General features: G+C 39.3%; 1 protein-coding gene across 1 annotated transcript; it reads right to left on the minus strand.

Moving 5' to 3' along the window:
- Positions 1–2,976: 2,976 nt before the first annotated feature.
- CCDC54 (coiled-coil domain containing 54) lies at positions 2,977–24,714 on the minus strand (the record flags this gene model as incomplete). The annotated part of the gene is given in 10 exon segments (XM_079705270.1): positions 2,977–3,215; positions 14,192–14,237; positions 14,242–14,304; positions 14,308–14,501; positions 15,019–15,049; positions 15,051–15,256; positions 15,259–15,484; positions 15,488–15,502; positions 15,691–15,784; positions 24,515–24,714. Coding segments are annotated over 10 exon segments (1,314 nt in total).
- Positions 24,715–72,089: the final 47,375 nt, after the last annotated feature.

A 72,089-nucleotide genomic window follows, 5' to 3' on the forward strand; every position in this document is an offset into this window, starting at 1 on the left:
ATGAATCTGAGGCTGCTAGTTCTTTGGCCCATTTAAATGAGTCATAGTGAATTGAATCTTTCCAATTTTTTCAGTCTTCTTTAGGCTGCTCAGTCATATACAATAGTATTCCCAAAGTTATAAATACATTGTAATTGATTTTACAATTGTGAAAGTTCAAAACTTGTGACTTTTTTTTTAAAACAGAGAAAACGGGGGAGCTATGCAAGCTATCTTGTCTCAGATTCAAGTAATTTCCAAAAATCTGAAATTTATATATAATTATTTTGTCCGTGTTCTTCTTGACTTTCTTTTCATTGTTGTAGATGACAGTTATGATCAGAGTTCTGCAAAACATGCTTATTCTGAAAGCCATTTTCAGTGAACTGAAAAAAAACCCAACCAAAATACCTCCTACCCCTTCTTAGAAATTAAAAATAAATTAATTTGTTGGAAGCTATAAAGGGACCGCAATAATAGAGCAAATAAAGAGAAGAAAATTAGATTAAGACCCTTCTTTATATATTTTCTCAGCATAGAGAGTTCTTTTCTCAACTGAGAGACTATAAGAAAATAATAAGTAAAAACAACTACAATTAATGTTATTTCCCTAGTTAAATTATAACTTACTCCACTCACCTGTGTTTGAAATTCAGAATAAGGGACATTCAGTTGTCTTCATTATATATAATAAAATCTATAGTAAACTTTTACTCTATATCATGATTAATTTTGTGGGGGGAAACATGAAAGTTGGAATGAAAAAAAAAGGCATATGAGGAGAGCAGCAAAGGAAGACTGATCAAAAATGGAGGAAGTAGTAAATTTGGGGGAAACTGTCTTAGGAGGTCACCCTAAAACTATAATTAGAGTGGAGATACAGTCCAGATTCAGTTATGTAAATTGAAGCAGCCGTCCAAAAGGGATAATCAGAGGGTGAAGTGTAGTTGCTGGCATGAACTGGATACAGAAATCAGGACCTGGAGAAGAAAGTCTGTGGAATGGGCATACATGGCCACATGCCCAGATAACTGGTTAAATATTATTTCTGGGTGTGTTTGTGATAGTGTTTCTGGAAGAGATTAACATTTGAGTGGGTGACCTGAGTAAAGCAGATGGCCTCCTCCAATGTGTACAAGCATCATCTAATCTGAGGGCCTCAATAGAACAAAAAGGTGGAAGAAGGTTGAATTCACTCTCTTCCTCACTGATGAGCTGGGACACCGATCTTCACCTGCCCTTGGTGCTCCTGGTTCTCAAGACTTCAGACCTGGACTGGGATCTACACCATTGATTTTCTGGCTCTCAGGCTTTTGAACTACACCACTGGCTCTCCTGGACCTCTGCCTGCAGGTGGCAGATCGTGAGGCTTCTCAGTCTCCATTATCACATGAGCCAACACTTTATAATAAATCTCTTTATATATTTTTGTATATTTTAAATTTTATGTAGGTATGTGTGTTTTCATTCATTCATTCACTCATTCATTCATTCATTCGTTCTGTTTCTGGAGAATCCTGACTAATATACCAGGGATGCCTGGAAGTTGAATCAGGAAGACTAGGAAAAGGTCAACGCTAAGGTTCATGGGCTGAAACTGAGCAGGGGAAAAGAGGAAAGACAAGTAAGTGCACATGACCTTGGCTGGCAAGTGAATGTATGTCTGAGAAAAACTGAGATAGAGGGAGGAAAGAGGGAGGGACACAGAGACATGGAAAGAGAGAGAGGTAAAGAGGAGGGAAAAGCCCATGGGTGGAAATAGTAACACATTATCAAAAACACAGGAAAAGAGGGAAAGAGAAATACTCTATGTTTTAAAGACGATGAGAAGGAAGACAGGCTAAGAGTGTGGTTCACTAGGTTTTACGTCGTGTATTAATACATATTTCCTGTCAAACTCTGTTGTTCCCTTGAATGACAGGCTGTCCTTATCAGGACAGGTTATCACTGTCCTTTAAAACTCATATAAGCTACTTAAGCACTGTTCACAGCTCTTCAACTTTTTAAAAATACTTTAACATTTAGAAGTACGATCTGAGGCTTCTACCAGGAGTCTGTGTGTGTTTATTATTATTACTTTTAAATAAACTATAACTATAATAACCAGAACAATGTCACTGACAAAAGGCAAAGAAATTAATCAAAAGTTTTATGTACACATATATATTTGATATAGATATATATGTATACATATATATTTGATACCAAATATATGTATGTATGCATACACAAACACATTGCCATATAATATTTGTGCCTGATCCCTGATGAAATGCTCAGATAATAGAAGACCCACATGGCAAATTCTAGTGCGAGAAAGGTCAAAGTTTCAAAGATAATGGAAAAAGCAATGAATGAGCTGGGGAAAGAGGCTTTGGTTGGGTGGCAGTAATGGTAGATTTCTTATCCTTGATCAATGCACCGCCATACTTAGAGAACATAAGGAAGCTCACAGAGATGGTGAAAGACATAGTTAAATGTGTCTTTCACTACTAACCCAATGCATTTCCCCCTGCATCTTGCTATTCTTCTTCTTCTTTTTTTTTTTTTTTAATGTTTATTTATCTGGCTTTGCTGGGTCTTAGTTGCGGCACGCGGGATCTTTAGTTGTGGTGTGCGGGATCTAGTTCCCTGACCAGGGATTGAACCTGGGCCCCCTGCACTGGGAGTGTGTAGTCTTAACTGCTGGATCACCAGGGAAGTCCCTCTTGGTATTCTTTTATCTGTCAGAATGCAAGAATTCACTGTGGCCTGAAGGGCACCAGACCCACCATCTGGAATCTGGTCCAGGCTCTTCTAATCTGGGTAACTTTAGGCAAGTCACTTCTACCTCTGGATCTCAGGTTCCTCTTGAGTGAGTTGGACTAATATTTTGGTCCTCAGTCTTTTTCTGCCTCAACATACTGGATAGTTGCTATTCAATAGTAATAGTAGTAGAGTATGTATTCGGGTTCTGCAGAGAATCAGAATGAGTAGGATAGATACATAGGAAGAGATTTATTGTGAGCGATTGGCTAATGCAATTATGGTGGCTGAGAAGTCCCATGATCTGCCACCTTCAAACTGGAGGCCCAGGAAAGCTGATGGTATACCTCCAGTCCAAACCTGAAGGCTTGAGAACCCAGGGGAGCCAGTGGTATAAGTCCTAGTCTGAGTCCTAAGGCCCAAGAACTGGAGGGCTGAGGGTGTAAGTCCTGGTCCAAGGCCAAAGGCCCAAAAGCCAGGAGTGCTGATGTCTAAGATGAGGAAAAGATGAATGGTCTAGCTCCAGCAGAGAGGAAATGCACCCTTCCTCAACCTTTTTGTTTTAGTCAGGCTGTCAACAGATTGGTTGATGCCCAGTGCTTTGGGGAGGGAAATCTTTTTTACCTAGTCTACAGATTCAAATGCTAATCTCTTCTGGATATATCTTCACAGACACATGCAGAAATGTTTTACCAGCTATGTGGACATCCCTTAACCTAGTCAAGTTGACACACAAAATTAACCATCACAAGTTATATTTATTGAGTACTTACTATGTGTCAGATGCCGAGTTAAGCACTTTTCCTCATTTCATTCTCAGCACATGATTTTGCATTATATTTTATTATTATCCCCAATTTAGAGACAAGGAAATTGGCTTAGAAAATTTTAAAAACTCAGCAAGGTTACACAACTAGTGAATAACATATCCCTTATTAATTCAGGCCTATCTAATATCTAGGTGTTTGTTCTTAGTCCCTATATTATACTATTCCATTATATAGTCATGATTCTCAAATGGGGTAGCGATAAGTTTATGCCCCCTGACTCACGGATATGTCATGATATTGGTCTCCCAGGAGATTTTTTAAAACCCACTTGAATATCACTGAACTAGATAATCTTTAGGCTTCCTTTCATAGATAACTTTTACGACTTTGGTATCCTGCTGCTGAGAAGGAAGGAAACATTTGTCATGCCTTCCAACAAGATTGAATCTAGTAAATTCCATTGCTTTTTTTTGTCCTCAAATAGCCTGCATGAATCTGCCACTCATCAATTCCTCTTTGTCTCCTTCAATAACTCACTGTCTTCAGAGCAGCCTCTGATCAGAAACTTCATTAAGTTAGCTCTGACTTGTCTTCTGATCATACCTGTTAGATAACATATTGAAAATGCCAGTTGGGTCACTGATGGTGCTCTTCTAATTAGACTGCCTTAGGCATAATTTTGTTAATATTTCTATAACAACAAATAACCATATCGCTGATGGCTGTGATCCAATTACAACCTGTACATCAAGCAATTAGTATCTTTATAGTTGGCAAAGATAAGTTGACTGAGGGTCACTATAAATAAGAGTGACACGCATATTTCAATTTTCTGATATCCAAAATACGTGTCACACCTTCCATTGGGGTATTGTCTCATGAGAGCACCCCTTCTGAAAGGACTGGTAGAAAGAATACATCATCAGAATCACACTATCACCTGGGCACATTTTCATGCATTTCATTTCCTAGCTTCGATAAGAGCTGGGGAGAGAAGAAATGGCTAAAAATAGGTGGGATCCTTGACTAAAGGAAAAGATTAGAAAAGTCCTGTGGAGAGCTGTTCCTGGAAGCTTTGCAGATTCTTTAGAGCTAAAATGTAACCCAAAGTAGAAAAAGGATGACCATCACATTTGATTTAACTGCCTGTGGAGGCACTGCCTGTTTTTTTGGTTTTTTTTCTAAAGTATTTTCAGAACACATGGTGTAGTGCCTTACTTCTGCCTGGTGGGAATATCCTTATTGTATGAAGGGCTGCACCAGAACCTCAGGAGTGTTTTTCACTCCTATTGGGAGTTTTCTTTTTTCTTTTCCTTGTCCTTCCCCTCTTTCTTGACTCTGCCTCTGTCTGGGGTGCATGTCCCCACGCCATACACTCTTCCACCTCAAGCTTTAGGTGAAAAGAGTGGGCTGGGGAAGGGGAAGGATGAGGGGCTATGCAAACTTATCCTATCTTTGTCACAAGAGCCTTACAAGAGCAACATTCCGACTTGCATTGGTCCAGCCACTGCCCTGCTCCACTAACTCCACTGGCCACTAATATTTCATAGTTCAGAAAGGCTTGGAGTTCCATGTTTCTCACCAATACAGTTGTTCTCTAAGTAGATTGTATTCTAAAAGACAAATGAGGGAGAAAAGCCTACAGGTTTTGCCTCTACCTCACCATCTCCAATATCTCCATCACCATTTATTGAACACCACCATGTACCAAGAATTATGCCAAGTGCTTTACATGTAAAAACCCTCTCCCTTCGGAGGATTCCCTGGTGGCGCAGTGGTTGAGAGTCCGCCTGCCGATGCAGGGGACGCGGGTTCGTGCCCCGGTCCGGGAGGATCCCACATGCCGCGGAGTGGCTGGGCCCGTGAGCCATGGCCACTGAGCCTGTGCGTCCGGAGCCTGTGCTCTGCAACGGGAGAGGCCACAACAGTGAGAGGCCCGCGTACCACAAAAAAAACAAACCAAACAAACAAAAAACCCTCTCCCTTCTATCTCAGCTTTCAATCCATCACTGTAAAAGATGACCCTGGCCCCGCTTCAGTCCTTATTCCCTGGACTAGATTTTTAGGAGCCACATGGAGCACTTGTCTCCCCTGCCCAAGAACTCCCCATCTCAGCTTTGCATCCTTAGAGTTCCTGCATTGGTCCCCATTTGGATCCTGCCCTTTGTCTCCTAGTTCCCCAGGGTGTCCTCCTAGTACCATCAGTCTGTGAAATCTTCACTCTACTATCAGAAGTGGGGACCCTGATCCAGCTGTCAGGATACTGCTCTTGTTACTTTCCTGAATACACTTTGGCATGAGAACACACACAAGCTTGGCTCTATAGTTTAATGAGTACCGATATCTCAGGTGTATTGTAGTTCAGTCGACTTTTACAGGTTGGCCCCAAATCCAACTCTAGTACTGTTTCTTTGTAATATGTATTTTGAATTGTATTCAGCAGATTTACAAATGAAGTTTTGAAGCATAATCTATTGATATGTTAGGGACTGTCTACATTTTGGATGCATATAGAAAAGGTTGCATTTTTATGACTTGAAGAATTAACCTTAAAATGTTACTTTTAGGGATAGCAATGTCTTTTCCTAATGAGACTTGAGTTGTGTCCTGTGACAAAACAAAATTAAGTTTTAAATGAAGCATGTGGTTTTCTACTCCAAATCGAAGCAATGGACCAAAATAATTGGCAACTGGAGAGAGCACTATTGAAAAGTATGTTCCTTTTTCAGGAAAGGAAAAGAAAATATATGTAATTTTCATCTCTTTTGCTTCACATCTAGCTCAGCTAGTTCCTGGCATAGAGTCACATTTCAGTAAATGTTGGTGAATGCAGTTTTTGAATAAATAGGTTGCTCTAATGTCTGTGTCTATGCTAGCAAATATTCCCAACTGAACCAAATTATTTATCTTAAACTGAGTCTCTTCCCCACTCCCACGCCCCACCCCAATACTTTTCTCTGATGTTTATTTTTATAGTGTGCAATTAAAGGTTGGCGAATGGCTGTTACAAATGATGGCATATTTGTTGAATGCCCAGAGCAGGAGGAGAGCCTTCACACCCTATCTTATTCTTATCACACTATCTTTGGTTGAGGGAGTCAAGAGTTGGTTTGGAGCTTTTGTATTCAGCCTGTCACTTGGTTCATTATTTGTCTGGAGTCCTTTATGGTTGATGAAAGGAGGCAGAGTTCTAATGGGAGCTCATCTAGACAGGGTCCATCCCTGTTCACCTTCATGCCCTTTTTTAACCTCTAGCTTAGAGGAGGAAGGAAATGACTACCATTTATTAAGTATCTACTAAGTCAGGCACTGTTCTGGGCAGTTTATACACATGGTCTCATTTAATTAATACAACAGTCTTACGATACAAATTTAGAGTTGAGAAAACTGAAGAATACAGGCTTAAGGAATTTGCCAAAATCACATAGTTATGAAGTTCACCATTGTATACTCAGCTCCTAGCACAGTGCCTGATACATAATAAATGTTCAGTAAATAAAGACTGTTCTGCTTTGAATGTTATTGCTCTTTTCACTGTCAAGCACTGCCTATCCAATAATTGTGCTTAATATGATAGCCACAAGAATGGTTTGAGACATTTTGGTGAATGTGCAATGGTTTTCATGTTTGACATATACATTATAACCATTCATCTTGTTATACCCACTCTTTTTGTAGAGAAAATGGTGCTTTCTTTGCTTTTTCTTAATTCAAAAATATTTACCTATCAGTAAAACTGATTATGGTGTTTAAGATAAACAGGTAAGTTTCTATCTTTAACATAAAAAGCTCAAAGTTGGGACTTCCCTGGTGGCACAGTCGTTAAGAATCTGCCTGCCAATGCAGGGGACATGGGTTTGAGCCCTGGTCCAGGAAGATCCCACATGCCATGGAGCGACTAAACCCGTTCACTGCAACTACTGAGTCTGAGCTCTAGAGCCCGCGAGCCACAACTACTGAAGCCCGCGGCGCACTTGGAGTCTGTGCTCCACAACAAGAGATGCCGCTACGATGAAAAGCCTGCGCACCGCAACGAAGAGTAGACCCCGCTCGCCGCAACTAGAGAAAGCCTGTGCAGCAACGAAGACCCAATGCAGCCAAAAGTAAATTAATTAATTAATTAATTAATTTAAAAAGATAAAAAGCTCAAATTTTTATGAAAGAGACATGTGAGCACAAAATGACAATATATATTATATGTATATAAAATCAATGGCAACACTGGCAGGGGTGTTTTGGGAGTCCCCAGTTTCTGCTACAGAGAGACTGAGGTAGAGAATAAGAGTCAGGGAGGTGTCTTAGAGAAAAAATATTTGAGTTGAGACTCAAATGACGAATTGTTGCTTATCAGCTAGATAAAAGAAAGACATCCAAGGCAGTAGGGGCACCAAGTACAAAGATACAAGATTTGAAAAAATCTGCAAGACATTTCATGTGGCTGGTGGTGGTTTGCATGTAAAATTATCATGGAAGGATGAGGATGAAGAGGTAATTTATTAATAAATACCATTTATTTTATACTTACTGTATGTCAATTAGATTGCTAAGAGCTTCATATAACAATCATCATTATTCCTGGCAACAATCTATGATTATTATTCTTATTTTGGAATAAGGATATTAAGGCTTCAGGAATTTACACTTTGACTTAATTCCAAAGTCACACAGCTAGTGAGTGACAGAGCCAGCTCTTGAATCAGGCGAGTCTGACACCATAGCCATTGTGCTTTACCACTATGGAACACTGCCTTCCAAAGGTAAAAATTCAGGATGGAAAGAGCGTAGGCTCTGCTAAGAAATTTGGATTTTATTCTCTTCACTATGAGAAAGAATAAAATATTTTAGAACTTTTTGTTTAAAAAAAAACCACCCTCTCTTTGACAGTGGTCTTGGCAATATATTTCTGGATGTGTGTCCTTAGGCAATGGAAAAGCAAATATAAACAAATGGGACTACATCAAACTAGAAAGCTTCTGCACAGCAAAGGAAACCATCAATAAAATGAAAAGACAACGTGCCGAATGGGAAAAGATATTTGTAAATCATATATCTGTTAAGGGGTTAATATCCAAAATATATAAAGAAGTCATACAACTCAATAACAACAACAACAAAAAAGACCCTGCACAAACAACCTGATTCAAAAATGGGCAGAGAACCTGAATAAACATTTTTTCCAAAGGAGACACACAGATGGCCAATAGTCATATGAAAAGATGTTCAGCATCACCAGTTAATAGGGAAATGCTAATCAAAACTACAATGAGGGGCTTCCCTGGTGGCGCAGTGGTTGAGAGTCTGCCTGCTGATTCAGGAGACACGGGTTCGTGCCCCCGGTCCGGGAGGATACCGCATGCTGCGGAGTGGCTGGGCCCGTGAGCCATGGCCGTTGGGCCTGTGCGTCCAGAGCCTGTGCTCCGCAGCGGGAGAGGCCACAACAGTGAGAGGCCCACATACCGCAAAAAACAAAAAACAGGGCTTCCCTGGTGGCGCAGTGGTTGAGAGTCCGCCTGCCGATGCAGGGGACACGGGTTCGTGCCCCGGTCCGGGAAGATCCCACATGCCACGGAGTGGCTAGGCCTGTGAGCCATGGCCGCTGAGCCTGCACGTCCGGAGCCTGTGCTCCGCAACAGGAGAGGCCACAACAGTGAGAGGCCTGCGTACCGCAAAAAAAAAAAAAAACAAAAACCAAAAAACAAACAAAAACAACTACAATGAGATATTGCTTCATGCCTATTATAAAGGCAAGAAATAACAAGTGTTAGCAAAGATGTGGAGAAAAGGGAACCCTCATACACTGTTGATGGGAACATAAATTGGTGCCCACTATGGAAAACAGTGTGACAATTCCTCAAAAAATTAAGAATAGACCTACCATATGATCCAGCTATCCCACTTCTGCGTATTTATCCAAAGAATATGAAAACATTAATTTGAAAAGATATATGCAAACCTTATGTTCATTGAAGCATTATTTACAATAGCCAATATGTGGAAGTGACCAAAGTGCCCATGAGTGGATGAATGGATAAAGAAGATATGGTATATATATATACACAGTGGAATACTACTCAGCCATAAAAAGATGAAACCTTGCCATTTGCGACAACATAGGTGGACCTAGAAGGTCCATTATGCTAAGTCAAATAAGTCAGAGAATTTCACTTATATGTGGAATCTAAAAAACACAACAAATGGACAAACATAACTAAACAGAAACAGAGTCACAGATACAGAGAACAAACAGGTAGCTGCCAGAGGGGAGGGGTATGGGGGATGAGTGAAATAGGTACAAACTATGAGGGAAATTAAGAGGTACAAACTTTCAGTTACAAAATAAATGAGTCATGGGAGTGAAATGTACAGAATGGGGAGTATAGTCAATATATAGTCAATAACAATGTAATATCTTTTTATGGTGAACAGGTGGCAACTAGACTTATCATGGTGATCATTTTGTAATGTATAGAAATATCGAATCACCATGTTTTATACCGGGAACTAACATAGTGTTGTAGGTCAATTGTACTTCAAAAAACAAACAAACTTATAGAAAAAGATTTGTGGTTACCAGAGGCAGGGGGTGGGAGGAGGTGGAATTGGATGAAGGTGGTCAAAAGGTATAAACTTCCAGTTACATAAGACAAAAAAGGACTAGGGATGTGGTGTATAACACGATTAATATAATTAACACTACTGTATGTTATATATGAAAGTTGTTCTCATCACAACGAAAAAATATTTTTTCTTTTTCTTTAATTTTGTATTTGTATGAGGTGATGGATGTTCTCTAAACTTATTGTAATCATTTCATGATGTATATGTGTCAAATCATTATGTTATATACCTTAAACAACGCTGTATATCAATAAAACTGGAAGGAAAAAAAATAAAGCTTTCTAGTTGGCTTTTTCCAGCCTGTGGAATCACAAACAAACAAAATAAATGAACAAATGAAACCAAACAAAAACAAACACACAGATGGTACAGATGAACCGGCTTGCAAGGCAGAAATAGAGACACAGATGTAGAGAACAAACATATGGACACCAAGGGGGGAAAACGGCGGGGGGTGGGTGGTGGTGGTGTGATGAATTGGGAGATTGGGGTTGACATGTATACACTAATATGTATAAAAGAGATAACTAATAAGAACCTGCTGTATAAAAAATAAATAAATAAAATAAAATTCAAAAACAAACAAACACACAGATACAGAGAACAGAGCAGTAGTTACCAGAAGGGACTGGGCAAAATGGGTAAAGGGTCTCAACTGTATGGTGATGGATGGAAACTAAAGTTTTGGTGGGGAGCACGCTGTAGGGTATACAGAAGTAGAAATATAATGTTTTACACATGAAGCTTATGTAACATTATAAACCAGTGTTACCTCAATAAGAGATAAATTTAAAAATTATCTTTGTTTCATAAAAAATTACCCTATTAGGATTGGACTGTGGACATTGTGGAGGCTGGGATACCAAGCAGGAAAACTTTTCAGTCATATAGAGATATTATGGCTTGAACCAAAACAGAAGTGGGGACAGAGATAGAGGATGGATTCCATGAACTGTTGGGAGATAAAACAGGGAAAGATTTGATGATTAATACATCAAGTAAGGGAGGAGATGAGAGTAATTTCCAATCTGGTGCTGTGGATAGCTTGCACTGTCATGCCATTAACAAAAAGGATACTGGAAGAGAAATGGGTTTGAGTCAGAAGAAGGAAGTGCTATTAATGGTAATTTTAGAAAATAAAGAGTTTGACACTCATCCAAGTAGAGAAGATGACTTGGAACTAAAGCTTAAGATGTCTCAGGAAAGGCTGGGTTAGGAGTCCTTTGATTTGGGAGTGAGTAAAGTAAAGTGAAGCATCAGTATTTTAAGGGAATGACTAGTGACAGAGGAATCATCTAAGAGACTGAGGAGGATCTGCCAGAGTGATGGGAAGAGGGCCAGAAGAGAGAGCATGGAAGACATGATTCTAAGAGCTGTGGAAAGCGTGAGAGAGGAGGAGGTAGGGACGGGAGGGTGGGCCTCTCATCAGAGAGGATGACGAGAGATCAGCAAGAGAAGAGGGGACGCAGGGACAAGGCAGACATATACTTGTGAAAGCTGAGCACAAGGAACTGGGAGGTGGTGATTAACAGGGAGGAAAGGACAGGACTAGCTGATGAAGACCCTATGAGCCACTGGAGGAGGAAGGTGGATAAGAGAGGCATCACTTCCTCTGAGCCAGGCAGGTGGGTTGGAGGTGCGTAGGCTGAGAGGCAGGTGGATTTGAAAGCAAGGACTGGGGAAAAACTATTTGCTCACATGTAGTTTCAACTTGAGTTACAATTTTAATGAGTCGTGTGAGATCTCATCTAAGTGATGATAATAAGTATTTGACTCAAGAGCAAAATTCTCTTTCCTCACAGGAAACGAATGTGAATTAACAGGGTAAAACAGTCATCTTTTGGGGAAGTTTGAGATCCTGAGAAAATCATGTAGTGTACCTCTCACTTTCTCCTTCTCTAACATGCTTATGTAGGTGAAAAACAGGTTAAAATGAACATGGTGGGGATCCCTGAAGAGAAAAATGAGATCCATAGAACAGTTAAAATGATAGCCTGTCAGTACTTTACATTTATGAAATGCTTGGTGGCTTTTATTTCCCACGTTCCCTACTGGCTCCACTCCTGTGCTCTTGTTTTTCTGTACACTGCCCTCTCCATCTCCTCCTCACCTTACCTCCTTACTACAAGGCTCATCAGCCCTCTTTCTCCTCTGATACCAGGAGCACTTTTTATATTGTTCTTTGCTGCCCATCCCCATCTATCGTGCCTTTGAGTTGTGTGTATGTGTTTTGTTTGTGCCATTCGATGTTATGTGTCTACAGTACAGGGAATGTCTTCTACTTTTTCTTTTACCCTCCACTATCCCTTGCTATTAGCAAACACTGAAGAAATATTTATTAAATGAATATAATGATTCCCTTTTTATAGATGACAAAACAAAGGTACTTGAGACGAAATAATAAAGCTTGCAAGTGTAGAATTTAAGACTGCTCAGAACTAAGGTCTTCTGATTCCAGGCTCTTTTCCTAAACTCTTTGCCTCTCTAGAAACATTAAGCAAGTGCAAAGGGGGAACATAGGGCAGAAAAAGTGAAAATGTGCATTAATATAGAGGCTCAGGTTACCCAGGCAAATACCAGTTGAGTCACTTTTTACTCTCCCAGTAGCCACTTGTAATGTCATTTGCCTGTGTCATGGCCGACCTTCCCTAGTTACTCTGATGCGAAGGTCACAACCAGTGTGCCCAGCTAGAGCTCAGCTGTTCTTTATGGATATCGCTGATGGTCAATACAGACATAGAGTTTGCTGGTGCCTTTACCAAAACGATACTTTACTTTGTTGGCACTGTTAACCCATTGAAAACAAACCCATTTAATAGATAGCCTTGCTTTAAGTAGGTATATGATAAGATCATCCATGTTGCCCCTATCACATAGTGACATATTTTAAAAGTTATGTGCACATCTTATCTGTACATTTGTAAATAAGGATCAAATAAACTGCATTTGTAAATGAAAAAGTTGTAATGTATAATTATGACCAGACTGGCACCAGATGATGTGTCTTCTTATCCTACTTCTCCCTTTGTTTCCTCTATACTCACCTTAGTTCCTTTTTCCTCATTTGAAACTGAGTTGTTCTTAGCTAACTGCTGAAGCCCTCATTTCAAATGATTAGCTGAGAATAGTTTAAAATAGTACATTTTCCAAGGATATTTGTAGTTTAACAGCATATGACTGACTATTGGTAGATTTCGTTTACTAACTTAGTGGTGAGGAAAACATTTTTTTTGCAGTTAATTTGCATGATATTTAGAAAAATTACATTACAGTGGCAACCATCTATTATGTCCAAAAATGAAGCACACACCCTGGATATGTAGTATATGGTTCATGCAAACAAACAAAGGCTGTCATATAAGAATCTATGGTGGTATAGTGTTGAGATTGAGATTTAACTTAGTTCACGAATGCCGCCTCAGATTTTCCCTTTTCCTCTGTCTCAAACCTACAAGATATGGTATTTGTCTCATTTCATGAAAATGTAAAAATAAAACCGCAATACCATAGTCACCTTTCCCCCTTTTCCAATTGTTTGATAGAGACAAAGTTGAAGTTGAAAGAAAAATCCCATTTTTGGAATAAATATTTTCCTGGCAATAACTTGTCCTTTCAGTGCCTTTCATTTTTTATAGCTGTAACTTTAGTAACCTTAACAGTGGGTATCTTTTTCACTCTATGCTGTTTAAAATTTTGTTAGTAGAGTCTGTTTCTAGTATCATGAATCTTATCTGCAAAGGTCACTAAGATAAGAATGCATAGAAAACTGACGCGAGGGCTACTAAATGTGTTTCTCATTCCTTTGACCCCTTTATTCTTTGCCTCCAATTATCTATGAAATGGGCGCTGGAGGAGTCCTCATGAATTGCCTTTGAGAAAACAAGAAACTTGACAGAAAATGCATCACGATTGTCCAATGGGATGATATGCCTCAACTTACTGTAGACGTAAAGAAACTTTGCAGACAGCCAACCCATAGTGAGCTAACTATCAAGGAGTTCACAGCAACCACAAAGATGTGTGAATGCTTGGAATGGCCAGGTTACATTTATTTTGTACCAAGCAAAGCAGAAAATTACTCTGTAGTCGAGTTACTTCCTCTTTTGAGGAACCAAAAAGACTAAATATAGTTGAAAACAGAGAGACAGATTGTGGTCAAGCTTACAATAGGCCCAGTGAGTGGACGATATCCCTAGGTTATGACTAGTGGTTCCTCAGGAGGGATGGCTGGCCTACAAAGAAGCCACTGGATGAATTTCTCTAACTTGGTTGCACTGAGGAAAAATCTCCACTTTCCTCTACGGACAAAAGTTAGCTTGATCCATGTATTAAAGTCTGGGTAAATACAAATATTTGACTTTGCTTTTTGAAAGCTTCTTAAGGCATTTTTTTTGGTGGGGGGGTGCCTCTCACTGTTGTGGCCTCTCCCGTTGTGGAGCACAGGCTCCGGACGCGCAGGCTCAGTGGCCACGGCTCACGGGCCCAGCAGCTCCGCGGCATGTGGGATCTTCCCGGACCGGGGCACGAACCCGTGTCCCCTGCATCGGCAGGCGGACTCTCAACCACTGCGCCACCAGGGAAGCCCCTTAAGGCATTTTAATGATTACTTTTCTTCAGAGCTTTTTTTTTTTTTTTTTTTTTTTTTTTTATGGTACGCGGGCCTCTCACTGTTGTGGCCTCTCCCGTTGCGGAGCACAGGCTCCGGATGCACAGGCCCAGCAGCCATGGCTCACGGGCCCAGCCGCTCCGCGGTATATGGGATCCTCCCAGACCGGGGCACGAACCCGTATCCCCTGCATCGGCAGGCGGACTCTCAACCACTGCGCCACCAGGGAGGCCCTCTTCAGAGCTTTAATTTGGGGAGAAATTGTTTATTCCTCAAGATGATCAGTGGGCTTGGGATAACTGGGCACTTTCTCTGGTTCTGCTGAGATTTCAGGAGTCTGTAGAGGCCAGTGTGTTCTTCAAAGTTTCTGGTTGTATGAGTTTGTGAAGAAGTTCTATGATCTCTTTATCCTTTTCTCTATCCAGAACCTCTAAACAATGTATATTGGAGCAAGAATTCTGGTTTTCCAATTCTGTCACCTTTTTCTTTAAAGCATCAATGTCTTCCTTCAGAGAGAAGATATCTTTAGTTATTGTGCACTGTCTTCACTAACATTCATTCTGGTTTCCAGTACCTCCATTTGCTTCGGATAAAAGTCAGTCCTTTCCTGGATTTTTGGTGCTGGACCCACAATGTCAGTCACTTGCCTGAGGATTTCAATCTGGGCAGTTTTAATATCTTGGAGCATTACTATAACATTCACTTCTTCATCAGCGTTTACGTCATCTTGATCACAATCATAGGAAATCATAGTTGGATATCTAGTTTAATCTGGGTGCTGGTTCTTACATGTATGGTAAGCTTTTTTTTTTCACGTCTTTATTGGAGTATAATTGTTTTACAATGGTGTGTTAGTTTCTGCTTTATAACAAAGTGAATCAGCTATACATATACATATATCCCCATATCTCCTCCCTCTTGCGTCTCCCTCCCACCCTCCCTATCCCACCCCTCTAGGTGGCCACAAAGCACCCAGATGATCTCCCTGTTCTGGTAAGCATTTTTAAGAGATTGTCTGATCCTGGAGAAATTTGAATACCACATCTGCCCAGCAGCAGTATTTACCCTTTTTTTTGCAGTACGCGGGCCTCTCACTGTTGTGGCCTCTCCCGTTGCGGAGCACAGGCTCCGGACGCGCAGGCTCAGCGGCCATGGCTCATGGGCCCAGCCGCTCTGTGGCATGTGGGATCTTCCCTGACTGGGGCACGAACCCGTGTCCCCTGCGTCGGCAGGTGGACTCTCAACCACTGTGCCACCAGGGAAGCCCCAGCATTTATCCTTTTGGTGTGAAGTTTGTACATCTTTCATAATGAAACAAGAGACAAGGTGTTGGGAAACCTGACCAAAATTAAAGAAAGAAACAATGTCAGAATGAAACGGTCTTTCTCTTACTATTTTTCTGGTGGCATCCTAGAACGCCCTATGGAGAACATCAAGGGCAATAGTAGGCACCCTTCGATGATTAGCTTCTTACAGGGTGGTCCAACTGGAGAGCTCTGTGAAATAATGGGCAATTGCATGGAATCCCTCATAGGCTGACATGATGCTGATGTCAAAATGGCTGCTGGCTTAGAATATATTTAACCTTAGGGCAGTAATTCTCAAAATTTTTGGTCCAGGACTCTTTTTCACTCGTAAAAATTGAACACTGAAGAACTGTTGTTTATGTGAGTTATATCAATTGATATTCCATATTAGAGATTAAAACTAAGAAAGTCTTAAGATATTAATTTATTTAAAAAATAAACCCATAACATGTTAACATAAATGACATATTTTTATGAAAAAATAATTATATCTTCCAAAAGAAAAAAATAGTGAAAAGGGTGGCATTGTTTACATATTTGCAAATATTTTAAATACCTGGAATACCTGGATTAATAGAAGACACCTCTATTCTCATATCTGCTTCTGCATTATATCTGTTGTGATATGTTGTTTTGGTTGAAGTATATGAAGATATTATGGCCTCACAGAGATTATATAAATGGAGAGGGTATTTTAATGGTCTTTTCAGATCATTGAGGTTTTTATTCTTTGCTACTCCACCAAAATTTGACAAATGATAATTGATTAAAAGGTAAGTGCAATGTGTAATCTTACAACAGAATAATACTGTTACCTTAAAATTCATTGGTCTATCTTCCATTTTTAATAGATGTGTAATATCATGCGTTGGTCATTTGGAAAATAATGATTCACTGAATTATGCAGATCTTTCAAATGGTAACTCATTTTATTATATAATATCAAAATATCACATTCATTAATATCACCACCAGTCTCACCAGAAAAGTCTTTGAGTATTGGCAAGAGGCCAAGCTCATGGTGGCAGATAAAATTTTCCGAAATTCTAATTTTAGCTTGAAAAGCTTGAAATTTATTAAGCTTGTTAGTTGTTTCTCTTGAAGTGACAGGTTCTCTATATCCTTTTTTTTTTTTTTGCAAAAATGCTTGTCAAATACCCAAATATGAATACCATAGTTTACTGCCAGTTTTTCTTTCAAAATGATATCCCATGAAAAAAGCAGCTACTTCAGTTTGTAACTCAAATAAGTACTTTTCCTGGAGACAACCATTATATTTCTGTAAGCAGCAGAAGTACTTCATGTGTACTTCTCATTACATCACATTTAATATTAAAAAGACATACTGAAGGTTGAGATTTAATAAAATGTAAACTTTTTACTGCTTCATCAGGGACATTCTAGAGCTAAACTGGCTTTTTCTTGTATGCATTCTTTTTTTTTTTTTCTCTCTCTGAGTGGAGGTGAAGAATACAATCACTATTGGTAGCTTAGTGCCATTGCCTTGGCTTGTGCTAAGGTATCAGTTTTACCCACCCTTGCTTTTGCAAGGCAATTTGGAAAATTAAAATGACATGATAACCATGTCTGTCAAGGTGTAGTCCCACTTTATTAAAGAAGATATTCCTTCTTGGATCAGTGCCAGTTCCAACCCTCTTCTAAATCACTCTTTCTCATATTTATGCTTAAATGCAGGGCCAGCTTCAGCCTAGGTTTTGATATAAACTCTGAATTTAGGCAAAAGTAATTTAAGAATTTTGGCTCATCAGTGATATCTGGGATTTTGCTTTACTGTCCTATCTTTGAATCCTTCTTTAGTAACTTTTCCGAAACTTCTAGAAACCTTTCCAAACTCTTGCTGAGAAAAAATGTTCCTATCACAGAAAGATATTTGGAGCCAGAAAAGGTAGTGTTCAAAGCTGTCCCATTTACCTTGGCCAAGGCCATTTTATCCATCAAGCACTACAGACACGGTGCTTAGGACCTATGAAATTTCAAGGAACCAATAAAAATAAATATTTTAGAGCCAGAAAGGGAAAAAAAAAATTGGGCTCGGAATACTAAAATCTGCAAGATTGAAACAATAAATGTTTAATTAAATATCTCCAAAGTGTACTGTTATATCATCGTCATTAATTGTTAAATTAGTATTAAAATTTCATTACATTTGGAGGCAATTTGTCGATTAGGTATTCTTGCTTTACAGGAATTCCCAGTTAAATTAGAGGGATTGCTTGTAGCAAATACTCCCTTCGGGTTAATAACAGCTAAGTCTTATTGGCTGCATACCAGACATTGTTCTAAATATTAGCTTATTTAACTGTAATTCATAGAAGTCAAATAATTTTCTTTTCTGCTAAAAAATGGGCAGAGTCAAATTTCAAATCCTCACATTCTAGCTCCAGGGTCCATGTGTTTTTCCTCTACTGCCACACAAACAAATACAATAAAAATATATATTTGTCAACTCAAGAGAAAGATAGACATTTCACTTTTTAGAAAAAATACACTATATATCTATTTAAAAAACTCATTTTGATTAAATTTTTAGAAATATGAAAAAACTAATTTTTTGCTTATTTATCAAAGCTAATTGAAGCAGAACTTTGTAAAGACTTTAGAAGTTAAACTATCTCTAATTCGAGAAAGTAAACATGAACATTTAGAGGTTATTCTTGCCTTATTGTAGTAAAAGTATAACAACTGTAATAAAAAAAAAGACTTAAAAATTTTCAACTAAAAATATTTATGTATACTGATTATTTTTATAAAACAAAAATTAATCTAGTAGATTTGATGCAAACATAAACCTGTCTGGTTTCTAATTACTTACCTATTAATGTTAACGAAAGGAGCCTCAGCCTATTTGGGGCTTGTTGGGCAGTGAAAAGCTGTAGTGGGAGAATACCAGTCTGTTGATCAGGGTCAAGTTGTGAGAGTAGTCAGCATGTGAATGAATAACGGGAAATGAGCTGACCCCCTCTCTTCATGTTCCTGCCAGAGACGTGGAGCCATTTAGGAGTAAAATAACATGGCAGACTGGAGCCTAGTTACTGACTCTTACCAAGGAAAAATGTCCTTCAGGAGGCAGGCTTTTAAAGGAATGGTATTTGGAGCCAGAAAAATTAGAGTTCAAGGCCCTCCCATTTATTAACTCTGTGCTCTTAGTCAAGTTACTAACTTCTCACAAGACTGTAAAATGGGATAATAACAATACCTATTCCATAGAGTAGTTTTGAGGATTAACAGTGCTCAATCTTTGTAAACTCTTTTCCTGCTCCTCTCTGACCATCTTCTTCTTACTCTCCTTTCAAATGAAAGAGGAAATGGTGAGGAGTTTTAAACTTTAGCTCTGCTCTCCCCATCTCTCACTCTGCCTTTTATTCCTCTCCTTCAATAAAGAGGCCACTGTACCATCATATGACCAAGACATAAAGCATGTGCTGCTCACTGTTCAAAATCTGCAAATGCAGATAAAGCATTTGGATTAGGACACCAGAATGCAGCAAACAAGGCCAAACAAACTGGCATTCTGTCTCCTAGTACAGCTAGTATAGCTAGCAAAACCAGCTATGGTGTCAGACAGCCTGGCATGTAATAACCAATGGAGAGATGGCTCTAATAATAGATAATCTTATTTATGTTTAAAATGCTGGTGTTTGAGTAAGTTAACTATAAATTAATTACGGTAGAGTCTTCTTTTTTTTCCTTAAGATTTATTTATTTATTTGGCTACATCGGGTCTTAGTTGCAGCACACGGGATCTTAGTTGAGGCATGTGGGATCTATTGTTGCGATGTGCAGGCTTCTCTCTAGTTGTGGCATGTGAGTTTTCTCTTCTGTAGTTGTGGCCCACAGGCTCTAGGGTGCATGGGCTCTGTGGTTTGTGGCATGCAGGCTCTATAGTTGAGGCACGTGAGCTCAGTAGTTGTGGCTCACGAGCTTAGTTGCCCCGTGGCATGTGGGATCTTAGTTCCCTGACCAGGGATCGAACCCACATCCCCTGCATTGGAAGGTGGATTCTTTACCACTGGACCACGAGGGAAGGCCCTAGGGTAGAGTCTTTATTTAATTTAATCAATTAATTAACTTTTGGCTGCGTTGGGTCTTCGTTGCTGTGTGCAGGCTTTCTCTAGTTGCAGCGAGAGGGGGCTACTCTTCGTTGCAGTGCATGAGCTTCTCATTGTGGTGGCTTCTCTTGTTGTGGAGCACGGGCTCTAGGCACGCTGGCTTCAGTAGTTATGGCACGTGGGCTCAGTAGTTGTGGCTCGTGGGTTCTAGAGCGCAGGCTCAGTAGTTGTGACACACAGGCTTAGTTGCTCCGTGGCATGTGGTATCTTCCTGGACCAGGGCTCAAACCTGTGTCCCCTGCATTGACAGGCAAACTTTAACCACTGTGCCACCAGGGAAGTCCCTCTGGTAGAGTCTTGATTATCTATATAAAATCACCCCGATCTATATCTTTTTTAATATGCTTTTTCAAGTTGGGAGAGAATGGGGTAGAATTATAGTTATCCTGCTAGCATTTGGGCATTATTTGTACCCTTTATGTTACACCTACAGTCATCTACTATTACTCGTGTACCCTTAGTGCTTGTGACCATGAAAAATTATTGCAAGTCTTCTTCTTCCCCCACAAAATTTGAGGACCAGGTTTACCAGAACTTGGGCCCCCCCACCTGAATATCACTTGTTACATGCAGAGTGAGATAAAAGACTGAGAAAACGGGAACCATGAAGGTCTTTCTGATTTGACCAGGGTGTCTGACCCATGGGGATAAGAATGTATTAATGAGAGAGCTCTAACCCAATGTTACACAAAGTAACAAAGCTGTTTTCTTCTTCTTTTCTTTCTTTCTAGCCATGAGGAGTAGAAGAGAATGAGAGTGAAATCAGAGCTGTTGTGCTAGATCACGACAGGGATGGAGCAGAAAACAAAGGTATGGTGTTTATGAGATAGGCAGAGCCTGATGCAGTGATGCAACACTATCAGCTTCATGAAGTGGTAAAGCCAAGTGACATTGATAAAGCAAACTGGTTAGAGTGACACATGAGATGAGGGGGCCACTTCCATTCTGTGGTGTCAATAAATGTTTATGATAACACTTTAAAATCATATGAGGACCTCCCTGGTGACACAGTGGTTAAGAATCTGCCTGCCAATGCAGGGGACACGGGTTTGAGCCATGGTCCGGGAAGATCCCACATGCCATGGAGCAACTAAGCCCGTGAGCCACAACTACTGAGTCTGCGCTCTAGAGCCTGCAAGCCACAACTAATGAGCTGGTGTGCCACAACTACTGAAGCCCTCACTCCTAGAGCCCGTGATCTGCAACAAGAGAAGCCACTGCAATGAGAAGCCCATGCACCACAATGAAGAGTACCCCACGCTCGCTGCACCTAGAGAAAGCCCGCGCACAGTGACGAAGACCCAGTGCAGCCAAAAATAAATAAATAAATTTATTTTTAAAAAATCACTTGAAACCAATGCCAAAAGAATATGATGTCATTAGAGAAATGCAAATCAAAACTACAATGAGGTATCACCTCACACCAGTCAGAATGGCCATGATCAAAAAATCTATAAACAATAAATGCTGGATAAGGTGGAGAAAAGGGAACCCTCTTGCACTATTGGTGGGAATGTAAATTGATACAGCCACTATGGAAAACAGTATGGAGTTTCCTTAAAAAACTAAAATTAGAACTACCATACGACCCAACAATCCCACTACTGGCATATACCCTGAGAAAACCATAATTCAAAAAGAGTCATGTACCACAATGTTCACTGTAGCTCTATTTACAATAGCCAGGACATAGAAGCAACCTAAGTGTCCATTGACAGATGAATGGATAAAGAAGATGTGGCACATATCTACAATGGAATATTACTCAGCCATAAAAAGAAATGAAATTGAGTTATTTGTAGTGAGGTGGATGGACCTAGAGTCTGTCATACAGAGTGAAGTAAGTCAGAAGGAGAAAAACAAATACTGTATGCTAACACATATATATGGCATCTAAAAAAAAATAAAATGGTTCTGAAGAACCTAGGGGCAGGACAGGAATAAAGATGCAGACGTAGAGAATGGACTTGAGGACACGGGGAGTGGGAAGGGTAAACTGGGAGGAAGTGAGAGAGTGGCCTGGACTTATATACACTACCAAATGTAAAATAGATAGCTAGTGGGAAGCAGCTGCATAGCACAGGGAGATCAGCTCGGTGCTTTGTGACCACCTAGAGGGATGGGATAGGGAGGGTGGGAGGGAGACCCAAGAGGGAGGAGATATGGAGATATATGTTTATGTATAGCTGATTCACTTTGTTATAAAGCAGAAACTAACACACCATTGTAAAGCAATCATACTCCAATAAAGATGTTAAAAAAAATAAAAACTCACAGAAAAATGAATAATAACAACAAAAAAGAATATGATGAACACCTCTGAGGAAATGATGGAATGATAATTTTGATAATTGGTAATGATAATTTAATGTTTCACTATAACTAAAATTGTGTGGTCTCTTTCTGGAATGCCCTCCATATATATATATATTTTAAATTAATTAATTAATTTTTGGCTGCATCGGGTCTTCGTTGCTGCACGGCTTTCTCTAGTTGCAGCGAGCAGGGGCTACTCTTTGTTGTGGTGCGTGGGCTTCTCATTGTGGTGGCTTATCTTGTTGTGGAGCACAGGCTCTAGGCGTGCGGGCTTCAGTAGTTATGGCATGCGGGCTCAGTAGTTGTGGCTCGCGGGCTGTAGCGCGCAGGCTCAGTAGTTGTGGCACATGGGCTTAGTTGCCCTGTGGCATGTGGGATCTTCCCGGACCAGGGCTCAAACACGTGTCCCCTGCATTGGCAGGTGGATTCTTAACAACTGTGCCACCAGGGAAGCCCTTTGTTTTTTTTTAAATTAATTAATTTATTTTTGGCTGCATTGGGTCTTCATTGCTCTGCGGCTTTCTCTAGTTGTGGCGAGCGGGGGCTACTCTTTGTTGTGGTGCACAGGCTTCTCATTGCGGTGGCTTCTCTTGTTGCGGAGCATGGGCTCTAGGTGCTTGGGCTTCAGTAGTTATGGCTCATGAGGCCCTCCATATATTTATTCTGCAGTCAAACTTCTACCCATCCTTTAGGAGACATCGTGATAATACTTTCCTTGTCTTGTCCTGTTCTGATTCTCCCTGTGATCTTACCAGCGCCACCGACCTGTTCTGTGTCCCTACCCAGTAGCCGGCAGCATAGTGTATCATTATTGTTGGTGTGCCTATGTCCTCTCTAGACTGGGAGCTCCTTGAGGGGAGAGACTTGCTTTTCAACTCTGTGTCTCCAATGTCACAAAGCCTAACATATAGTTGGTGCTCAGTATATCTTTATTCAGTGAATGAATGAATGCATGCATTTATGGACTTGTGAATGATTGTCAAGGTATCCAGCGGGTCCCTCCTGCGCCTATTTCTATGGGTGGCTAGGGAACATATTGCTTGCTTCATAAAGGTAATCTATGGGGCTTCCCTGGTGGCGCAGTGGTTGAGAGTCCGCCTGCCAATGCAGGGGACTCGGGTTCATACCCTGGTCCGGGAATATCCCACATGCTGGGCCCGTGAGCCATGGCCTCTGAGCCTGCGCGTCCAGGGCCTGTGCTCCGCAACGGGAGAGGCAACAACAGTGAGAGGCCCGTGTACTGCAAAAAAAAAAAAAAAAGGGTAATCTATGATAACTTTTTTTAGTTCCTGAGGGATCATTTAGCATTTTGGGATAGGGATTTAATAATTTCTTCCCTGAAGACCTGAAACAGTTAAGTGGCATGAGAGGTAAACTGAGATCAGGCAGATGGAGGTAATTATGAACCTGGAAACAGCTACGGGGTGGATAAGAGAGATCCTGGTAAATGATGGTAACAGCAGTGGTATTAATGGCACTGATCCTACAGGTGACTAAGGTACCCAGCATACTGCCCCTCTGCAACATATGAAGTTTTTTAGGCCTCCAGGGAACTGCAGGTAATCAGCATACTCTCCAAGTCTCTGTGGAAATGCCTGCGAATGCATTTGTCATGAACTTGGGTACACAGGCACTTATCTCTTTATTCATGTCATCTTATATTCTGAACTCCAAATTTACAATGAACTCTCTCCAGCTTATCTAGACGTACTCTTCACCATTTAGTTCCAGAGCCCTGGGGACACATTAGTATTTTATGTAATGTCTCCACCCCGTCATCTTCCTCCAGTTCTTTCTGTTATGCTTGGCTCTCCCTGGTAATATATCATATTAGGTTGCTCGGTTTCTGTAATTCTTAAGTTCACCTCTTGGTTTCCCTTCTCAGATATTACCTTTAAACTTCTGCTCCCTTTAGCTGATGATTGACACTCTTTTTACAGTACTTTATAAGTCCTGATGTGCACAATTGACGTAGCCATTAAAATAAATGGCTCGAAAAAGGAAGAGAAAGCGAAAGAGAAGTGCTTTTGCTTAACCATTCACCTTCCTTTAATGGAACCAGTGAATAAATCCAGTGAGTTAGTTTTTAAACACTTCTGTTTTACTGAATTTATATCATTTAGCAGATCTTTTTGAAAATCTTTATATGATGAGTGCTGCCCAGTGTTAACTTTCTGTCTTGTTCCTGAATTGCTTTGTACTTCATTGAGGGAACCCTGAAAATTAAAAGGTACGGAATACATCGTGATCACATAGGAAACAGGGATTTAAAATGTAAACAAATACAGAAATCATAAAGTGTAAAAACGGAAGAATGTTAATTTTCTCACTTCTAATTATGAATACTGTACAGTTTGCAGTCTTGTCTTATTTGGGTCTGTTAATATATTAGTAGAGCCTTATTTAAGAAAACTTCTGTTTTAGTGTTTGGGTTTTCACTTGTAATGATGCTGTATAGTACTTTGGATTACAATATCCAAGGAGCTATCTTCTTTAAAGTTTTAAAGATTATAATGTGAAAGATTGCACTGGCTTTCCTTCATAGTACTCACCTTGAAAGACATCTGTTATTATGGCATTTTAGGTTTCTGAGGGAATTTGCGACAATGTCTGTGTGAAGTAAGTGTGTATTTATCCCTTGGCTTTAGTTTTCCTTTTGTTATTAGTCTGTTCTCTGCCTATTTTGGGCCTATTCCTATTCTGTTTCATAAGAATGAAACAATAACAACAGCATAATGCCACGTGCTGTTACTAAAGGAGTGTCATAAGGGTTAACATGAAAAATTTTATTAAATCTAATTTTTAACTTTATATAATATCTCTTATTTAAGAACTGCAACTATTATTATTATGCACTATTTCTGCAGTGTTTTTCCTTCAGGAGTTCGATTTTTAGAATCATTTGCTCTCTCTGTTTAAAGCTACCTTCCTCCTTCCTCCGGTATGGGTTTGGATTACAAAGATCTCATTTAACTTTCCAAATGTATTATTCCTCCTTACACACTCTGATTACACACAAAATGGAAAATGCTGGAAGGCAATCATCATAGAACTGAAGGTTTTTTCTCCTCCTTTTAAACCTAGGCTTTTAGAACTATGATCTAAGGGAAAAAGTATTTAGTCATTGTTTTAAATATTTATTGAAGGTTCCCTCCACCTGCCACCCCTCCCCGCCAAGAAATGTGTATTGCTGCTGCAACTGCTTCTGTATGACAAAAGCCAACTAGAGTATAAAAGGTATATAGGAATGCTTAACTATAAGATTGAAAATTTGTTTTTCTGGGCCATTTCTTTCTGGAAATTTGAGGTCTCTTTCTGGTGGTCTGAATGTAATGTAAGTATCAAATGACAGAAGCTGAGAGTGATAAAGCAGTTCTATTAGACACATACTTCAATAATTTTCAGCTTCAGTCTTTGGCACTAATGGCTATGATTCTCACTGTAATTTGTAAGAATTAATTACCATTCATTCTATTTATGTCCCCAAGTTTCTCCTCCATGATGTAGTATAAAATGATAGCAAGCTGGTTGAAGCTCCTGGGCAATTTACATATTAGAATAGGTAAAAAATCTTTATCATAACCTCCATTGGACTTCACATTTAAATTTTTCAATGGCACTTTAAAAGAAAAGAGATGTTTCTGGAAATCACATTCTTTGTTGTTAGAAAGTAGAGCTGAAATCAAATGGATGCCCAGGCTCACTGTTATGATTGAGAAAGTGACATAACTGCTTAAAACCTAGTAAAACAAAAGATCTTACCTTTTTTTTGTATTCCTTTAATAATCCTATGAAAGCTTTGCATGCTTCCTTAGGAAACAGCATATACATACAATTTTGCATATAATTTTAGGTGATTCACAGACCTCTGTCCTCTCCCCTGCCCCCTCAGGCATTTATGGACATAAATAGTACCATAAATAGTACCTCAGGTTAAAATTCCTGACTGTAAGAGAAGGATTATTCTGGCTCCCATACCTGTTTGTGGGTGTTTTGCTTCTAAGGGGTCTGGGAGCTTCGAGGTAGTTTGGTTCCAGACCTTAGACTATGTGAAGTGCTGAGAGTGAAGGCCATTAATTATTAGGGATCAAAGGAGGGAGAGGCCAGTGGAATGCAGTGACTTGGGAGGTTTCAGGATGAACCTTTAAGAATGAGCAAGATCTGGGTAGATGAAAGTTAGAAGGGTTTTCCAGGTTGTATGAACCATGAAGTCAGGGTCTCTGGTTTGTTCTTCACTATGCCTAGCATGGTGCCTCCTATATGCCCCTAGGCTTTTAATAAATATTTACATAGTGCTTTGTGACTCACTTCTACTGAAGAGCGTGAGTCAAGAGAAATGGCATCAACTCAGGGGTGGAGTTCTGTAACCGACCCTCCTGAGACAATCCCGAAAAAGGATCCTCCTGCCCGCTATCATTTGAGCCAATAGAATGAGAACAAGTTTGGTTCAGAAGCAAAAGAAAGCTTTATTCTTTCATCAAAGAATGGAGGGCTCCCCTGGTGGCGCAGTGGTTGAGAGTCCGCCTGCTGATGCAGGGAATCCGGGTTCGTGCCCCTGGCCGGGAAGATCCCACATGCCGCGGAGTGGCTGGGCCCGTGTGCCATGGCCGCTGAGCCTGCGCGTCCGGAGCCTGTGCTGCGCAACGGGTGAGGCCACAACGAGAGGCCCGCGGTACGCGGGGAAAAAAAAAAAAAAAAAAGAAAGGAGAAGTGTGAGCTAGTGCTCTAGAGTATACGCCCCCTCTCCGCCCAACAACGGAATGGCCGGGGGCGGGGCTGCTTTCGCGGGAGCCGGGGAGGGAACCGAATTCTCTCGGGGGCTGTGCTGCTCCCGCTGCAGATCACACGCAGGGCCAGAGCAGCGTCTCTGCATACGGCCCACCGCCGCCATCTTGAATCGCAGCGTCCTGTGCAGCGCTTCTCCACACGGTCCGCAGAGCTGAGGCGCAGCTGTTTTGCATGAGGAACTTTCCTCCGAAGCTCTGGGTGCAGGGCTTCTGCATGCAGCACCCTATGAGCAAGTGAAACTAGACGAAGCACAAAGGAAAAGAAAAAGGTTAGACTTTATTTTACTACCCAGATTCTATTTTTATTCCCCAGGAATTGTTAATGAGCTTCGCTGGTGACAAATCTCTCCTCTGTCTTTTGTCCTGCTCCTCATTCTTGAGGGGAGCTGAGGGGTGAAGGTCCATCTGATTTTGGGTGTCGGTCGTCATAACCCTGGGTAGAGGAGTAGAACTTCTCCCAGCTGCCTTTAGATATGTTTGGCTGTCTCCAGGCCTTAGCCCACTGTTCATATCCCTGAGCACCACCATTTGTCTAACCTTTTGGAGACAAAGGACAGCAGACAATTTAAGATACATGGCCCAAATATTAGCAAGAGAATAATGGTCATATATCAAATTTGTCATAAAAATGCAAGTGTCTACGTCTTTTGTCTGTAGGCAAAAGTGTACCCTGATGTTGAGGCTCACTGCCGTGGCTCAGATATATCCCTGGTCACACTTTTGTTGTTTTTCAGAAGAGAAAGCTTCAGGTCAGAGAAAGATGAATGGCATCTACATACTGGAGGAGGGTTTCCTCCTCCAGGTGTAGATCTTTTAGGTCTTTAGCTAAAGTTTCCCCAGAGATGACGGTGAAATTTTTGAACACCTGGGGCAGGACTGTCCAGCAGAATTGTTTTCGTTGTGTGTTTGGGTCCTGCCACTCAAAAGCAAACATTTCTTGTGACTCTGGGGCTAATGGAATACAGGAGAAAACATCTTTTAAATCTAATACAGAATACCAGGTCCTAGTGTATAGTAGAGTAGCCAGCAGAGTGTAAGATTAGGGACGACTAGTTGTATATCCCAGGTGACTTCACTGACTGCCCTGAGGTCCTGTACCATCCGACATTCCCCACTGGGTTTCTTTACAGGGAGAAAGGGGTATTACAGGCTTATTGGCATGGCCTAATAAGGCCTGGGTCGATTAGGCCCTGTATAACGGGGGCAATGCCCAATAAGGCCTCCTGATAGAGAGGACACTATTTTCTATTGGTCCATGTTTGTACTACCATGGGACTGGCTCTTGCAGCTATTCCCACCCATCCCTGGGCCCAGACTTCAGGATTTACTCCCAGGAGGTGGACTTGCTCTGTCCCAGGAGGTTTGTCCTCAGCCATTCACATTATCATCTTGTGCCCTTGTCTAAGGGGATGCCAATCTCCAGTTTGTCTCCCATTAGGTGACCCCCAATTTATGTAAGATACCTCTTCCTCGCAGGGATATAGGGCATTCGGGAATATACAGGAAGGAATAGGTAAAAGTATGTTCATCCAACTTGCATTCTAATGGCTCTACGAATGCCTGTTCTTGAACCTTCCCTGATACGCATAATTTTACAACCCTTGTGACAGAGTTTGCCTGGATCTGGTGTTCAGAATCAAATAAGTGGCACTGGTGCCAAATAAGTGGCACTGACAGGCTTTCCCCCATGTCCAATGTCAGCCGGGGCTCTTGGGAGTCATTTGAAATGCCAGCTTAGAACCCCATGGCCACGTCATTCTTCATTTATTTGGACCATCTGCCTTTGAGGGTAGTGACCAGGATCTTCCATTTCCATCCCCCTTTGGGGGCGGCAAGGGCATTCTCCTTTTCAGTGTCCCTCTGGTTTACATATGGTGCAATGATTGGGTCCCAGTTTCCTTGGCTTCCTCAGCCTTCCTGAGGGGGCTGGGGCTCACTCATTAGAGTGGTTAGTTCAGATTCCCATGCTGACTGGTTGACACTGGAGGGCAACAGCCAGTAGGTGGGCTTGCCTCTGGGCTTTTTTATCCTCTGACTTTTCCTCCTCTGTATCTTGGTTATTAAACACCCAGTAGGCAACCTTGACCAGGCTAGAGGTAGGGGCATCTGGTTCTATTTCCAGTTTCTGAAGTTTACACCTAATATTGGGGGCACTTTGGAAAATGAGATGTAACCTCAGGATTGCATTCCCTTCCAATGACTCAGGAGCTGTGGTAGTAGATTTAGAGGCATTCCCTGAGCTGCTCTAGGAATCCTGGAGGGTCTTCCGTTGGCTCCTGATTGATTTCCTTTATCTTATTCCAATTGACAGGTTTCTTTCCTGCTGCCTGGATTCCCTTTAGGATTTTATTTTATTTTATTATTATTATTTTTTTGCTGTATGTGGGCCTCTCACTGTTGTGGCCTCTCCCATTGCGGAGCACAGGCTCCATCCAGACGCGCAGGCTCAGCGGCCATGGCTCACGGGCCCAGCCACTCCGCGGCATGTGGGATCTTCCAGACCGGGGCACGAACCTGTGTCCCCTGCATCGGCAGGCGGACTCTCAACCACTGCGCCACCAGGGAAGCCCAGGATTTTATTTTTATAATGGGTCAGCCTCTGTCTTCACCTCGTTCTCCATTGTCTGGGTGGTCCCAGTTGGGTTCATTATCTGGGACCACTTTCCCTGGTCTGAAAATAGCATGACCTGCACTGTTTCTGTTCTCTTTGTCTGGTCTTTTCTTCCCCTGTTAGGAGTACATTGAGGAGGCTCTGGGCGTCAGCCCAGGTAGGTTCATGGGTCTGAAAGATTCTCCTAATCAGATTCAGGAACTCCTATGGATCTTCCCTCAACCCCTTATTATGAGTCTTCCAGTTATACAGGTCAGAAGTGGTAAATTGTTGTATACCTGGCTGAACACTCCTTCTCCTTCTCCTGCCTCAAAGGGAGTACTTTTCCTGATGGGCTGTTGGACTGTGGCTGGTAATTAGTCCTGCTTAGTGTAGATGGCTCCTTGGGCCTGTGGCCCAAATCAGGGTATATTACCTCAGTGGAGGAGAGCCACATCCCTTTTTTTTTTTTTTTTGCGGTACGCAGGCCTCTCACTGTTGTGGCCTCTCCCGTTGCGGAGCACAGGCTCCGGACGCGCAGGCTCAGCGGCCCTGGCTCACAGGCCTAGCCGCTCCGCGGCATGTGGGATCTTCCTAGACCGGGGCACGAACCCGCGTCCCCTGCATCGGCAGGCAGACTCTCAACCACTGTGCCACCAGGGAAGCCCAAGCCACATCCCTTTTGAAGACCTTTGTTCTGATAGAAGGCTATAAAAAACTGGACATAGGGAATTTTATCCAATTTATTTTGTCTCTGGCATAGCAGGTCCAATTGTAAAATGGTGCTATAATTTAGAGACCCATCAATGGGCCAGCTTTCCCCATCTCTCAGCCAGATTGGAGCCAGGGTGTCCAACTACCAAAGAGGGTGGTTGGAGTGATTTGTTGGCATGCAAATGCCAAAAGATTTGACCCTAATAAGATTTTTGTTTCAGGAAATTTGGAACCAGCACCAAAATGTTAATGGATTTCTTAAAAGACCAAAATAGGAGGCATCCAAATAGCATGGACTCTGCTGTAACTGGGGCTCTCCCTTGAACTTGTAAGGGCCTGTGCTTGGGATAGTGAGTCCCTCCTCAGTCGGAATATCCCACGGCAGGTTAGATGGGACTGCCTCTGGGCCGGAGCAACTTAGCCACGTTAGTTCCTGACCAGCCTGGTCCATTAGGGAGTGACACAGCTGTCTCAGGAGGGGGTCTTCTCTTTCCTCCTTTCGGCCGAAGAGGAGGAGTTTTCAAACTTCCCGCCAGGTGGTGAGAGTTAAAACATGAGGGATTTCCATGGGATACTCCCCAGATTGCTGGGAAAGAGGGCCTGTGGAACCTCAGTTGATAAAGAATCACCCAAGGTTCATCTCACAAGCAGTGGGGGAGGAGAGGTCTGGCAGTGGGTGTTTCCTGTACTTGGCAGCAGCTCACGGGGCTTCCTGATAATGGGGTTCCTGGTCTTGTGAGCAGCTCACAGAGCTCCCTTGCACTTCAGAGAAGCTAGTGCTGACTGGAAGAGGTCAACCAGCTGCATACCTACCTTTGGACCCTTTCACACTCAGGCGTCCCTGGTACCTTTCCCTGATCTTGGATCAACTGTCCTTCTTCCGTTTTGTCAGGTAGTCCTTATTACCTGGGCCTTTACCCAATCTTCCCTAGAGGCCCTTGGGGCTGGCCACTTCCTTTTACCAAACCCAAAGTGACTATCAAGTGGTTTAGAGTCTGCCTGCCGATGCAGGGGACACGGGTTCGTGCCCCGGTCCGGGAGGATCCCACATGCCGCAGAGCGGCTGGGCCCGTGAGCCATGGCCGCTGAGCCTGCGCGTCCGGAGCCTGCGCTCCGCAACGGGAGAGGCCACAACAGTGAGAGGCCCGCATACCGCAAAAAAACAAACAAACAAAAAAAACAATGCTACTGTTGACCCCTGGACGTTGGTGAGGAGAGCATAAAGCCCTGGTGCAGCTGCTACTACTGCCTTGTAGAGGGGTCAAGAGGATGGCACTACTGGTGAGCCAGAGGGCAAGTCTGCCATCCCTCCCTCTTGTCCACAGGTCCCCACTGTTCCCAGGCATCTGGTACCGCAGGAAGGCCATCCAGAGGCAATGGACAGTGAGTTTCAGTCTTTGATCCCCAACAGTGCCACAGTATGATTCCCTCAAGGGGGCACAGTCCAGATATCTCTGGGGGCCAGGCTATTTGGACACCATACCTGGGTATTGGGTTGCTGGGAAGAGTTGCTCTGAATTTGGCTGAAGGCTGCTGCCTTTCTGCCCTGTCAGAGTTACTCAAAAATCAGAGTCAGGGCTTCCCTGGTGGCGCAGTGGTTGAGAGTCCGCCTGCTGATGCAGGGGACACGGGTTCGTGCCCCAGTCCGGGAAGATCCCACATGCCGTGAAGCGGCTGGGCCCGTGAGCCATGGCCGCTGAGCCCGCGTATCCGGAGCCTGTGCTCCACAACGGGAGAGGCCACAACGGTGAGAGGCCCACGTACCGCAAAAAAAAAAAAAAAAAAAAAAAAAAAAATCAGAGTCAATCATCCTCACAAAACTCCCAAAGCCCCTGATGTCCTTCCACTGAAGCCAGGATGAGCCCAGAGCCTAGTGAATAGGTACAAGCAAAAAGGCCACCGTCTGTCCCCTTGTGGCCGACAAAATTTTGTTACCACCCTTTCGAGTTGGGTGCCAAAAAAGGTCCTCCTGCCCACTGTCATTTGAGCCAATAGAACAAGACTGACTTTGGTTCAGAAGCAAAGGAAAATTTTATTCTTTGATCAAAAGGTGGAGGGGCTTCCCTGGTGGCGCAGAGGTTGAGAGTCCACCTGCCGATGCAGGGGACACGGGTTCGTGCCCCGGTCCGGGAAGATCCCACATGCCGCGGAGCGGCTGGGCCCGTGAACCATGGCTGCTGAGCCTGCGCGTCTGGAGCCTGTGCTCCGCAATGGGAAAGGCCACAACAATGAGAGGCCTGCGTACAGCAAAAAAAAAAAAAAAAAAAAAAAAAAAAAAAAAAAAAAAAAATGGAGAGGTGTGAGCTTATGTTCTGGAGCCTACCCTTTCCCTGAAAGGGTGTAGGTGGGGCTGCTTTATAGGATTCTTGTCAGTGGGGAGGGGAGGTGGAGTTCTTGCAGGTTAGTTGCAGCTGTGCCGCTCCCTGCTCTCCACATAGCAGCGCTGGGTGCATGCAGCATCTCTGCACGTGGCCCACTAAGCTGAAGTGTTGGGCGCAGCCATTTCGCACTAGGAATTCTGGTCTGAAGTGCTGGGGGCAAGGCCTCTGAATGTGGCACCCTATGAACAGGTGAAACTAGACTAAGCACAAAGGAGAAAGAATGGTTAGAGTTTATTACCCAGATTCTATTTTTATTCCCTGGGAAAGATCTACCTGTGCCTCTGATACAAAGTGACTGAGATCAATGTTGGTGGCTGGTCTAGATATCTCTGGTGATCAGTTGGAAGTATGGAAGTGTTTTATAACAGTTTTTGGGAGGTCGAAGCTGCAAAATTAAATGTCTTAATTTTATTGCTAAGGAACTAAGAATCAGCAGATGTGATATATCCAATATTTTATGATAAATAAATTCTGATAGCCCTTAGGACTAGAACTTGTGGTGATTCCAAATCTGAAAACTAACTCCTGGACCTAAATCCCCCATAGCAGTGGAGGAGCTTCTGTATTTATTGTGGCTCCTCTAGTGTACAGTTTTCACCTGAGCACTGCACCTAATTTCCCAGAGTGAGGAGGAAAGAAGGAAAGGCTTTGTGGGACAACTGAGTCGTTTTTCATTTTGACTTTCCCTCTTCTTTCAGTACCGTTTTAAAAAGAGGTGTTATCGTCAAACACCGAACCTGCTTCGTTCACAACCCCACCCCTCTCCTGGCCTCCTCTTCCCACCTGTACTCATGTGGGCTCTCTACCTGCTGAGTCATCGCGGCATGGCGGTGAGTCAGTTTGTGGCTTTCCTTTATTCCAAAATATAAATTAAGCACTAGCTATTATTTAATTGAATCCTGAGTCACCAGTGGGCATTTTTGTTTTCCTTTCTGTATAATTTCTGTATCTATACATATATTAATGTCAAAAAAATTAATCAGTATATCTAAGAAAGAAATGGAAAATGTTCTTTGAGTCAAATTGAGGGTTATAACCTGGAGACAGCGTCTCAGAATGCTCCAAGAACTGTTCCGCCCATTAGAAGTCAAGGCACAGTTATATAAGTTTTTTGAGACAGAGGGCTGTACAATAAATGACATTGACAGTTTACACAACCCAGATCTAAGCGTCATTGTGGCCCCTTACAAGATCAGGAAGGGATGTTATCTTTTAAAGAGTTGTCTTGTTGATGCTTGGAGAATGTCGCTCTTTATGGTTTGGCAGGCATTTCTGCCCATGGCGGAGGTTCGGTTGATGCATAATGCAGGTACACAATGCACAGTAGGAGGAAGAGAGGAGGCCAAAGGGAAGAAAAAATTTTTATGTTTAAATTTTTCTTGTCTTGCCGTGAAATATGAATTTTATTTCACATTAGTCTGTCTTACACATATAACACAAATGCCAGTGAAATTTCCCCTTTTTAAATCCTTGACTTTACCCGCAACAGCACTATGTCTTTTCACTTCTTATTCCTTCCTGACTGTTATGAAGAAAATGATCATGAACTGAAGTGCTTGAGTTCCAACATGTCCATAATGAAGAGAGTGGACTGTATCACGGTTCAGCCACATGGCATGTATCTCTGTGTGTGTGTGCGCGTGCGCGTGTGTATGTGCACACGCGTGCATGCCCGAACATGTGAGTGTGGTGATGGTGAAACCTCCTTTCTCAGACTTCGTGGTTCCACAAAGAGGGACAAGAATCAGCATGATGCTCCTGCCCTCCTTCCACCTCCTCAGAGGAGGACTGCCTCTGTTTAACGCTGAGTTTGGGTTCAGGAACTGGGAGTGCATACCTCATCTCTTTCCCCCTTTCCTTTGTCTTGGGATTTGCTTGCCAGCTGAGAACTCTTCCTTCTGCCCTCCATGTCACCAGCTGGACAGGGGCTGACTCTGCTCCCCTCCCCTCTCCCTGCCCAGCTCAGAGAGACAATCCAATTCTGAGGTTGAGTATTAGGAAGACTATGGTCGCCATACATCCATGCCACATCCATCATAAGGGTGATTATCTTTTTTGTCTCTGAATTGCTGTACTCTTCTGCCTATTTCAGTTATAGAAACTGGGATAGGAAAAACAGCATAATTTGCTCACCTTCTCATACACCCAACAAAATAGGCTCATTTTTAGTCATTACAGATTTGGATGACATTACTCAGCTGCTTGTTTTGGAGAAGCTCGGAGTAAAACCTGTTGAAAGTGGACTGTATTTGGTGAGAAGCCTGTGAATTTGAAATTCTGATTTTAGGTGCAAGGTTTATAATTTAGATATGACTGGACCTCTTTGTTTTTTCTTGCTACCACAAACATGAGAAAAACCATACTGACCTGATTTTTTAAGAGAGCATTGTGAGTAGTAACCTGAAATTACCAGGTATAGGTACTTCAATCTGTTTCTTAAAATTTTCTCTGCCCTTGTTTCCTTATCTGTGATATAGGGATAATAGTAATTCACAAAATTGTAGAGAGGATTAAATTAAATGAAAACAATGTATATGAGAAACCTGGCCCATCATAGGCAGTGCCTGGCCCATCATAGGCATTCGATAAATATTTAATAAACACCTATGATGTGGTAGGTGCTGTGTCATAAAAAACGATTCTTTATGAATCAGTGAACTCAATGACCCACCATTTTGCTGTCCAAGATAGAACCATTTAAAAAGAGGGAATGAGAAATCAATCTGTTACTGGCGACCTCATATTTTTCCCTTCTGTCTATTCTCTAAATGTATCTTTTTATTTTTAATTCAACCAATGCCATTTTGATCCTGTAAGATCTAGTTCTCGATGTTTCTAATCAATGGACTTTCCTTTTAAAATTGTTCATATTGCCTTAAGAAAGAGAGAAATCCAGAAGTCTGCTGCCAAGTAGGTCTCTTGGTGGCATCCAAACTGACCCCAGGGCAGAGGGAACAGGGTGGGAAGGCTGGAAGTTGGCTTGGCTCATGTTGCCAGACTAGTCTCAACTGAGTTTGAGGCACAAAATGAGACGTAGCAATGTTTCAAGACAACCTCAAAATTTTCTTTCCTATATGCCTGGAAGGTAAAACAAGTTTCACCAAACTTGTTTAGTTTTTTTGATATTCCTGTGGAGCAACCAAAATTTCTCTTTGTAAGTGCTCATGAGCCATAGGCTTTGGGGGTAGAAGGTGGGAGCTGGAGTTGGTTCCCTGACTCTTCATCATCCTTCCTACTTCACAATGGCTCTGTCAAGTTGGTTCTTCCCGGGAATGTGCTGAAGAAGAGGGAAGGCTACCACATAAAGTCAATCCACAAATTCACCATCTCTTACAGTCCTGTCTCCCTCCCATAACTGGTAGATCTCAGTAATCTCCTACAGGGGTCATGGTTTAAGAAGAAAAAGAAAAAAGGAGAAGGAATTCTTTCTCATTTTTAAAGATCTGGGCCTACTGGATTTGTTTGCATTTACATTGGTTAAGAGACTTCTCTTCTCTGTGCAAAAGGAGGACGATTCAAAAAAAAAGAAAATTTTCTCTCTCTCTGTGTGGCCTTAGGAAGGCTTGTCCAATACAAGTATGACAGTCTGGGGTTTGGCCTGGTGAGGTGATAGAGGGAGCCCTGGGCAGAAGGCTCTGGTTTTGCTCTGTCGTTAACCATCTGTGAGAGAGCCCGTGGGCTTAACTCAAGGGACTAAACTCAGTGATATCTTTTTTTTTTTTAATAAACTTAATTATGTTTTATTTATGGCTGTGTTGGGTCTTTGTTGCTGCACGCGGGCTTTCTCTAGTTGCCGCGAGCGGGGCTACTCTTCCGTTGCTGTGTGCAAGCTTTTCGTCTCGGTGGCTTCTCTTGTTGCGGAGCACGGGCTCTAGGTGTGCGGGCTTTGGTAGTTGTGGCTCGGGGGCTCTAGAGCTCAGACTCGGTAGTTGTGGCGAACGGGCTTAGTCGCTCCATGGCATGTGGGATCTTCCCGGACCAGGGCTCGAACCCCTGTCCCCTGCATTGGCAAGTGGATTCTTAACCACTGTGCCACCAGGGAAGCCCCCTAGACTCAATGATATCTTAATTCCATTCCAATTTCAATATTAGAAAAAGTATACCTTATGCGTCAGAAGGGGGATTTAATTAACTTTCAGATTTCTGAATTAAAAAAAATACTCCCTGTTGTATTAAGTGTTAAATACTCTATTATATACCGTGTTCATAATGTAAACCCGCTTTTATATGCTTACTAAGGTTGAAGCTTTTTAAAAAATCACTTGATTATTATCTAATATTTGGTTATTAACAACTTAAATATTTACCTATTTCATTGAGAAGTCACATGTCATGCAAAAAATTCAAGAGTTGGAGACTCTTTCTTTATTAATGTCTGCTTCAGGTATTAGAAACATAAAAGTATTCTGAGACCAGGAAAATTCCAAGGTCATTTAAACTGCATTTTATTGGATCAAAGATGCAAATTTTTTGCCTCACATTTTAATGTCACTGAAATTGGAATTCATCTTACAATAGATGGCATCTTAGCATTGTGTCATAGATTAATTGGTGATGCTTTTCTTTTCTTAATAATACTTGCAGTTAATGACATCCTAGTTTTATTGAAATACAGTAAATATTAATTTACTATAAATCAATACCAAAATTTAAGACTAGCTTTCTAGTCTTATATAAATGCATTACACATATTAATCCTTAAGCCTAAATCCAAATTTCATGAACCTAATATATCCTAACATGATCATTTTAAATACACAAAGCTATATTGAGCATTTTTCATTCAGTGAAAGTTCCAACTTGAATCTAAGCTGGGATTTAACATGTCTGGGCATGTTGAGTGAACCTGAGCCTGCATATGAGATGTTAACATATATGAATTGATTCATATGAGTGCTCTCAGAGGAAGAAGAAAGTTCTGTTTTGGTGTCTGCAGCTGGACACAGGTGTATCAGTTGGGTTCTCTAGGAAGCAGCACTGAGAAGGAGTTGGAAGTACAGTTTATTGGAGAAGCATCCATGAAAGATAAAAGTAAGAAGAATTGTATTGAGCAGGGAAAGCCTTCAGATCTGACAAAGTCTTGGCCAACCCACCAGGGAGCTCTGGAGCAAAGATTATCTATTAGATTGTGTCCCCTACTGAGCAGAAATGTCCTGGTTAGGGCTGCCCAAATAGAGCACAGTCTCTGCTTGAAAGCTGAGGTGGATTCTGAACATGCTACAGCTGGAGACTCAGCAAACTGCACTCCTTGCAGGTAAAATATAAGATCTTTCTTGATGGGGAAATCTGAGAACTGCCCAGGATAGCACAGTATCTGTCTTAGGTAGCAGTTCTGATCCAAGGACTCATGTCTGAATCCTGTAGTGAGAGTTGTGTCTACAACTATGTAGGGTCTGAGATTTTGCCCTACTTGCAAACTAACAACTTAGCCTGGCACAGTGTCATGGACACTGACAGAAGACATGAGACTCCTTGGTTAGAGACAGAGGATATTATTACTCGTGGCACAGTAGATATCATGGTTGCATGCTTCCACAGGGTGATGCAAAGAGGGCTAAGTGATGTCTGTGCATGCAGTGGGATGTGTTACAGAGGGAGACCTCAAGCCTAGGGAATCTGAGTCCGTTATAATTGCACAGAGCCTGCCTGATTTTTGCCTTTGCCCAGAGGACAGTAAACAAATTTGCCCTTTGCTCCAGAGGCAGACACTCTATCTTCCACAGCTTTTGGCTATGCAAACATCCTTAAAAAGCTAATCCAGAACAAAGGCAACCACTGTCTTTGCTCACAAGATGTGCAGAAATGTGAGAGACCCAAGGGGAATTGTCTCCAAAAAGGTACTCCAAGCAGAAGCTTAAGGGAGTATTTTCATAAGTGACTCTGGAAGATAAGGGGCACAAAATACAGACAACTCTGCCTGGTTCTAAAGTGATGTGTTGACACATAGTAGGGAGAAGGACATTCTTCCTACTTCTTGCCACAAAAGCAACTTCAGCTCAGAGAGAATTATAGGGGAGGCCATGCCCTGTAGGCACCTGGAGGGTTTGCAGTTAGAGGAGCCCCGAGAAAAAGCATTATCGACATGAATATCAGCTCTCTCACTGACTTCCTCTCCCAGTGTTTGCCTGTAGTGAGTTAGGCCACAGCCTGAAAACAATAAGATTGTGAAAATTGTGGAGATACTCTTTCAGGACCTTTAGAGATAGTTGGGCAGGGTTACAAGGGCTGACTTTCATGAGACTGATTTCTGTTGCCTCTTCAGGTGAGAATAAGAGACAGAAATCTGAGATGTGATCATTACTATTATCCTGCTAGTACCCAAATGCTGGGGAGACCTGCTTAAAGAAAGTCAGGTCATACCAGTCATGCTTATTCAGTAGTTCTCATGAGCTCTTTGATATATGAATGACTATATTTAGTAACTCTTTCCAGCCTAATTATACTTGGCAGTGTGTCTATTTCCATTTTTGGCCCTTAACCCTCCTTTCTCCAGAATGCCTAAGGAAAGACTGAATAAGCAAATAATTTCATCTAGGTTAAAAAACAAAGATTTAGAATTAATGAAGGAATTTCTCATTCATTTTCAAAGCTCAATTTCAATATTTATCAATATTTCAATATTGAAATATTTTTGATATTTATCTCTTCCTTGAAGCTGGTTTATTCCAGATCACTGTGGTCTCTTCCTCCTTCAACTCATATAAGTAATTGTAGGAATGGCAAAACTGTTTCATCACATATACTTACTTAATCAGTCAACTGTGAGTGAGTAACAGGAGTACTTTGTTGAGAACTGTGAGATCATGTCCCAACTCCTGGGAAAGGCAGCCGCGAGCAACGTGGTTCATGACGTTGGCACAGAGGGGTTGCAGATGCATGGTGTATATATATATATATATATATATATTTTTTTTTACATCTTTATTGGAGTATAATTGCTTTACAATGGTGTGTTAGTTTCTGCTTTATAACAAAGTGAATCAGTTATACATATACATATGTTCCCATATCCCCTCCCTCTTGCGTCTCCCTTCCTCCCACCCTCCCTATCCCACCCCTCTAGGTGGTCACAAAGCACCGAGCTGATCTCCCTGTGCTATGCGGCTGCTTCCCACTAGCTATCTATTTTACGTTTGGTAGTGTATATATGTCCATACCTCTCTCTCGCTTTGTCACAGCTTACCCTTCCCCCTCTATTTAGTGACACTCGCCCAACTAGTTTTTTCAAAGCTCTTCCACAGAAGACAGTTTTGTTTTGGTTTTTATTTTACACAGAGCAATGAAATGTCATGAAACAAGTTTTCTTTTTCCAGACAAGTTTTTAAAATGTTGCAAAGTATGAAACTCTTGAGAATTCATAGTGACCATTACCATAACAAAGACCAAAAGAAATTGAGCATTAAAGAAAGCTGCTTGAATATATGTAATCTAGAATCTTCAAAAAAATTTTTTACTCCATAATATCCTAACAAACTAGTCATTATATAACACTCTGTGATAAGTTTTTTAAATTCTCTTGTGTAGTAATATAATTCTTGAATTATTTACTTTTTTGTGTGTTTGTTTCTCGCTGAGGCTGAACTATAAACCTGTTGAGAACAGAGATTATGTCCTAAAATTCTTGAATGTGTCACAGACTTTAAATCAATGCCACGTACATAGTTAGAGTTCAACATGTATCTCTTTGATGTCTTAAATAAGTTCACCATGGTAATAATGATGGTTATAGATACTTCACCGATTCACTGGTGTATTCCCAGTGCTTAGCATGTTGTTAGAACTGAATTAAAATGTATTGCAGGTTAGAATTGTGTGCTAAGACAGGTGAAGATGCTAAGATAAATCCGTTCTTGAAATAAAGGAGCCTTGAAGTTTTTGAGGCAATTAAAATTTTTTATTTATTTTAATTTTTTTCCAATCTTATTGAGATATTGAGATATAACACTGTGTAAGTTTAAGGTGTAAAATGTGGTGATTTGATACACATATATTGTGAAATAGTTATCATAATAAGGTTAATTAAAACATCCTTCACCTCACTTAATTTCCATTTTGTTGTTACTGCTGTAGTTGTGGTGAGAGCGTTAAAGCTGTACTCTCGTGTCAACTTTCAAGTATACGATCCAGTGTTGTTAACTGTGGTCACCATGCAGTACCTTAGATTCCTGAAGCTTACTTATCTTAAAACTGAAAGTTTGTACCCATTGTCCAACATCTCCCCGTTTTCCCCACTTTTCTGCCCTTGGCAACTACCATTCTACTCTCTATTTCTGTGTGGTTGGTGTTTTCAGATTCCATATGTAAGTCAGATCATATGGTATTTGTCTTCTTCTGTCTGACTTATTTCACTCAGCGTAATGTTGAGCCAACTTTTAAATAAAGATAGTGGGCTCATGTTGCAGCAGAAGAGAATGAAGAATACAGAGAAGAACCTGACAGTGAGTTTGGCTCCCCTGGAACTGGTTATCTGAGAGGGGCATCCCATCTGGACCGAACTAGCAGTTTGCTTGGATGCTTATGAAGTAGTATAGCAAGTGGTGAAGTGCGTTTTCCTGGTTAGACTGCCTAAGCTTAAGACCTAGCTCTGCTACTTGAAGCTTGCTAGATTAACCTCAAGTTAATCTCCAGTGCCTATCTAGAAAATGGAATAAAAAGAATGCCTACCTTGTAGGGTTATTGTGAACATTAAATAAGATACTTAAAGAATTTTCACAGTGTCTGTTCCATGTAGTGGGAAGAAATAAATACAAGTAATCTATTATTCTTGCTAGGGTAGATTAAAAAAAAACACAGAAAGCTTTTGAAATTTTGAATAGCAATGTAGTATGTCTTTTTTCCTCGATGTTTTCAGATGTCTCTTTTTTCTCAATTTTTACACTCTTGTTATATGCTGTGTCTTGTATAGCAGTATGATCAGTCAAATTTCTACAATAAGTTAAAGTCAGATTGCAATGTATGATTTTACTTCAGGGCAAAAACCATATCCTACACTTTTTTGTATCACTTGCTGAGCCAGCACAGTACTTCCTAATAGTTATATGCTCAATAAATGATTATTAAACATTACATTGAAATGTTTCAAAAATATATCCAACATTAAAAATAAATAACTTCCAAATATGATTGTGAATTAAGAGTTAACTGGTTCTTTTAAGTATGACAAGATATGTTAGCTGGCTAGATAGTTGAATTGCTGCTTTGTATATTTTCTTATAGGCATACTTTCTTAAAGCTTCTGTTATTATAGATATTAACTATTTCAGTATAAATTTCTTGGAGCCTACTTTTAGAGTTGCTTCTGTTCTCCAACTCCCAAGCAATTAATTGCATATATAAATAGCCATTTTTCTCTTTTTTCTATTTAAAATTCATTATTTATTTCCTTCAACAGTACCAATAATTCTTTCAAGTTTAATACTGTCAGGTTTAGAATTACGTATTTTAAGACAATTCCCCAATTGTGTTAGAAAAATATCACAGATGATTGTAACAAAGATTCTAAAATACCACAGATGATTGTAACAAAGATTCTTAAACATCCCATTTGTTTCTCATTACTTCTGTTGGCTATTTAGGCTTTACTCAACTTAGACAAAGCATGGATTGAGCACCACTTAAGTTTTTTCATCTTCCCTCATAAGCCATGAGGTCTATTTTGGAGCTCGGCTGGAGGACTGTTCCTCACAACACTGTTATTCTTCCTGGACAAGAAAAACATAGCTAGGAAGAAATAACTTGATAAACCTCCTGGATCTTTACTATGATTTAGGAACTTGTTATATCTGTAAACCTCATAGCAATCTTGTGAGGCAAGTACTAACATTATGTTGCTGAGGAAGCGGAAGCCTAGGGAAGTTAAGAAATTCAGCCAAAGTTAAGTGGCTAGTAACTAGTTGCACTGGGATTTAAGCCTAAAGGTCACTCTTATCCAAGTCTTAACACTACTCTATGCCACCTTTTTTTTTTTTCTTTTAATTTTTGGCTGCACCCTGCGGCATGTGGGACCTTAGTTCTGTGACAAGGAATTGAACCTGCGGCCCCTGCATTGGAAGGCAGAGTCTTAACCACTGGACCACTGGGGAAGTCCCAGCCCTATGCCATCTTTTACCCATAACTTTTGACATGTTACAGACGGTCCCAAACTTACAATGTTGTGCTTGGACTTAAAATTTTTTGATTTTACGATGATGCAAAAGTGATAACGCATTCAGTAGAAATCTGAATTTTGATCTTCTTCTGGGCTAGTAATATGCAGCCAGATACTCTCATGATGCCTTTGCCGCTCCCAGTCAGCCACGCCATCACGAGGATAGACAACCATTATATTACAACCATTCTGTTTTTCACTTTCAGTAGAGTATTCATTGTATTGAGTAGAGTATTGATTGAGATATTCAACACTTTATTATCAAATAGGCTTTGTGTTGGATGATTTTGCCCAACTGTAAGCTAATGTAAGTGTTCTGAGCATGTTTAAGGTAGGCTAGGCTCAGCTGTAATGTTCAGCAGGGTAGCTGTATTAATGCATTTTCAACTTACAATATTTTTGACTTACAATATTTTCAGCTTATGATGGGTTTATAGGGGTGTAACCCCATAGTAAGTCGAGGAAGATCTGTAGTATTATCTTTATAGTTAAAATATGAATGAATAAGCAACAGTAGGCCATTTTGGACTGCTCAGACTACCAGGACATTGGAATACCTCCCACTTTTCTTCATACATACTCCAACTCTCGAGTATGTTTAATCTTAAAAAGAAACAAAAATGTTTCACTGTAACTTTATAAAAGCTATAATTTGTTCTACAGACTTGAGGCTAGTTCTCCTGTTCTCACGTTCACTCAACACCTATCGAGAACTCCCATTCATGTTGAGTCAGCTAGTAAGGTGTAGAGATAATTCTAAAGCTTATGAATAAGAAAATTGGGATGACTACCATTGTATAAATCTTTCTTTTAAAGCCAGAATTTGAGGTTTAAATAAATGGCTGTCTTGATTACCTACTGATCCCCCTGTGAGAGAAAGTATTTATATCTTTGACTCATCTGAGTCTTATTAGTCATCTATAAAACAACTAGAACATAATGAAGGAGAGGAAGAATTATTTTGTTTATGCTATAAAGTATTTCAAAAACATATATTTGTCATTATCAAAAGTGTGTACTTTTATTCACTATTAGTTTTTTCCATGAGAGCTCTAAGCTTAAACTTGGCATCCATTTGGTAAGTTTTCTGAGAATGTTATTGTCCTCAAAAAGCTCACAAAATGATAACTTGGAAGAGAGAAGGCAGAGGCTTTTGCTCTGGACTTTCCACCCTATGATAAGAAGATTCTGCATAAATCCTGTTAAGAAAAATTTCTTGCATCACTGAGCTTGCAGGAAGAAAGGAAAATCTCCAAGAGCCCCAAACATACAAACACATGAAGAAGAAAGCAGAAAAAATCTGTGACGTAAAATTGGAGGAATGAGTAAGCATCTGTGAAAAAGCAGGGTTACACTGGTTGTAATGCCAGAGCTAAGATAAGGAGACTAAGACTTAGGTATGTATCAAAGTTGAGTGGCTGATACCAAGACTCCCAGATTAAGCTGTGGATCTTGGAACAGGCTAGAGTGTTCTCAAGTCAGTAGTGCTAACTGGGTCTCAGAAGGAACAAATTTAATTCTTTTCTGGATGATAGTATATTCAATTTATGCTCCTGTGTTTTTCCAAAATATTGGCGGGCAGGGCCTATTAAGAAAGGTGAGAAGTGGTAGAATCCTCCTGCTCTGAGTTGAGACCCTTTTGATTTAGTGTTCCCTTTTCTCTTTCTTACCTTCTTTTCTTCTTTTTTTTTATAGTACCATAGCTGCACTCTAGAAGTAGTAGTGAATGAGAAATGAAGCAAACCCTTGCAGAGACTGAAATAATTTCAGTTTCTAAAATTGCATTAAAGTGACCCCAGATTGTTAAAGCCCTTAACCACTTGCCAAAAGAGATATCAAATCTCTCTTTGGGAAGATAATATAGGCCTAAATTTAATTCTAAAAATTTTTATATATAATATCTGGCACTCAAGAAAATAACTAATTAAAGGGCACATAAGTTTATAAAAGAATATGATCAAAATTTAAGAGAAACAATAAATAATGGAATAGATCCACAATGGCTCCAGAAAATGGAGGTACCAGATACAGATTTTAAAGTAACTATGCTGACTGTGTTCAAGAGAATTTTAACAGAGAATGAAATGGAAACTCTAGAACTAAACACATTTTTTTTAAATCCCTGAAAATAAGAATTCAATAAGGAGTATTAAACATACTCTGGACATCAGATTAAATCCAGCAGAAGAGAGAATTAATGAATCAGAAGATAGTTTGAAGAAAATATTTTTTTAATGCTGAGGGGATAGTCTGAGAAATATTTAACACATGGATAATTAGAGTTCCTGGAGGAGAGGAGAAAGAAAATAAAGCAGAAGTATATTTGAAGTGATAATGGACTTCTAATTTTTCAAAAATGATTAAATACATCAAGCCACAGATTCAAGGTAGTTTATGAAACCCAGGTAGGGTAAATAAAAGCAAAGTCACACATAGGCACATCATAGTAAAACTGGTGAACTACAAAGACAGAGAAATACGTAAAAGCAGCCAGAAAAAAACTTTTTGTAACCCCCAAAGGAATAAAAATAGGATTAACTCTCTGAACTCGTGGTATGTAGCTAAAGCCATGTTGAGAGAAATTTTTGATTATAGATACATACACTAGAAAAGAAGAAAGATCAAAGTTAATGAGTTAAATAGAAGCATGGAAGCTAGAGGACAGTGAAGTAAGTGCTGAAAGAAAATGACTGCTAATCTAGAATCCTATTTCCAGTGAAAATTTTCTTTATGAATGAAAGTGAAGTAAAAGCATTTTCCATACAACCCAAAACTGAGAATATTCATCATTAGCAGCTTCACACTAAAAGAAATACTAAAGCATGTCCTTCAGTAGGAAAGGGGGAATGATTCCAGACAGATGATTGGAAATGCAAGAAAAGTAAAGAGCACCAGAAAGAGTAAATATGTAGGTAAACCTAAAGAAATGGTTACTGTTAAAATAATAATAATAACAATATTATTATCTTTGGATTTCGAAATATGTAGAGTTAAAACATGATAACAGTGTCATAAAAATCTGAAGTGGTAGATATGAGGTCCTGTATTGTCTTGGAAGAAGTAAAAGTACTAAATTATGTTAGACTCTGTTAAATCAAGAATCTGTGTTTTAATCTCTCAGGATAACCCCTATCCCAATAAAAAAAGAACAGTAAAGAGGGTATAACTCAAATAGTCAATTATTCAAAGAAAGTAAGAAAAATCAACACCAAATAGTGCCACTTTTAGTTTGATTCTCTGTGATGAGAGAAAATTTACTAAAAGTTAATATGTGCTACACCAGAAAGCATGTCTCAACACATTTAAAGGGATTAAAATAAAATAGAGTATGCTCACTGACCATAGTGGAATTAAGATAAAAGTCAATAAGGTAAGTAGAAAATCCCCTAAAATGTTTGGTAAACAAACAGTATGCCTCTAAGTAATCTGTGAGTCAAAGAAGAAATTGCAATGGAAATTAGGAAACATTTTTACATGTTAAAAAAAATACTACCCGTCAAGCTCATGGCATGTAGCCATACTGAAAGACAAATTTTTAGTTTTAAATACATATATTAGAAGAGAAGAAAGGTTAAATGAGTTAAGCATCTATCTCAAGAAGTTAGAAGAAAATAGCAAATGAATTCTGAAGAGAGTACAGGGAGGATAGAAATCTTAAAGAGAAGAAAAGAAATCAGTGGTAGATTTAAAAAAAATGATAAAGATCAACAAAACCAAGAAGTGGTACTTTAAGAATAATAAAATTGACAAACCCATTATGAGACTGATCAAGGAATAAAAATGAAAAGAGAGTGAGAAAGCAGAGGTACTTAACACTAGAAATGAAAAGGTGATGTTTCCACAGATCCTGTGTATCCAGCTTCATGCCAATAAATTTGAAAATTTACATGAAATTAACAAAGTCCTAGAAAAACATAATATTAAAACTGACATAAGAAAAAATAGAAAATTTGAACATTCTTGAATAAAGATATTTGCCAGTGAATTTTTTAAAATACTTAGGAAAAAAGTGCTAATTCTATAATTTTTTCTGGAGAATAAAACAGGAGGAAACACTTTCCAGCTTACTTTATGAGGCAAGTATAATTTTCATAATAAAATTTTTAAAATGATTTGCAAAATGAAAACTATAGGCCAAACTGACTCAATTGTGAAAGTCCTAAACGTTCAATTAGGAAATTGAATCAAGCAGTATATAAAAAGTGTAAAATATTGACCTAGTTTGATACAGGATATATACAGTATATTCCAAAACAAACAAATCAAACAAAACAAACTACAGCAAGCATCATATTCAATGGTATAACGTTTCTCCCTGAGATAGGAAAGATACTAGTTGTCATTACTTAAGTCAACATTTTGCTATAGGTCCTAGCCAGTGCAATAAATCAGGAAAAGAAATAAAAATATTATAATTGGAAAGGAAAGAAAACATTATTATTCATACACAATATAATTTTGTACTTACAATATACAAAAGAATCACTGATAAATTATTAGAATTAATAAATGATTTTAGTAGATTTGCTGCATGCAAGGTCAATATGAAAACATCACATATTTTTATGTATCAGCAATGAGTTAGAAAATAAAAGAAAATAATAATTGCAGTAGCTTTAAAAAGAACACAACAGGGACGTCCCTGGTGATGCAGTGGTTAAGAATCTGCCTGCCAATACAGGGGACACAGGTTTGAGCCCTGGTCCAGGAAGATCCCACATGCCTCAGAGCAACTAAGCCCATGTGCCACAACTACTGAGCCTGCGCTCTAGAACCCGTGAGCCACAACTACTGAGCCCATGTGCCACAATTACTGAAGTCCGCATGCCTAGAGCCTGTGTTCCACAAGAAAAGCCACTGCAATGAGAAGCCCGTGCACCACAACGAAGAGCAACCCCCGCTCGCCGCAGCTAGAGAAAGCCCACGCACAGCAGCGAAGACCCAATGTAGTAAAAAAGAAACCACAAAAAACCCCACAACAAATACCTAGGAATAAATATGACAAAAGTTGTACAAGACCACTATTCAAAAAAACAGTAAAAAATAAAGAGAAAAAAAAATTTAAGGCCTAAATTAGTAGAAAAATATGCCATATTTATGGCTTGAGTCAATATTTTAAAGATGTCCATTCTCCCCAATATGAGCCACTGAATTCAGTGCAATCCCAGTGAAAATTCTGACTTATTTTTATGTGGAAATCAGCAAGTAGATTCTAAAATTAATGCAAAGAGCCAAGAGTCCAGAATAATCAATTATCTTGAAGAAGAACAAGATTAGAGAACTTGCTCTCTCTGATATAAAGCTTATTAGGAAGTTATAGTAATTTCAATGTGGTGCTGGCACAAGGATGGATAAATAGCCTAAGAGAACAGATTAGTGCCTGGAAACAAACACACACATATATGTCTACTTGATTTCTGTTAAGAAGGAACTACAGAACAGAAGGAAAAGGAAGATCTTTTTGATAAATGGTTCTAGGTCAACCAGATATCACCATAGGCAAAAGTGATACCTGATATCACATGCAAATATGAATTCCAGGTGGATGTTAGATCTTTTTGGAAATAATATAGAACATTTTCATGACCTTGAGGATAGTGATAGATTTCTTAAGCAGTGCACATAAAACATTAGTCATAAAAGATTGATACACCAGAGTGAGTACCTTAAAGTTAAGAACTTGCATTCATCAAAGGAGTGAGAAGGCAGGCCACAAAGTGGAAGAACATATTCATGACGCTTACAATCAACAAAAAGCTTATATTCAGAATGTATAAAGAATTCTTAGATATAAGATATAAAATTCTTAGATATGGATGAGAATAAGAGATGTTAAAAAAACAATATAAATAGAATTAGTAAAAATTAGCGCATTAAATAAGGAGAAAGAAACATTCAATAGAAATGACCATGTTAGTTTCTGAAATATTAATATTTCAGTTTCTGGAATATTAATAAAGTCAAATTTTGGCTAGATTGATAAAGTAATTACATATAATATTATTAATAAAGTTGATATAACTGGATTCTGTACAGAACAAAAAGAGAATACAATGAATAATTTTGTGCCAGTATATTGAAAACTTAGACAAAATGAATTTCATCTAAATGACTTACCAAAACTAATTCAAGAAGAAATAGAAAGCCTCAACATTCTTAGGATCATTATCTTCACAAAAAAGAAAACAGGGACAGGTGGTTTTAAAGGAAACTTCTACCAAGCATTTAAGGAGCAGATGGTTACAATCTTACTAAATGTTTTTTTGCCAGTAGAAAAAGAGGAGATATCCCAAACTCATGTTATTAGAATAGTTTGGCCTTGTAACAAAATTATAAACAGGTATTGTGGTAGATAAAAAAAAAAGTGTATACACACTCTTTAATACTCAAGGTGGGGTTTGATAAACCCCATCAAGAGGTGGGGTTTATTTCCCCTCTGTGATATTCACTGCTTGAGACTGTCTTAACAATAAGTGATGGCAGATGGCAGAAATGGTGCTATGCCAGTAGTGGCCCTAGCTTTTAAGAGGACTGGCAGGTACTGCCTTGGTCTCTTGGAGCCCTGAGCCATTATGTAAGAAGCGTGACCACCCTGTTACATAGACCGTGTGGAGAGGCCCTGAGATTATGTATAGGAACCCAGCTGAGCTTAGCATTCCAACCTTCCCTGTTAAGGCACCACACATTTGATTGAATTTGTCATGAACTTCAGTGCAGTCCAGTCACTAGCTGAATATCACTGAGTGATCTCAATAAGTGCCACAAGGAGTTGAAAAATTTCTCAGTGAAACCCTGCCCAAATTTTCAACCCATAAAATCAGGAGACATAATATAGTGGTGCTATTGTTTTAAGCCTCTATGTTTGGGAGAACCTTGTTTTGCAGCAGTAAATAACTGGAAAAGATTGTATGAGGGATCACATTTGCAGTTCCGTATCAGGCATGAACATAGATGCAGAAATCCTGAAGAAACTCTTTGCAAATCAAATCCAGTGAAGTATAAAAAAATAACATATCATGACCAAATTGGGTTTTTTCCAAGCACACAAGAGAGTTTACTATTAGAAGTATCATTAATGTAATTCACTGCATTAATAAATTAAAGAAGAAAAACACAATCTTATTTCAATTAATGCAAATAAAGCATTGACATGTCAAAACACATTCATGATAAACACTCAGAAAAATAGGATTAGAGGGGTATTTGTTAATTTTGATAAAGAGTCTATCAGAATTGAACAGCAAACATTCTTACTGGTAAAATATATTAGCATTTCATTGAAAATCAGGAGGTTGTCTGTTATCAACATTTCCATTTAACATTGTACTGGAGATCCTAGATAACATGGTAATACATGAAAAAGAAATAAAAAGCATTAAAATACCATTTATAACAGCAACAAAAATAGGTACAGAGTAAGTAGCCTAACAGAAGGTAGGCGAACCTATATGGAAACAATTTAAAACTCTGTTGAATGATGTTAAAGTAGACCTATATCAATGAAAAGACATAATATTTCATGGATAAGAAGATTAATATCATAAAGATTTGTGTTTTCCCCAAATTAATCTTTAGAATTAATGAAATGCCAATAAAAATGTCAACAGTTTTGCTTTAGTGAAGCTTTACAAGCTGATACTAAAATTTTGTATGAAAGAGCAAAAACTCAAAGACAAGACATTCTTAAGAAAAATAAGGTGGGAGGATATCATGATACGTTACAATGCTATAGTGGTTATTATATTTAATATTTGTTAAAGGATAGGCATACTGATCAATGGAACTGAATAGAGAGCCTCCAAATAATATATAAGAATATAATCTTTAATATTGTATATATAATATCTATAATAATCAAGAAGTACCAAATGTAAAAGAGATATTTCAGCTGCAGCTCTAAACTAAAAAAGTTTTTTAAAAAAAGCACTCAGAAAGGATGGTATATCCTAAGAAATGTGATGTTCAAGCACAGGAAATTCATGACAATTAGAATTGTTGTATCTGCACCTAAGCAGAACACACTACTATGTCATGGCTTCAACGAACATTCTGTTCCCTCTATTGCCTGACTAGTTCCTTATCATTAAAAAAAAATCCGTATCAGATATTGAGATGTTCCCTGCTTAATTAAGTTTCTCTGGGTTAGCTTAAAGAACAGTTCATTGGTCTCTTTGTTGTACTGTCTTTGTGAAGAATATAAATTACTAATGTATTTTTGGGCTTGAATGACAGTAATGCGATTTATTTATATGTTTGCTGTATTAGATTGAGTTTCTTGAAGATAGACAGCCCTTTTTATAGACTGCAATTTTGGCCAGGCTGTACACTAGGTTTTGAAGATACAGGAATAAATATGTATTGAGAATGTGCTTGGAGTCATGAAAAGGATTGAGAGAAAAAGGAAAGAAAAGAGGAAACAATGGAGAGGTAGTAGCATATTTTGAATTATTTAGCACTGTGCTTATCACATTAACATATATGGGTAGAGTCATGGAATTATAGAGCTGGTATGGACGTTGAGACCATTTATCAAATCCTCTTATTTTAAAACAACTAAGCCCCAAACAGGTTTTGTGGCTTGTTCAAGGTTACCTGGCTGTCTGGTCATTGAAAGCACTGAAGTCCAGACATCCTGACTCCTAGGCCAGTGTTATTTCCCCTATATCATATTACATCTAGTTCTGACCTTTCTATAATAAAAGAACAGAATTTAGTATCTCAAAACTCATTTATATTATCTGACCATGACACATGTCCATTATGTCCTAATGCTTCCAAAATAACAGTTTTAAGCTTGCTTTAGAGGTTGTTTTATATCTTCCTGTGAAAAATCAGGTACACATGCCTTTGGATTATGTGACTTAATACTAGATTATGTACCATGGTTTAGTCTTTATACTATTTGTAAAACCCAAATATCATCAAGTTATTCTAATTTATGTTACAAAAATATCTGTGAACCCTGGGCTGGACAAGTAACATTATTCTTATTAAAAACTTCAAGTGTATGTAAGTATATAGAATTAAGCATTTTTAATGCTTAGATTATGTGATTGTCTATAATTACATCAGGTCAAAACCTCTCCTTAAAATTTTGTTTCAACCTGGGTTATATCCAATCAATTGAGACACTGTTATTTAATATTTGCTTTTACAGTTTTGTATAAAGTTTAATAATCTACTTAATTTGATTTAATTTTCTAAAGCCTGAAGTGTTTTTGAATAAACTTTGCCTTCAGTTCCTATTAGGATTCTTTCACTCTCATAAAAAAGTTAGTTTCATTTATATTGCAAGAACTACACGCAAATAAAATATTTCTCCTGGCTTATAATGATGTCTCAATTTGAACCTGTACCATTCATTAATTAAGCCACCTAGTTAACAAAAAAATTGACTGAATAGCATACATAATTCCAAAGTTTTAGATTTTAGGCCATTAAGTACTTTTAAATAACCACTGATCATTTGTCAGAGAGCTGAACTCAAAAGAATTTTCCCTGTTCTCCAGAGATGAAAGGTGAAGAAAGGGGAGTCTGAGAATAGAGACAAAAAATACTCAAAACACCATCTAACTTCTGTTTTCTGGGTCACTAGAGATATTCTGAATAACATGTCTCCAGACTGTTGGAGAATATATTGGAAATTTTCTCCTGTCTTCCCTGACCTTTTCAAAAGCAGGTTATTTGATTAATCAATTTGAAAATCTAAAATTCTCAGCTTTTCCTAAAACCAGATTTCTGAAAACCTAACTATATCAATAGTAGATTGCTATGAGAAGTATGTTTATTAAAATCCTCAGAAATGATGTTGTTTGAATATCATGTATATGACTTGACTCCATTCCAGGTCCACTGTTCCTGTGTGTGTGTGCATCTTAATTTGTGTCTTATTCTACTTTCTCATTTATAGATGGAGAAAATAACTTTCCTGTAGCTGAGAGCTGAGGGAGCTGTTTTGAAGCAGGAATGAGTGCTGTTGTGTCACTCTGCCCTGGCACCCTGCTCCTTTGGGGCAAGTACCTCTGCAATTTTGCTAGGGCAGCCAATCACACCATTATAGGCTCAGTACCTGGTCACAGGAGTAGACAACCAGCCTAACTGGGCCAGCCATTGATGTTGCAGGGACCTGGCTAAGGAGGCTGCAAGGGGTCTAGACCAAGTTAGCCAGGGTCCTGTAGGATGTTCTAAACAGAAGTTGGGAGAGAAAAGCTATCTCTACTCTGTGTTCAGAAGCTGTGAAAATGTGGTCATGTCACCTGCTGTGTGAAAAATCTGAGAGAAAAACAGCATCATGCAGTGATGAATATAATAGGGCAGACAAAGAAAGCAGGGACAGGGTTGACAACATTCGAGTCCCTGGCCTGGTCCTGGCCCTGTTCCCAAGGGGACCATGTTCCTGCCATTCTTCCTTTGATTCTGGGGCATAATCCAGTATGTTCAAGAAATATTCTTTTCATACAAACATATTTGAGTTGTGTTTTCCTGATAATACAATTATCTATCTAACTATTCTTCCTCTTTTTTTTAATGACAAAAATAAGGAAAGAAGACTGCCAAAAGGAGGTACTTTTTTTTTTAATTGGAGTATAGTTACTTTACAATGTTGTGTTAGTTTCTGCTGTACAGCAAAGTGAATCAGTTGTATGTATACATATATCCCTTCCTTTTTGGATTTCCTTCCCATTTAGATCACCATAGAGCATTGAGTAGAGTTCCCTGTGCTATACAGTAGGTTCTCATTAGTTATCTGTTTTATACATAGTAGTGTATATATGTCAGTCCCAATACCCCAATTCATCCCACCTCCTCTTTCCTCCCTGGATGTCCATACGTAAAGGAGGCACTTCTTAAGAGACAAGTAATGCATTTATATCTGACATGGATGGTGGTTGAACAGCAACATTGCTGGGAAGTTTCATCTTTGCTAGATTAATTTATGGAGTGTCAGCAGGCTTTCAAATCAGAGAAAATATCTTTCTATGGCTTCTCCTTAGGGTCTTCACCTCCCATGAGGGCCTCTTGGAAGTCAGGTCAGGTACTGAGGGATGAAGGGTCTGAGTAGCCTGCTCTCTCTTGGCTGCAGTACTTCTGGTCTAGACCATTGTCCTGAAGCCACCCAGGTGTGTCTCATTACCCTCTTGGCCAAATTAGAATTGTACCAAAATGTGCTTTCACAGAAATCCACAGCACTGATGTATTCCTCAAAGCTTTATTCTTTCTAGCACATTTATGAACAAAATTTTAAACAGAAAATATGACAAGGTTTCTGAACAGAAATTTAAAGCAATTTCATCATAGTGGTGGCTCCTGTAGCCCCACCATATTTCAGTGAGGAGGCAGGTAATATCCTGTTTATTAGAGAGAGGGACAAAAAGGGCAGAGGAATAGATATGTGCCCCTAGTCATTTGAGTGGTGTAAATGTAAGAGCAAGAATGGTGTATTGAGAAATTACATGGCATCGAGAGGCATAGCTTTTTCTTGAATTCACGTGAATGTTCTGAAGTTTTTTCTGTGATAAAAGTAAAATGCTTTAAGAAATTCTTCTGAAAGCTGTTACACTTCTGTAATAATAATCAGCTTCTGGCAATGGGGCTGACATATTTCAGCTCAAAGTACACACACACACACACACACACACACACGTTATTTTAAAGGCAACAGTCTAGCAGTTACCCATGATGTGATCCAACTTCTTGTGTCATGTTCCTGACTCTACCGGGTAGCCATGCTTGGAAGGAAATGTTTCATTTTATTTGATGATATCAACATGAAGTTTCATACAATAAAAGTGAGGGCAAGGAACAAAGGCAGCACATCATTGTTTGACAACATTTATAGCAATGGCCAGGTGTGGAGATATTCTCTTGTACTTTTTAGGTGAAATCTGGCTCTGTGTTGTTTAGATTAGAGTTTAATTCAGTACTTGAAGAACATTGCCTGAGTATTTTTGTTTTTAGTCATCATTGTAATAGGCCAGTGATTAATTGAATTTATATATAGTAGTATGTTTTCTTTTGCGGGGCTCAGTTGCATTTTAACAAGCTGTCTTCCATGTAATAACATATGCTTTTACCAATGGAGCATAGTATTTTAATAAACTATTAATACATTGTGTTTACTCATATATTTCATTGGAAACAATGGATAATATTTCTTAATTACAAGACAGAATGAGTTCCAACGATTGAAATAAAAGATTGAGTCAAATTTAAGGAGTGAAACAGTTATTCTTGATGAAGTGCAGGTAGTGATGTAATTTCCATGCACATTGATGTAAACGTCATTAATGAGTTATATTTTCATGTTTATATAATTTTGTGATTCATGTGCATGCCCTGTAAGCAACTTTCCTAAGAGAGTAGTTGTCTCAGACCCAGACCATGGTGGATTCAATGTAAGTTTTTCATCATGGTATCCTGTAAACAAGTGCCACCGAAAGTGTGGTCTGTGGACCTGCATCCTCTTCATAACCTGGGAGCTTGTTAGAAATTCAGAACCTCACTAAACAGAATCTCTCTGTTGGCAAGGAGCTCAGGAATCTATGCTTTAACAAGTTCTCTTGGTGATTCAGTGTACACTAAAGGTGGAAAACCACTGATGTAGACATTATAGCATTTCAGTTCCTGAGGTATCAATGTTGATTCAGACTTTCTATCCAAGAGTCATTATAAGAGCTGAGGTGTCCCCTTTCTACCATGGACACTTACGCAAATAAATAATCAGATTACTTTAGGGAACAAGTGACTCAATTACTAACTCTGTGTTCAGAGTACTTTCTCATGGGGACCTAGTCATTCCTTTAGTGGATGGGTCATGAGTCAAAGAACTGGCTACATTCTAGAAACTGGCAAGGGTTTGTGACACTGCATTGGTGCAACTGACATCAGCTTAATTCTCATCCTTATTTATTTGTTTGTTTGATTATTTATTTATTTTGGAAATTTATAAAGTTGTGTAACCATTACTATGGTCCAGTTTTAGAACATTTCCATCACCCCTCAATATTCCTTTGAATCCATTTAAAGTCAATCATTTGAGTCAATCCTCACTCCCACTTCTAGTCCCAGACAACCTCTGATCTGCTTTTTAGCTCTATAAATTTGTGTTTTTTGGATATTTTATGTAAGTGGAATCATACAATATGTATTCTTTTGTGCCCGTCTTCTTTCAGTTTGCATAATGTTTTTGAGGTTTGTCCAGCTTGTAGAATATATAAATATTTGTTCCTTTTTATTGCTGAGTAGTATCCCATTGTATGGATACCACATTTTGTTTATCCATCACCAAATGATGTATATTATGGATAATAGTACTATGAACGTTCATGAACAAATCTTTGTGTGGACATGTTTTCATTTCTTTTTTTTTTCAGGTTGATTAGTTTTTAGATTTTTTATTGTGGTATCATTGATGTACAGTATTACATGTTTCAGGTGTACAACATAGTGATTCACAATTTTTAACGGTTATACTCCATTTATAGGTATTATAAAATATTGGCTATATTCCCTCTGCTGTACAATATAGCCATGTAGCTTATTTATTTTAGACATAGTAGTTTGTACCTCTTAATCTCCTGCCACTATCTTTCCCCTCCCCTCTTCCCTCTCCCCACTGGTAACCACTCGTTTGTTCTCTATATCTGTGAGTCTGTTTCTTTTTTTGTTTAGATTCCACATATAAGTGATATCATACAGTGTTTGTCTTTTTCTGTCTGACTTATTCACTTAGCATAATATCCTCCAAGTCCATTAATGTTGTTGCAAATGGAAAAATTTCATTATTTTCTATGACTGAGTAGTATTCCATTGTATATATATACCACATCTTCTTTACCCATTCATCTATTGTTGGAGGCATATTTTCATTTCTTGTGGGTATATACTTAGGACTGGAATTGCTTGTTCATATGATAAGATTATATTTAAAATTTTAAATACATAACCCAACTTATTTCCAAAGTGGCTGTACTATTTTACATTCCCACCAGCAGTGTATGAGGGTTTGAATTTTCCTACATCCTCACCTATACTTGGTATTGCCTGTATTTTTTATTATATCTCTTCTAGTGAATGTGTAGTGGTATCTTACTATGTTTTTAATTTGTACTTCACTAATAACTAAGGATCTTGAGCGTTTTTTATTTGGTTATACCCATTTATATGTTTTCTTTGATGAAATGTCTCTTCAAGCCTATTTTTATATTTGGTTGTATACATTCTTCTTATTGAATTGTAAGAATTTTTAATATATTCTTGGTACAATCCTTTATCAGATATATTATTTGCAGATATTTTCTCTTGGTCTATGGGGCAACCCATTTTCTTAATGGTGTGTTTTAAGCACAAAAGGTTTTACTGAATATTTTTTACTGAATATCAATTCATCAGTTTTTTTTTAGTTGTAATTTGTGATTGTTGTAACATATTTAAGAACTTTTTGCCTAATGTGTCACAGAAAATTTTTTTTCTAGAAGATGTATGGTTTTAGCTCTTTATGTCTGTGATCCATTATTGAGTTATTTATATGTGAGCTAGCTAATTGACTCAATTAATGGTATTAGTAAAAGGTTCATATTTGTAAATATATTCAATTGTCCCAGCACCATTTGTTGAAGAGAATATCTTTTTCCCATTGAATTGTCCTGGCACTTTGTCAAAAAAATGATTGAAAATAAAAGTAAGGGTTCTTTTTGGATTCTCAGTTCTGTTGCATTTATCTGTATGCCTTCATTTATGCTAATACCACACTGTCTTGATTACTGTAACTTTATAGTAAGTTTTGAAATTAGGTAGGTGTAAGACCTCCAATTTTGTTCTTTTTCAAAGTTATTTTAGCTATTCATGTTGCAGTAGAACTTCAAATCATTCTGGAAGAAAGGTTAAATCTGTGATACAACCATATTATGACTGGTTATGCAATATTTTGTAGATATATCAACTTGAATGAATATGTAAGGACTCCTGTCAGCAGCAGGGAATCTAACAAATGACATATGACAGTAATTTCTGATTTTTAACTTATGCTATATTTTTGCAGAGCCTGAGAAAATTTTGAGAACTCAGAGGCCTGCGTGTGATTGACAATTTTAATAAATACTTTTCTTAAATCTTTATGTGTATCTCTATTGACTAGGATTTCTCTGTGAATACAACTGTAAGTATATGTGCAATAGCTCAGCTGTATTAATCAAGTCTTCTTGCTGAACGAATTGTCTTTGACACCTGTGTTTAGCCCAGTATCGCTTATTGTCATTGTTATTGATTATCTGAATTCATCAATAAATATTAAATCACTTCTTCACTTGTACAATTTGACAGTGAAAAAGTTTTTATAGACTACTTTTATTTGCATCTTTCCAGATTTAGTCAAAGATTTTCTGACTATACATTGTTAGTGGATTCATCAGTCTGCAGAAAATTGTATTGACTTTGTCATTCTCTGAATAATAATTGCTGCTTTACTTTCTGTTCATAACTGTAATTCTAAAATGAACCCTGTTATTTGACAGAGGCACCTTATCAATCACTTTTCTTGTTTTGTCCCCAATCATTGCTTTGACACTTTTGCCATGAGGATTCTATGTGTTTCACCAGTTACCTCACAGCACCATAAAGCTTTTGTACTCTTATCCTTATTATACAGCATGTTAGTTTCTAGGGTGCTTGAATGTCCTTCTGTTTTGCTTCAGTAATTTTGGTAAGTTTCTCATAGTGTTCTTTGTATGTGTCAAAATAATACTAATGTTTCCAAACACAACATGTAATAAAATAGGTTAGCTCTCAGCTGGCAATCAAATTCCAAATTTCAAACAGTATTTGTCATATCTGTGCAATATTTTGTTTTTTGTTGAAGCTGGTATGTCTTTAACACTAACAAGTGATTCAGTCGTTATTGTGACTTTATTGTTTTCACCATTAGTGTTCATATTTGTTATAAATTTCTTTTATTAGGCCTAAAAATCTCTTTAAACCTATGATAGTTTCAATTAAAACATGAAGAACTCAACCCAGATTATAATTCACAATGGTATATACTCATATAGTAAACTATGATTGACTTCCTGATGTGATAGATTGATACATTAGTAAGAAATACATGATGATGGGAATGGAAATTTGATATACAAGAATCTGTACCAGCTATCTGTTCATTCATACTACCCTTACATCCAAAGCAGAAGTTTTAATTATTGAAGGTTTGACCCATTCATGGATCTGCTTGAGTAAACAAACTCACTCTATGCAAAGTAAACTACCTATTCTGGCTTTGTTGTAAGTAATAACATCTGTAAGAGTAAGAGTTTGTCCTGCTAGTTAATTTCTTTCCTGATAGATGTTAAAAATATGTAACTAGTAAAATGTTCAAATGTTAACAATATTATCTTGTGGGTCAGTGGTGGTATATGTGGCATGCTTTGGGAAACATTGCCTTATTCTGTAACATCAGGATCTCAAGTCATGTAAACAAACCCACTAACTTTAAGTCATCTGACCATCCACACTGTGCCATTCAAAGATATAAACTCTTATGAAGAATATCTGTCAGTATTTTTGATTCCTGCTTCTGAATCTAACTTTTTAATGAACAGTTGAGATTGTTAATAGATGAAAGAGGCAAAGAAAAATTTGGATAATAAAAACATCTTCCACTCTCTTCTCTACATCATTCTAATTGTGAAGCAACCAGAGTGTTAAAAAATGAAGCTGGAGAAATCTGGATTCCAATCCAGATTTTTAACTGAGAACTCTTAGGTAGTTTAAACCATGCTACATATGGTTTCTTCTGTGTATATTAAAAATAATTATATCTATCTTGGAGAATTCATGTGAGGTTTAAATAAGATATCAAATGTAGTGTGACAGGCACAGGGCTTAATGCATAGTAGATGTTCAAAGTATTAAAAATACTTTTAATCAATTGTTTTTCCTCTGTCTGGGCTACAAATAACCTTTATACTCTTTTTATGCTACTGTAGAAACTAAATTACACTGTTTGTAAAAATTCTTTGAGCTGTCTCTCTATCAAGAGTTAACAAGACTTTCTTTGAAAATTCCAAAGGCACCAACAAATCTAAGAAGACAAATAATGGAAAAATTAAAAATTTCTAAAATATAGTACAGCCTAATAATGTACTCTAAATGTTGAATGTTTTGGGTTTTCAGATGAAAGGCACTGCGGAAATAAGGTATCATTACTGTGAATATTACTGTGGCGTGCCAAACAAATTTTTTAAAATTATAGAATCAAGACATGTAGCTCAGCCTTCCTATCACATTATCCCTAAGAATATGTACAAAAATCTCTAAATGTATCAGTAAACTTGAATCACACTATACAAAATTATGATCCCAATTATGAAAATACAGTATTGTATTCCCTAATTGGTGAACCTAGAATTAAGTAATTTTAAGAGGAAATGATGAAAGTTGTTTGGACAAATTAATATTTAAACAAAAGACAACATAGAATGCACAAAGCTAAAATATTTAAAATATTGTTATTCTTGTTATTTTCATCTCTAAGAAAAAAGAGTCAGAAGTTATTTGTGTAGGAATTCAGGAATGATTTCTATAGCATATGGTTTTGTTTGGTGATTTTTTTTTTCCTGAGAGACAAGCTACCTGGAACCATGAGTGATTTTTCTAAATCCATTCCCCCTTGACCTGCTTATGTGCTTTTTCACTCATTACAAATATTATAGGATAAGCCCAGAGCAAAGGACTTTGACCTTAAAATGTTAGGAATATAAGAAGCCAATGAAAAAGCTTAACACCATTTAAAGACCATTGTTTCCTATAGGTATTAATGAATAGTAGTAATACAAAAGAATGTGGTCCAAAAAATAATAAAAGAATGTGATCACTCTTCTGGAACAGTTAGTGAGCCAAATGAACTTGTATTTGATTGCTTAAACTGTATTCTCCAAGGACTGAGCGGGAAGTCCAAATTTGGACCTAGTTGAGCAGAAAGCTCAGAGGAGTCTGATTAAAGTTAGGTCAGGAAGAGAGTCTTTGTCATGGGGAAGCAGACAGACTATATTATTAATAAGTAAGTAAACATGGATGTCACTTTGTGATAAGTTCTATGGTAAAAAATAAAATAGGGCTTCCCTGGTGGCTCAGTGGTTAAGAATCTGCCTGCCAATGCAGGGGACACAGGTTTGAGCCCTGGTCTGGGAAGATCCCACATGCTGCGGAGCAACTAAGCTCATGTGCCACAGTTACTCAGCCTGCACTGTAGAGCCCGTGAGCCACAACTACTGAGCCCATGTGCCACAACTACTGAAGGCCGTCTGCCTAGAGCCCGTGCTCCGCAACAAGAGAAGCCATCTCAATGAGAAGGCCATGCACTGCAATGAAGAGTAGCCCCCGCTCGCTGCAACTAGAGAAAGCAGCAACGAAGACCCAACGCAGCCAAAAATAAAAATTAATTAATTAATTAAAAAATAAAGTAAAACAGAATAACAACCTAAGTGTCCATTGGTGGATGAATGGATAAAGATGTGATATATACATATATATATATATCATATACAGATATATAAATATATATTATACAGTATATATAATAGTAGTATTCTATTTTATACACACACACACACACACACACACTACTCAGCTATAAAAAAAAGGAAATCTTGACATTTGCAACAACATGGATGGACCTTGAGGGTATTATGCTAAATGAAATAAGTCAGAGAAAGACAAATACTATATGATCTCACTTATATGTAGAACCTAAAAAACAAAAAAAAAATGAAGACAAATGGAGCTCTAACACCCAATGTGATAGTATTTGACGTATAGTATTTTGGGAGGTAATTTGATTTAGATGAGGAAGTGAGGGTGGGGTGCTCATGATGGGATTAGTGCCCTTATAAGAAGATGCACCAGAGAACTTGTTCTCTAACTCTCTCCACCAAGTGAGGACACAGGGAGAAGGTGGCCATCTGCAAGCCATGAAGAGAGCCCTCACCAGAACCTGACCATGCTGTCTCCCTGATCTTGGATTTCCCAGCCTCCAGAACTGTGAAAAATAAGTTTCTGTTGTTTAAACAACCCAGTCTATGGTATTTGTTATGTCCCTCCAAGAAAACTAAGACAGAGGTAAATGTATGAAATAGTTGCATAGGAGAGGGCAAAAGGAATGGATTAGAGAAATTAGAATTGCTAGTTAGCACTAAGGGCCCACTTGAGATTGGAATTGATACATTTCAGTGCGATCTGCCATCCTGAGAGTGTTTTTCACCACTTACTTTCTCTGTGCAGCTGCAGAGTCACAGATAATTATCTTTTATTGCTCACATAGTAAGGGTTGATGAGAGTAAGACAACTAAGCAGCTCTTACATGTCCAGGCACAGTGGAAACATAGAGGTAGATAAGCATAAGAAGCAGCGAACCATAGCCCCAAACTCAGTAGCAGAGCAGTGTCTGTGGTTGATTGAAAAGCACAAACAGACTAGATCAGCTGACTTTAAGCCAAGGAGTTTCAATGTGGGGATGCCCTGAATCCAGAAGAGCATGGATAATGGATTGCTTGCTCATTTATTATCTCCTGTTTGGCATGCTGTAGACTTAATCAGAAATATGTCTAGGATGGAGTCATTGTCAGGTACTGGGACTTTCTAACCATTAACATTAATCCAAGAGTGAATCTTCATATGTATAGTCAATCCTCTTTATTCACAGATTTCATATTTGTGAATTTGCCTGCTCACTAGAATTTATTTGTGACCCCAAAATTAATACTTGTGGTGTTTTCACAATCATTTGTACACATGCACAGAATGGTAAAAAATTTGAGTCCTCTGACATGCGCATTCCCAGCTGAGGTCAAACAAAGTGACACACTGCCTTCTTTTTTCAACTCTCATACTGTAAATTAATTAAATAGACTTTTCGTTGGTCTATTTAGTGCCATGTTTTTTGCATATTTGTGCTTTTTGTTGGTGATTCCACTATTTAATATGGCCCACAGGTATGGTAGTGTTGCTAAGTACAGAAGGCTGGTATGTGCCTTATAGGGAAAATACGTCTGTTGCATAAACTTCGTTTAGTTGTGAGTTATAACACTGTTGGCCAAGAATTCAATGCTAATGAATCAATAATGTTAAATAAGGTGGCTTTAAACAGAAACACATAAAACGACCTTAAGTATTGATCAGTTGGTGAAAATGTTATGACCAGAGTCTTACAGGAAATTAACACTGTATTTCTCCTAGGAGCAATGGTTCAGTATTTGCTAATGCAGTGTTCTTTTGTGATTTTATGACACATAACTACCAAGAACAATGAGAATGAGTTGTATCTGCTAGGTCATTCAGTTAATCATATTAAAATTTTCAGAAATACTGTGCTCTTGGTCTATCTCATTTTCCCCATGGAGCTCACTCTGTCACCTTCTCCCTGTCCTTTATTCTTGTAGGTTTTCTATGTGCCCAGTCCTGTAGGTACCTTCCTACCTCAGTAGGTTTCTTCCTTCTCCCATAAACATTGAATATTTGCACTTCCATCTAGTACTGGAGTCCCCATAGGGGTTTTATGACTGTACGCTCTTCTTAATTACCTTTTTAAAAGAAGCCGTGAGTGTTTTGTGAGTGTTTTGTCTCTTCTATGTTCTTGCCCTTGGGCTTGTCTTGGCTGTCCCTTCCCCTATCCCTGCCCTGTGACTTGTAGAATCCGCTTGCCTCCCTTAGTTCCTTTGGGATGTGTCAACTTGTCTAGGATGAACAATAGTATCCAGAATTCCCTTTCTAGTATGTGTCTGGTTAGCATGGGCTACAAGAAGTATTCTCTTAGGAGAGTTGAAGGAGTACAACTTTGTTGCTTACACACGTTGTCCCAGTTATTCATTCAAACACTAATCTAGGTTCTGCTATGAAGGGATTGTGCAGATGTGATTAAAGTCTTTAATCAGTTGACTTTCAATTAATCAAAATGAAGATTATCCTAGTTATACCTGACTTAATCAGTTGGAAGTCCTTCAGAAGAGGGCATAGGTCTTCCCTGAGGGAGAGATCCGGAACAGGTACTAAGTCTGTAATTGTCCTTCCTTTCTCCTGGATCTTCCTTTCTGGTTTCTACCTATAGACAACAAGCTTCACACTGTGCCCATGAGCTCTAACTGCTTGGGATCTTTCTTTTCTGCCTGTCTGTTCTACTGACTTCAGACTTGCTTAGCCAACCTCCATAACTGAATGAGTCAATTTCTTGTTTAAAAAAAAAAAAACTCTTAACATATATGTATATATCTGCTACTGGTTTTACTCCTCCGGTGGGACCCTGATTGACATACTTCCCATGTTGCAGATTGCCCCTCCCTGTCATCTTTGCTTCCTCTGTAAATATTTCACCTTTTTCCTACAGTATAGGATAAATATTCAAACCCTGACTCACTTTCTAGATGTACAAGTTTAGGGAAGTTACTTGAACTTCCTGAGTCTTAATTCCTTCATCTATAAAATGAGAATGTTACTAGTACATACCTTATAGAATTGTTGTGAGGATTAAATTGGTTAATGTGTGTAAAGCACTTAAAACAATAGCTAGCATATTGAAACCATCAATAAATATAATTGCTAAAATTATTATTATCTAAAGAATTTTATTTATTCCTTTCACATCCCCAGTACTGTGGAGAACATAAAGGAAGCTGAAGATAGTTCTTTTCCATTATAGGTTATTACAAGATATTGAACATAGTTTCCTGTGCTACATAGTAAATCCTTGTTGTTTATCTATTTTATATATAGTAGTGTGTACCTGTTAATCCCATACTCCTAATTTATTCCTCAGCCTTTCCTTTATGGTAAGCATACATTTGTTTTTATGTCTGTGAGTCTGTTTCTGTTTTGTAAATAAACTAATTTGTGTTACTTTTTAGATTGCACATGTAAGTGATGTATATTTATCTTTCTCTGTATGACTTAGTATGATAATCTCTAGGTCCAGCCATGTTGCTGCAAATGTCAATATTTCATTGTTTTTTTATGGCTGAGTAATATTCCATTGTAATATCCCATTCTTTATCCATTCATCTGTTGATGGACACTTAGGTTGCTTTCATGTGTTGTCAATAGTGCTGCTATGAACACTGGGGACATGTATGTTTTCGAATTAGAGTTTTCATTTTTTCTGGATATATGTTCAGGAGTGGGATTGCTGGATCATATGGTAACTCTATTTTTAGTTTTTTAAGGAACTTCCATACTGTTTTCCACAGCGGATACAATAGTTTACATTCCCACCAACAGTGTAGGAGAGTTCTCTTTCTCCACCCCTCTCCAGCATTTATTATTTGTAGACGTTTTGATGATGGCTATTCTAACTAGTGTGAGGAGATATACCTCATTGTAGTTTTGATTTGCATTGACAGTTCTTTCTCTTTAGACTTTTGTAATGTGCTTAGGAAGAGAAGACAAATGTATGGAGATTTATTTCCTGAACCAAAAATAAAAGAAAAAGATGTAATAGATTGGATTACATTTATAGGGGCAGTGGATATAAGGTGAGATGTGTAGTCCTCTGGGAGAGGGAAGATACTCAATTTCTCTGGTCTTTTTCACCTCTCTTACTTAATTTCTCCCGAGTGGAGAAGTTATTAATCTGGATAGATAGATTTGAGGACTCTGATTGGGTCATGTTTATTGGTAAACTGTGGTCAGTGTGCATTACAAGGTCCCATGCATGTGTCCCACGCATGTACTCTCCCTGTTCTGCCCCTGCTTCAGAAGTAGTAAGTGGACTATTGGGATGAGCCCTGCTCACACACTGGCATCAACTTCCTTTTTCCACAGGGTGACTCCTACATGACAAGATCTGTTCACCTGAGCTCTCTTTCTTTTTCTTTTGTATACACTTCATAGATTTCACTTTTTCATTCAGTCTCTGTTGCATGTGGCTTGTAAGACAGTGGTTATATCATGAAATTCGGGTTTGGAGGTTAAGGCCACAGGGAGGCAAGCCCAGAACTCTCTACACTGGGATTTTAGGAACAGGTCCATCTAACGAGAAATGGGTACTTTTTTTGTTTGGCTCTGTCTCTTGCTGTGTAGGTCCCTTAGGGCTTCACAGGGAGAAGAGGAATATTAACCAAATCTTTCCGGCCTCAAAGCCTTGAAGATATATACATAGGATAAAAGCCACCATGTAGTATGTCATCATCATTTGTAGTTTTTGGCTCCTTTTAGAAAAGTTCAAGTATGCTGAGCTATGTAGCTTTCTTGTACAAATTACTGGCCTAAATGGCCTCCTTCCCCACATTCAAACCCAAATCTCCAGATTCATTACCCCAAAGAAATAAAAAGCCACACATGCCAGTCCTAAGGGAAATAAATCCAGAGAGAGAAAGAGAAAGAATGGGTTTGTTTTGAGGCCTAGGGGTGCAAAATGCAAGACTTCTGGGAGCAGGATAAGAGTCCTGAGCCCACGATGACATTAGAATGTGGAAAATTAACTCCAAATTGCTCAACAAATAACATTTCTAGAGGAAAATAGCAGACAAGGGATGATCCCTTTGGGTGATGTGATCAGAGAAAGTTTTTTGATGGAGATGAAATTTGAACTGGGTTTTAAAGAATGAAGAACTTTGATTGATGGAGAGAAGATGGAGAGAATTTTAGGCAAAGGTGATCTATAAATTTAAATTCTACTGCCATCATTATTATTTGTCTTAGTTTAGTTTGTGTATCCTCTAAAACCAAAGTCTGAGGCAACCACTTATTTGGCAGTTGATTCCAGGAAGCACAGTGAGGAAGTGGGCGAAAGTGAGATAGGGTAATGAGGAGAGCCAGTAAGGAGTATGTTAATGAGCCTATTACCACTGTAGTCAAATGGAGCTCAGTCCATTGGGGATTCTCTGAGAAAATGTATGGAATGTGCTTCAGAACTGTTCCACCAGGGCCCAGAAAGACTAAGGCATTTATCCACCGGGTCTCACAGTCCCCATTGATTGAGGGTTGTATGTTTAATATTTTAGTTTGTACCTGCTTATAGTTCAGATAGCTCTTGAGGTCCCAGAGAAAACCCTCAGAAAGAGGGCTTCAGAATGCAGAAAACTGTCCTAATTCCCTTTTCACCTCACTGAAGTTCCTTAGTTCCATTGGAAGAGCCAGAATGTAGAGTCATTTACTCAACTGTAACATTTATCAAGCACTTACCCTGTGCTTGGTACTCATCCAGGTGCTGAGCGCTAGCACATCCTACACGCTCTACTCCAGAAACGTCCCAAAGCCGTCCTCTTCTCTCCAAATCCATTTCTCTATCAGTAATTTGGAGCATGGTGGCCGTTTAAAATAGTTGCCAAATTGACACAAAGTGCTGAATCTTTGTAGCACTTCATTGTGCCACTACCACAGTCCATTCCCATGCCTTTCTCCCCCACATTTTTGTTCCTGATTTTCCAATTTTGCTTTTTCCATATACCTGTCCAGCCAGCCAGATAATTCACTGCTGCACATGAGTCTACTTATATTCCTAGTTTCGGCCACTTCTCTCTCCACATGAGTCTGTGTACATTCCTAGTTTCAGCCGCTTCTCTCTCTGCACCCTAAGTAGATGATTGCCATGGTTAATTTTATGTGTCAGCTTGACTGGGCTAAGGGGTGCCCAGATATCTGGTAAAACACAGTTTCTGAGTTTGTCTGTGAGGGTGTTTCTGGAAGAGATTAGCCTTTGAATCTGTATACTGAGTAAAGAAGGTCACCCTCGCCAGTGTGGGAAGGCATCATCCAATCCACTGAGGGCCTGAATAAAACAAAGAGGTGGAGGAAGTGCCAATTTGCTCTCTCCATTTTAGCTAAGACATTCATCTCCACTGACCCTTGGACGTTTGGTACTCCTCATTCATGGACTTTTGGACTTAGACTGGGACTTTCACTATCACACCTTGCAAATTCTCAGGCCTTAGGACTTGGACTGAATTATGCCACCAGTTTTTCTGGTTCTTCAGCTTGTAAATGGCAGATTGTAGGACTTCTCAGCTCCATAACCATGTGAGCCAATTCCTATAATAATAAATCTCTTCTTATATGTATATCTTATTGGTTCTGTGTCTCTGGAGAACCCTGAGTAATACAATGATGAAGTGCACTGTCTGAAGCTATGCCCAATGGGAAGATTTATTCTTGTTTGTCTTTCAGGGTTCTGTGAGTGGAATTGAGTTGTGTCTACCAAATGGCATATTGAAGTCCTAACCCCTGGTACCTGTGAATGTGACCTTATTTTGAAATAGGGTCTTTGCAGATATAATCATTCAGATGAGCTCATACTGGACTAGGGTGGACCCCAATTCCAGTGACAAGTGTTCTTTCAAGGAGAGGGAGATTTGGAGGCAGACACACAAGGAGGAAAGCCATGTGAAGACATAGGCAGAGACTGGAGTTACGATACCACAAGTTAAGGAATGCCTGGAATTGCCAGCAACCACCAGAAGCTAGAGGAGGCAAGGAAGGATTCTTTCCTAAATCCTTAGGAGGGTGGATGGCCCTGAGCACACCTTGATTTTGGACTTCTAGCCTCTAGAACTGTGAGAGAATATATTTCTGTTGTTTTAAGCTACCCAGTTTGTGGTACTTTGTTATGGCAGCCCTAGCAAACTAATACACAGATCACTCCTGAGTGGCACTGTGGTGCAGTTACAGCCCATTTTCAGCTTGCATCCATCCATCAACCAAGCCCAGCTGTTTTTCTCCTGTAGTGTTGATCATAAAAGACCCCCACTACCTGCAGTGTGACGTAGGTATGAGCTGAGAAAGAGTTGCCATTACTATAGTGGTAAATTGTGTAGTTCTGGGCCACCTGTTGGTATATTTTTAGTGCCCTCTGGCCCTCCTTGTAACTGATCATAACCAATTCCACTTTCATCTTACAAGTGATTGTAGCTGGGCTGCCTGACCATATGACTTGATGGATCTGATAGAATTCAGCTTAGGATGGGCAGCTCTTATCACATGTTCACTTGATTTCATATAGTCAGATGTCTTTTCACTACCAGGGCCCAGTAGTCTACCGGAAGCTATTTATCACAAATATGTGTATACATATTAGCTGCAGATGGCATGGCCTTGCTCCAGACCTTAGAGTGTCTATGTTGTGATTCTCCATTGTGGCTTCCCTAAACTCCACCTGTTGTCTTCTCCCATCAGATACATTTAGCAACCTAGGGTCTGCTGGATCATATGGCCCAAGCAGCAGGTCCTACTGCAGGTCCCACTGAAAGCTGGAAGCTTTCCTTGTAGCCCAGTAAATAGGTTGGAGCACCACTCCCAGGTATGGAATATGCTGTCTCCATAACTCAGAGGCCTAGCAAGTTTTATGCTTCCTTTTTATTGCTGGGAGAATCAAGAGGCAGTAATCTGTCCTTTACTTTCAAATGGATGTTCGTTTAGGTCTCAGACCACTTGCCCCTTAAAGTCTTCACTGATGTGGAAAGATCACTGTTATAAACATTTGTGGTGCTGTTGCAGGATTCTTCTTCATAGGGATCCAGCTTATCTTTCAATCAATGGTTTTTAGGCCTGAGAATTGGCTCAGGTTTAGAAACTAGGTAAAGGGTTATGAATTTTCATTGGGATGATTGACTCCATCCTTCTGTTTATCCACTCCTGATTACTTTTGATTATATATATTTAGCAAAGTTTTTGTTGGTTTCCCACTTATACCTGTGAATAAAATATTTTATAAGCCATTTTCATAGAACCCTACAAGTCTGGTCTTCCCGACTGCCCTTCCAACATTGCTGATCATTATGGCAACTTCCCACCTTGCTTTTGTCAGTAAGGTGCTACCATCTGGCCCCTGCTATTTCATGATCCTATCATCTTCATTGGCACTAAGGGCTTGGTTCTGTAATAACATCTCCTGGTGTTAGTCACAGCCCAAAGAGAGCAGCCACAACTGAGCTTTTCAGTGATGCTGGTGCCCTTCTCACCAGCACATGTCTCGTTCTTTGGTAAATGGAATGTTCTTTAGGTCCTCCCATGGGACACAGTTGGCTCATGGATTGTTAGGCCTTGAAAAGTACAGTATATTCACTTTTGCATGCTTTGTTTCCTGAGCTTTTCTTCTTCCTCCACTGTCTGCTCCAGCAGATCCAGTATGTATACTTTACGTAGTGTGTGCCGTAAGTTCCTTACAGTTGCCAAGAGCCATCTTAACAGATACTAGTAACACCTGCTATGGTCTTTGCTAAGGTGTTAAATTCAGTATTATAAGAGAGTACTCTCCTGTTGATAAACTCCCTCTTATCCATCTTTATATTTTACGTCCCTTAATCCAGCAACCTCATTTTTCTGTCCCACGTGTGCTCTCCTGGATCCTACGAGCTCATGTTGTGTTGCCCTGTACTCTTTCAATGTGTTTAGTCCCTTTCCCTCTCTTAACAGGCCCAACAGTTTCTCAGGTGGGAGTTATGCTGAGATTGACCCTAACTAGGGTTTTGTGACTAAGAGGTAGGTAGGGATAGATCCTGAGAGATAATGTGCTATCTTTTTTTTTGTTTGTTTGTTTGTTTGGGGGTTTTTTGCGGTATGCGGGCCTCTCCCTGTTGTGGCCTCTCCCGGTGTGGAGCACAGCCTCCTGACGTGCAGGCTCAGCGGCCATGGCTCACGGGCCCAGCCGCTCCGCGGCATGTGGGATCTTCCTGGACCGGGGCACGAACCCGTGTCCCCTGCATCGGCAGGCAGACTCTCAACCACTGCGCCACGAGGGAAGCCCTGATGTGGATTCTTAATGAACTGACTTGGTTGTAACTGGTGTTAAAGAGTATTGAGAGAGAGATTATAATTGGATCAGCTCTTGTAGTTGGATTGACTCACAAAGGCAAATTTGGTTTTGCACCTAGATCTCATTAATATTCACTTTCAACTGCCTTCCAACACATGCCTGTTTTGACTTTAAACATAGATTTTTCAAACATTTTTATGATACTATAAACATATAGAATCTTCTGAAACTTTTTTTCTAACCATATTGTATTAAATTTTGGCACTCTCCCATATGGAGTGAGAAAAAAAGTAAGACTGAAATGTCATCTTGTCCACTCTTTAAATATTTCTAATGCAAAATGTCACAAAAACTCAACATTAATAAAACATTTACTTTTCCCCATTTTGACAACTACCATGTGTGGGTTCAGGTTTACAATTGAAAACAAATGAACAACTAATTATGAAGAGCAAATATCAAGAATAGCAGCAACAAGGAGTTCTGTGGACCTATTGCCCAACAAAAGAAGCATAAGTGGTGATAATTATTTTAAAAGCAATTTAAGATCTTTGGAACTTGTGCTAAGGACATACAGCAAATGAAGAAACAGTTTTTAAAGAAAATCTACTAAAACTCATTAACAGTAAGACTCTGCGGCACTTGATCCATGACCCTTTCCCTCATTCTCACCCCCAGCACAACTTGATTGAAACTCTGCTTCAAGTGAGTATGGGCAAGAAAATGGGACTTCCTCTTTCCTAAACTCTTAGTCAAGGAATACCATATCTCACATGGAGGGACAGGCTGCCAGTATTTCTCACACCCTCCCACTCTGAGCTGCAAAGGCTAAATTCCTGGTGAGTGGCTGAGAGGTCAGGAGTGCCATTCCTTCACCCAGACTCCACGCAGAGGGAGAGGACTCTACCCAAGCACGGCAGGCTGAGTGTCCAGGGGCCCTGATCACTCTCACTCCAACTCACCACTGGGGTGGAAATTCCATGCCAGGAGGGGAAAATTGAGAAGACCAGAGGCTACCACTCCTGTCCAGTGCCCAGAGTATCGACTCAGATTTTTTTCCCCAGGGGATAGGCAATCTGTAAGAACAGACATCTACAAAGCTTTCCCCAGAGGAAGTGATTTTATTTGAAACAGTATGGGGAATTTCAAGCCTCAAAAGCAATGTGCTCAAAAACAATGGAGATTTTGGTGATGAGCAATTAAAAGGAAGTTGGCATGTCTGTAAGAGACCTAAACCAGAAGCCATCTGGTTCATCTGGTTCAGAAGCCATC

The sequence above is a fragment of the Hyperoodon ampullatus genome (assembly GCF_949752795.1).
Source record: "Hyperoodon ampullatus genome assembly, chromosome: 5".
Taxonomy (NCBI): Eukaryota; Metazoa; Chordata; class Mammalia; order Artiodactyla; family Ziphiidae; genus Hyperoodon; species Hyperoodon ampullatus.